The 54203-nt window shown below is 42.9% G+C and overlaps 2 protein-coding genes across 3 annotated transcripts in view; both read right to left on the reverse strand.

The window, feature by feature from the left end:
* Positions 1-15042: 15042 nt before the first annotated feature.
* On the reverse strand, positions 15043-29532 carry axin2 (axin 2 (conductin, axil)). The gene is made up of 10 exons (XM_053338105.1): positions 28727-29532; positions 26581-26712; positions 24196-24298; positions 22120-22260; positions 21491-22023; positions 21208-21384; positions 20857-21072; positions 20529-20663; positions 19578-19745; positions 15043-16702 (listed from the first exon to the last, which is right to left on the reverse strand). Exons 1-10 carry the CDS (start codon positions 29530-29532, stop codon positions 16576-16578), a joined length of 2538 nt encoding a protein of 845 aa, XP_053194080.1. The 3' UTR covers positions 15043-16575.
* Positions 29533-40129: 10597 nt separating this feature from the next.
* The window catches only part of cep112 (centrosomal protein 112), a 98073-nt gene continuing 83999 nt past the window's right edge, over positions 40130-54203 (reverse strand). For both annotated transcript variants that reach the window (XM_053338026.1, XM_053338025.1), the window contains 4 exons: positions 50053-50142; positions 43855-43956; positions 41019-41083; positions 40130-40451 (listed from right to left, as the gene is read on the reverse strand). In XM_053338026.1, the coding sequence (XP_053194001.1) occupies positions 40448-40451; positions 41019-41083; positions 43855-43956; positions 50053-50142 (261 nt within the window). In that variant the 3' untranslated portion in view covers positions 40130-40447. The remainder of the gene's footprint in view (positions 40452-41018; positions 41084-43854; positions 43957-50052; positions 50143-54203) is intronic.

Below are 54203 nucleotides of genomic sequence, written 5' to 3' on the forward strand. Positions count from 1 at the left end.
TTCAGTCTGGTAGCCCTGAGATTTACAGTCATACTGGACAACTATGCAGCACAGGATTTATGTCCAGTGCCAATGGAGGAAAAGAAACAAACAAACAGAAATGATAGAAACATAGCAGAAACAATCTTGTGACCCTTTGTGGGGGTCCCATCTCTAGGTTGGAAACCAAACATTGAGTAAGGGTGTAGAGGTCAAAGAAGTGAATGATGATTAGTGCATCCAACTTTCCGGCAGAATTTGTGTCCCGTCACAATCCAAGACATGATGTTCACTTTTCTTTAAAAATCTTTCCTTACTTTAACCATGCAAATATGTTGTAGATAGAAATTTTAAAAAAGTTGGCTCTGGATAATAAAAAACATTGTCATTAAGTGTAATCTTAGGTTTTGCAAATTCAAATCTACTATGAAGGTTGTCTGGTGAATAGGTGGGAAAATGTTATCTCCCTACATGAATGTCTTAATAGTGCCCAAATTCATTCTCCACACTGATTCTGGTGGATGAATACTAAATACTTTTTAATTTCACCTAATGTACATATTTACATATAGTTACTTTAAAGAAGACCAGAATCTACCTTTTTAAAGAAATACGTCAACATGTGATTTGTAAATGTGGAACGTAAATGCCCTCAGTGTCCTCAATGGTAGCCATGGCCATCTGTATACTTTCAATTTTCCAGAATAATCATGTGCAGGGAGAAATGATCTGTAATAATATGATAATAATATCAAAATTTTCTTTTCACAAAACCATTACTCTCTTCAGACAGGAACTAATGCTTGATGCCAAGCTGAATGCTAGATGTTTTTGGATGTGTGTTGGCGGGGATCCATAGCTTTGTGTTGCCGTGTTGTTGTTCCAAGTCAGACAAGACCTTAGCATGCTTCGCACACACACACACACACACACACACACAGACACACACACACACACACACACACACACAATCATCACAGCTCTTGCCCAGCCTTCCATCTGGGGATTAGGCAAGCTTTGTTAACATGATGTCAAGCAAACTTCAAAACAACCCCCATCTCAATCCTCTGCTCTCCTCCAACCCCCTCCACACACTCTTCCTCTGCTCTCTCTCTCTCACACAATCTATCTATACATGTCTTGCTCTCTCTCTCTCTCTCCTTCTCTGTTGTTTAAGTGTCACTGCTTTGCTGTCAGGAGAAGACGTGATCAGAAGCTCCCAAAAAAGTGATCATGGCAAAGACTTCTGCTCTCAAACACACACCCACACACACACACACACACACACACACACACACACACACACACACACACTGAACATCTATGATACAGTAATTAAGTTAATGGCTATCTGAAGCCCCTCAAGAAGTAGAAAGATGTAATGTGTGTGCTCTTACATTTGTGTGTGAGTCAGTCACTATTATAATAAACTGAATCTGTGTGTGCATACACTCTTATGTGCAGCTCATATGTTAGCTAATTAAAGCAGAGCGTGTTGCAGGGGGTCAGCAGATCTGTGTGATGTGTCCCTGACATGATTGATTGTGACTGTCAGAGCTCTCAGCTGGGTGTCTCTCTGCGTCGGGCCCTGAATAAAGGATAACACAGGCCCTTGGTAACCTTGGCTGGCTTTGTGCGCCTGGGTCCCTGCATCAAAGACCCGGCAGGAGACATTAGCATTTTTAATCAGCCGGCCGGGCCCCGTGCTGGCACAGGATGCCTGATCACTTTCATCAGAACGGCATGGTGAGCGGAGACAGCGGGGTGGCATAGACGCATTGAAGAACACAAACGGAGGCACACACACACACACACAGATATATGCAAGAAAAACATACGTGCAGGCCAGACAAGCACGTATGAATGTGTATCTGTAACTACACGCACTCACAGTACCCTCTACCAGTGGTATCTTTCTTTCACATCTTACTCACACAATCTCATCTCGTCTCCCTTACCAAAAAGATGGATAAAGACATAAAGCTTCACATCTCTCTCTCTCTGACTCAGTCCTCTCCCCCTCTTCTCCTCCTCCCCGGAATCATGCTATTAAAGCCTCTATTTGTAGACGTAAAGGCAGGATGAGGCCCATTTTGTTTAAGAAAGTGCTCCATGTTCAATTAAATGGAGATCTTTGAGTGGCATTCAAAAAAAAAAAAAGTAGATAAAAAGACTGAGGGTGAGATTGCTTGATCTATGCACACTTCATTCTTTAAACCACTTTTTTTTCTTTCTTTTTTTTTTGAAGTGGTGGAGACGTCTAAAACAAACACATGCCTCTCCATTCTTTGTGCACAATAAGCATGAAACAGGCTGGAGTTTAAGAAAAGCCCAACAGAAAAGAAAAAAAAGTAAGGCAACTCAGCGGTGAAGAAGAAAAACACTGAGAGGGTGAAAGAAGAAGCACCATATATCGCCTTGAGTGGAGGATATATGTACAAAAAAACTCGGTTCCTAACTATATTTGTTAATTTGCTCATGACACCAGCACCAGGACCTCTAGGAACTAATGAATAAATGCATGTCTCCTACCTTCTCTCTGGCTGAATATTGAGAAAGAAGCAGCGAGGGCAAACATATGCCATTTTGCACCATGTGACAAGCACATTAAATCTTCATCACAGGAAAAAGCCTCTTTATTGGCAGCTGTAGTTTCAGCACAATGCCAACAAGAGCCAGAGGACAAAACAATAGAGGGAAATAAGAAGAGAAGAAAAAGGCAACACCATTATAACAAAAGCCAGAATTTGGATCATAACAGCATAACAGCTACAAGGAAACAGGAAGTAGAATATGAATAAGAGGAATAGTAGTTCAAATTCAAATCCAGTCAGGTAAGAACATCAATCTATCTGTCTTTGATGTTTCCCTTTTTTTGCTCTCTGTGGTGAGCTATCATCACAGTCTCCTCGCAAACGCATGAAGGCTTGGAATAAACCCCAACATGCAGAAACAGTTGCTCCAATGTCTGAGATGCAAATTCACCACAATAGCAAGAATAGCGGCTAAATCTCTGGCAGTGAATAGCCCGGCGAGAGACTTCCAAGACGTAATATCCCTCAGAAGTCTATTATCTCTGCCTGGCAACTTGCATCTTGACAAAAAAAACACACAATCCTGCGCACACAGAGCATTAAAGCAAATATCCAAACAATCCTCACATCATCTCGCACTTTTAAATGAGTAAACCTAATCACCGGCTTGGGCCACTAAAACAAAAAGAACTGTTTATGCGTGTCTTTATGAGCTGCTCTTTTTTTGTGTGTGTGCCGTTTTTGGTGTGTCTTCCTCCACACACACACATACACACACACACCTCCCCCGGGTTTTCCTTTGAGGATGACGTTTAGATATGGACGGCTTTTGATGTGACTCATCAAAGCAGGGATCGGGGTGTGACAGGAGCGTCTCCCGATGTTTCCCTCGCTCTCCCGCTGTCAGCCGGAGCGGACACACAGTCAGGAGCCGGGGAGGTGACCACTGGAAACTTTTTATTTGATCAACTGATAGGCACAGGCTCCATTCTCCAGTTCAATTCAAAACATATGCAGAGAAAGGTTCCCCGATGGGCTCCACTCTGTATATATATATGGAACATACATGTTGCAAAGGGGACACAAAGGTATATGTCAAAGCTGTGTGTGGATGTAGTGGTCTTTTCACTGCATCTGCACTCTCTCCTGACAGAAGATAGAGAGAGAGATGAAATGAGAAGAAACAAGTGCAGGAGAAGAGAGGCAGCTCTCAGCAGCATCCTGCCTGTTAGACTTTAAAGAGCAGGAAAGAGACTGCTCTGCCTTTCTCGCCTGCTAGCTCCAAGAGATAAGGAGAGGTACCAAAAGGGAACATGAGGGACAGTCGGAGAGAGAGAGAAAAAGAAAACTGACAAGCCTGTGCAATATGATAACAGTTTTAAAAAACCAAGAGGCATTAATCTGTCAAAATCCATGATGGTAATTACCTGCAATGATTGTGTTCAATCAGTATGAAAAATCAAAGATGCTGCTGAAGAGATTTCCCTTCACTTTTTTTAACAAGACTGCATCCTAAATGCTAACATCAACATGCTAATAATATTTACCATGGCTACCAGCTTAGCTTAGCATGTTAGCATTATAACATTAGGGAAAGAAGTTCCTGAGAATGACACCATGAGATTTCCCATAACTTTTTTAACAAGACTGCATCCTAAATGCTAACATCAACATGCTAATAATATTTACCATGGTTACCAGCTTAGCTTAGCTTAGCATGTTAGCATTATAACATTAGGGAAAAAAGTTCCTGAGAATGACACCATGAGATTTCCCTTAACTTTTTTTAACAAGACTATATCCTAAATGCTAACATCAACATGCTAATAATATTTAGGCTACTATGTTTACTAGCTTAGCATGTTAGCATTGTAACATTAGGGAAAAAAGTTCCTGAGAATGACACCATGCTCACACCAGTTTGGCATTTCAAAAGCAAACTACTGCTTTAATAAATGGTGCCACACGCCTTCGCCGCTGCCGTGCAGTTAATGTGGCTGGTGTGATGGTTTGTAGGCTAATGGCAGCAGCGATAGTGCAGCAGGCAGTGTAAGGGCAACTTTAGCTATTTGAGCTAAAGTGGTGAAATGACTGCAGAGTCTACAGCTGCAGTTCAAAGCCTATCAGCGCTGGAATCTTAACAAGAAGGAAAAAAGGCCCCTGTGCATAGGGAGAGAGGGCAAAGCCTGGCTTAGATCTTCAACCTCTGTGCACACACACAGACACACACGCGCGCACACACTCAAACACACACACACATACATATGCACGCAAAGTCACAGCTCAGGAAAACACATACACTGACATCAAAACACAAACATAAAAGGGCACACAGACAATCACATCAAGACACACAGCAAGAGCCACAAGAGTGCTGACACACAAACATATAAAAAGCAAACAAGCTCATACGAAGACATCAAGAAACCACACAAATACACACACATGCACACCCACAGACACGCGGCATGAGTCCTGTGTCCCCGGCTGGCCAGCTGTGGGAGGTCACACAGACATGACAGTTCTGCTATCAGGCCAGCATTAAGGCCTGACGCTTTAAACACAGCCTTTTGAAGTCACACCAAAGTCAGACACTAGGATCTCTCATCTCCCATCTCCCTTTTAACACGGCAGTGCCGACATTTCATTCTGCCCCCCTTTTCATGCTCCCGGCTTTGAATTCTGCCTTTTAAAAGACTAATTTTAACTTCTTCAAGGCTGGAAAAACAGGCAAAGGCGTGTCATTAAGATTCTTCCGCCTGACGTGCTTCTTTTTCAGCCAAGTAACAAGCGTTCAAAGGTAGCCAAGGTCCACCAAAGTAACGCCATGCCTCTGATGTTCAATGTCAGCAGACTATTATGCCTTTGACAGGTTTTGCACACAGGCTTTTATCTTGAGGGTGTCACAATGTTAAAATTACTGCATTTATGCATCGTGATTGTGAAAATGATCATGTTACCAAAAGATCATGAGGAATTATTCTCATAAAATGTCTTATAATTGTGTCAGTGCTCAGAATGAGTAAGACACTGTGTGATTTAATGCTTTCTTCTCCTCGCCATTTGCCAAACTGCCAAACTGCCAAATCACAAAATCAACAAGTCCTCAGACCCAGGGGTTTTGGGCCCTGGACCATCAGGTGCAGGGCATGCCAACCCTATCTTTTACAGTCTAAATGTAATCTGAAATGGTAAAATTCTCTTAACATTAATGAAAATCATACCATAAATACAACTTAAATATGAATTAATCTCTTTGATTAAACATGATCATTTATAGAATGATATAGCCAACAAATTATAAAATCAACAGCACATTCTTGAACTAAGTATACATACCAACTAAGTATACTACCAGAAATTCACACAGACCTTCTTCAGTTATGCTCAGTAGCATGTCATTAAACACAATGCTGCTCATCTCCTTCAGGTTGCAGTAGAGCTGGTTCATTATTATGGGGGGACAGAGGGGCTGCTTGGTCCTGGCACCAAGAGCAGGGACAACTGAGTTAGTATGAATAGCTGCTAAAAGTTTACCTGACATTTAGACATTAGCAGTAACTATGTTAGCATGTTTCACTATGGACTGAGCTTTGTTAACAGGTTCATTTCCACCACGTATGATCTAGACCCATCTTTCTTAGGAAAAATTGGGTAATATATCATTGGCCTCTCAGTTCTTTCTGTTGTCTTTTCATTTTTGGAACCTGATTTAATTTTATGAAGCTGTTAACACATTATGCTCATGTAGCTCCTCCTCACTCCCAACTCACTGAGAGCTGGTGCTGCACCTGGTTTGGAAGCAGGACTGAACCTGCTTCGTGTATATAAAAAAAAAAAAAGAACAAGGGGGTGTTTGGATGGTTATTTTTTGATGAGAGGTTAATAAAAAATCTAACTAATGTTCCAACAGTTTGTTGGGCCTTAGAATCACTTAGAATCATCCTAACCCTTACCCTGTTATTAATTGTGTTCAATAGACACACAATCTGAATTGCTGTCATAAATTATTACAATACCAATGCATCCCTTGAATGTACGGTGTTAATCTATTACACGGTTAGTGACCAAGCTGGCCCACCCCATGAGCAATCACTATGTCAACAAGCTTTCAGGAGTGTCTATATTGAAAGTGTGGACTAATGAATCTTGCAGCACTACTTTCTGGCCTGAAGAGGGTTTAAATCACAAATCAAAACACACCATCTTCACAAAAGATGCCAAAGTTGATTGTTGTCGGAAATTAGACCCAAACTCCTGAAGGCTGGGGTATACTCGAAAAAAACTAGTTTGTATGAAATGTTGTCTGGCCGTGAGGGAAGGCAAAAGCGTTGTAGCTCTCCTGAATGGCCATACTCAAAGGTATAGTATACCGACACCTTAAAGCCCCAGAAATAAAAGTATTTTTCTGTAACATAAAAGGAAAAAGTTAAGAGTTTCACACTCCATAGATCCAACGAATGGATTGATAGTGCTGCCACAGCCCCACAACTGTCTTCAGGTTCTGTTTCAAATGGAGCTAATGTTTATTAGCCAGCTAGCGGGGTTAGCGTTTATTAGCCGGCTAGCGGGGCTAACGTTTATTAGCAGACTAGCGGGGTTAACATTCAGTAACTGACTAGCGTGGCTAACTGTCATTTACAGAGGGTTAAACATTTGTTTATTAAAAGTACTATTTTTATCATTTTTTGCCAGAACTGTCATCTTCTTCTTCTTTTTCTTTTTCTTCTTCTTCTTCGTTTCCGACAGCCTAGATGCTTTGCGGCATGTTGCTGCCTCTCACTGGTTAATCATGGAAGTGCTTCAAAGGCGTGCGCTGGCTACGTTATACAGTGACATAATCGCGTGGCTCCTTGCCGGTGGAAAAGCAACAGGTTCGTAAGAGGTGCTTGGATTTGCACCAACTGAGCACTGGCTCTAGCACCGGCTCCGAACCAGCACTGGCTCCAGCTCGGTGGAAAAGGGGTAAATGTGTGGATAGGTATTAATAAGAATGCAACATTGTGTTTTTTTCAATTGAGACACATCTACTTTAAACCAGTGATGAGAGCACAGAGAACAACTTATACAGAAACCTCTCATATGAAATAATCAAGTCGGTTCTAAATCTGGCCAAAAATTGTGCATTCATGTAGGACCTCATCACTAAAGGAGAAAACAAAATTAACCCATTCAGCCACCTTGATCCCGTCTAATAGTGGTAAGAATGTCCTACTTCATGTCTTGTTACTGTACCATAAAGGTATTTTCAGCTGTTTAAACAAATTACTAGTTTTTCCAGTCCAGTGAGGAAAGTCCCCACAAACACTGTAGAAGAAACATATATCATTTATTTATAGGACTCAGTTCTCATTCTGGTAGAATAACATCCTTGTTCAATTGAGAAGCCCACATTGTTGGAAGGCGCCATGTTTCATTGAAACTCAAAATAAGTGATGACTGAGTTTGAGTTGCTGAAAAGTGGTCATCACGAGCCATGGTGAGAACACCCGTCCGTTTGCTTTTGGGTTGGAATAGCTAACTTGTTTTGGTGTGTATGTACCTCCCCCCTATAAACACACTCACACACACATACATCCCTCCACAGCCCTCCTCTGTAGCTGACCCAGGCTAATTTTTCTGTTTACTCCACTCAGTGTTTCGCAGTTGAACAGATCAAACGCGCTGCTAAGCTGTGGGTTTGTTTACTCCGGCTCTGACCCACGCCCAGCCAGGGACGCACAGCACTGCTGCTCTTTTTTCCACATTAGGCATTTTTTGCTTTTCATCTGGATCACAGCCTTCTCCTCTCTCTCCCCTCCCTCATTCCTACTTCTGATGACTCCCCTTGCCCTCTTTGCCCCTGAAAAGTTTTGTTCACCAGACAGCCAAGGTTTTCATATGTCTCACTTTTATCTACATTTTATTGATTACCCTTTTTGCTTCTCCTCTGCTGTACCTGTACCTGTGGAGCACTGGTCACACTCATGACTTCTTTCACCCACTCCTGGAGCTTTTTTTTTTGACTCACGCCCTCTCCTTGATTTTTCTCTTCCTTCTCACACGTTCCCTGTTATCCTTTCTAATTCTCTGCTTTGAAACACTTCTCTCCTCATGCACTCTCCCAGTCACGCACAGTAAAAGCACAAGCACTCCCTCGCAAGCAAATGCTCTCACATGTATGCTGATGCAGGATGTGTGTGTGATGTGAAACCAGGTCCGTTTCTTTCCCAGGCAGACCAGCAGGAGAGAGGACCCCAGCATGAAGCTCACCTCCCTCCCTGGCTGTTCCTTTCTCCTCCCTCCCTTTCCGTTTTCCTTCCAACAAATTAAAAATGGAGGACGGAAACATATTGAACCAAATAACCAGCAGTGGTGATCGTCCAAGGCCATGTATTCAAGTAATAACTGTGACTGATGCATTGACTGTCCTTCTGTCCAAAATATACACAAACATGACTCTTTCTTTTCCAGCTGCAATTATTTCATATCAAGACTATCAATTCTGAAATATTCAAGCCAGACACATGATGGTAACAAAGGAGATTTTAGCTTCACTTCAGCACAGTTTATGACTAATTTGAAAATCTGACTGATATTTGAGCCAAGTTTTTAAAAATGTCCTCAAAGAGCATCCCGTCACATTACATTCATAAACTTTTAAATAATTAAACATGAAAGTTGAAAACATTAATTTGCCAAAAGAAAAAAAAAACACCTCAAGGTCCACTATCTTTGTTCATATAGCTTTTGACCACATTTAATAGTATTTCTCTTTGGATGGAGTCTGCTCAGTTGTCATGGAGATACAGTCACTTCAGTAGACATCACATAGCAAGCATGGAGCTTTTGTCAAGTGATAAAAGGTGCTCATAAGTGCACATGTGGAAGATCATGAGATGAGGCTAAAAGCTCTGGAAAAAGCTATCACGGGGACCTTGAGTTATGTGTGTATTCCTCTTCTGTATTATCATCAGTAACTCATCCTTCATTTAATTACTAGCATGTAAGTCCTCTTAATAATGAACATAGATTTGACCAAATACAGCTGTGTAAACTAGTCTGTAGCTAATATAAAATGTTGGGAGGAAAAAAAACATCAGTAATTGTTCAAGAGCAACACCTCAGGTTTAGATTTGATCATTTATATTCCATTAAATCATTGCCCTTGCATTGTGGCCTTTTAGTGTTTTGGGGTGTGTGTGCAAGTGTGAAGTGTAAAACAGCTCATTACCCAGAGGGCTTTGGAGTTATGTGGGTGTTGCTTGTATCTAACAGACTGAAGGCGGGCTGTGGTTTGGTGTTCACGTGGTTCACAGTCTTTACTACATACTGTCGTGAATTCACAAAGCCCAGAGGCATCATGCTAATATCCTCCCACTCAGTTACAACCAACGGAAGGCCTGCAAAGAAACCTGATGTAGGACATCTAAGATACAGCATATTACAAAGGAAATATGATAGATTTAGTGATTTGTCTTATGTAGAACACGTCCTTGGATTTCTGTGTTGTTTACTTCGATATAGGAGAAAGCACGCCGTTTGACTTTCTGATATGAAAATAAAAAGGAGGATTTTGTGGCTGACTTGTTGTTATCCTGCTGTGTTTATCTGTTTCTGGTTCACATCGAAGGGGCATGAGAGCATCCATAATGTTTAATAAGCAGTGGGATGTTTAGATTGTAGATGCAGGTTGGAGCAAAGAGAAGCCAGACCCACCATCTCTGCATGCAGTGCCCCAAACAAGAACCACATGTCCCAGTCCTAGTTCTTTAATTCTCTCTCTCTCTCTCTCTCTCTCTCTCTCTCTCTCTCATACCCCACTTCCCTCTCTCCGCCCCATCTTCATGCTACAGACTCTCAGTAACCCCTCACCCTGGGAAAAAACGTGGAACCTCAAAGATTCAAAAACACATGTGGTAAGCCATAAAACTTCACATGCACTCTATGTACCCTAACCCCCCTCCAACCCCCCACCCCCCGCCAACCCTACGCTCCCATCCCCTGCAACCACTCACCCAATCGACACACACATGGACGTACAAGGAGCAGAAAAGTCATACATAAGAGGAGACATGGAAACAATAGGACGAGAGGAAGCAACATCAGGCAACAATCTGAGATGTCTGTGGCGGGGAGCAAAAACAAAGAAGTTTGGGGGGTTGGTGGTGGGACAATGGCGACAGTCAGAAAGAAGGTGACTGCAGGCTACCATTCCTGCACGGGCCCAGAACAATGCCTATCCTGTGGCTTGGTGGGGCTGTGCTGTGCACTAGGTGAAATTTAAGACAAACGTAAACACCAAAGGAGGACAATGGTGCTCACTCTCTTTACAAAAGATGCTTTTCCTTCAGCTGCAGGGAGGATGCACACAGAATCCACCAACGCAGCCAGGCCAACTATCATACCTCACGTCCTCAGCACCCTTTTAGCAGCACTGCATCCGATATCACTGCACTACACTGGCGGCAGATTGGATTTCTGGCCCTCAACATCAAACCCCTGTCTTCTTCATTTCCCAAAGCATTTGTGAGATACATAATCTCCTCAGATTCTTGCCATGTGATTAGGGAGGGAAATATAATGCCTTTTTTTTTCTCTTAGTACTGTTAGAGAAAAAAAGCGTTCTATGGAAGATTTGTTTCAGCCTTCAAATGTTTTGGTCACATATGTTGGTCATTAAGAACAGATCCAATGTATTGTTCCAAACTTATAGGATATCTGTTCTAATAGTGTTCTGTAAGACCCCACTCTACTATAATGTGTATTAAAGTGATGCCTACTCTGTTCTTTCAGAAACACTAAAATTGAACAGTCTATAAGCTACAATAATAACCCTGTTAATTTCTTTTTGATGGATAGTTTCTGTTTCTTCATAGCCAAGCAGCTGTCATCTAAACACGTCAGGAAATTGGGCATTGGTTGAGATTGAAGGCGCAGGAGTCTGTTATTGGTTAGAGTGGAGTATCAGGCAGTATAAAGTCATGTGATTGGTCACATGGTAGGGGGCTCAGCTACCGCAGTGGCGCCTGGCCAGGTTCCAGACGAGGCCCCCTGGTTGACCACAGTCCCATGGCTGTCTGGGGTGATGCCTGTGTGGAACAACTCGCATGGATCCAGGTTCTAAATGAAGGGGTTCAGGACCCAAAATTGGGGGTCTCACTCTGTCATATCCGTCTATGGTGGAATGATTGGAGTGTATTTAAATGGGGTTGAGGTTCGTGGTGACAGACAGTGAGCAGAGTTTTTTCCCATGTCCTCTACGCTCAGCTGTGTGCTCTAGTTTGATGTTTTAGACTCTACATTTCATTGTAATCCATGACTCCATGTCTTTTGTTATGTGATAAAAAATCCTTCATATTTCAGACTTTTGGTACTAAAAAGCCATCTCTAAATGCTTTTGAAGAGGATTTTCTTTAAAGGGGGTCAAGGTCACATCTTTTGTACTACAACAGCCCATTTTAGTAAGTGACTTGCACAATAATGACTGCATATGGACGTCAAAGCTTTGCCTCCACCAATCAAAGCGCATCTGTGTGATCCTGGTTCCACTTCCTATTTAGGTTCCTGTGCGCCGTTGTTCACAGTCAGAGCCTTTGATCTCGTCTCATGTGGGCGGAACAGGTAGCAGACTTTGGATATCATCGGGGGGAAACAATAGCAGGCAGAGTGTGGACATGAGGGGGCTGAGGTGTCTAGTTGGCACAAAGTTGTACCAATTCACAACAGATTTCTTAAAGTGGGAAATTGAGTGAGTATCAGGATTAATTATATAAGACTAGGACTTGAGAGAAAGAATGTATGGATAAGTTGGAAAACACTGTGTGCTGATACTGACTGCTGATAATCAGACTAAATTAGCATCAAGACAAAAGTTTATTCTTGAAGCTTTTTCTTGAGCTTTCCACTGCACTGCATGGTTTTAGTCAGCAAATTGAGTTTTTCTTAGCTGTCAGTTCTCATCAAATGATCAAAACTCAAGTAGTCAGCTTTGGTCCTGTAATAACAGGTAGCCATAGAACTGTTCAGATTATTTTGTAAAACTGATATTACTTTTTATTCAACAACAACAACAACATCTTATATAGGCAGAGAATGAGAGGTGTGGGAAGGAAAGATGGTTTTAGTCACATTAACTGGTTGGTCAACCACCTTGGTCCAGACTGAAATATATCAACTATTGGATGGATTGCCATAAAATGTTGTACAGACATTCATGGTTCCCAGAGGATCATCTAACTGACTTATCTAGCAGCACAAGCAGGTCACATTTCTCACTTATCCAGTGAAATATCTCAACATTGATGGTTTGATGCAAACATGTTTTACAGACATGGTTCCAAGACCATGAATGCTACTGACTTTCATGATCCTCTGATTGTTCATCTAGTGCCACTGTGAGATTGAAGTGTGTGAGTTTGAGTGAAATCTTGATAACTACTGGATGAATTGTGGTACAGTTTGAAACTCACAATGAATTGTAATAATATTGGTAATCCTGTGAATTTTCATCTATCCTATCTACCTGCCATTATCAGGTCAGATTTGATTGTATAATACTTTGATTTATGACTTAATATTTGCAAAACAAATTACCTTCACATCAGCTTCACCTGTACTTTGTGTGCAAAGTGCTACTTAGCAAATAGCATGCTAACACACTAAACTAAGTGAACATGGTTCTACATATCAAACACCAACATCTTAGAATTAGGTGTATGATGTCATGTTGGCATTACTATGTACAGCCTCACAGAGTCCCTAGCATGGCCATAGACTCATATTCGTATTGCTTATGTGCTTTTGCTCTTTATGAGGAGAGGCAGTAATCTTACATAGTGAGGCTTTACACAAGTGAACACAGGACAACCAAAGTAATGTTTTGTAATCTTATCAAAGGGTTTGAGTCATAAAAATATACATAAATAAAATGTATCCTATTTATCAAAGTACTTTCTAGCAGCCTTCAAATACACCAGATAATACCCATCTACGGTACTTTTAAAAAGCACCTACATGTCTGAATAGCAGTCTATAGTCTGCCTAACCCAGTGCACTCTTCAAAAAGATGACCCTATCTAAAATAGCCTTCTATACAAAGATGGGTTCACAGGGCCTTCTGACAGTGGAGCGCTGCTGAGTGAGAGCCTCTTAGTTCTAAAGAGTCCAAAGGATGGCCTTCAAGTGTATGCACTGACCTTTGCTGATGAAAGGGCTGAAAATGGTATTTTAACAATATCATGATGCCCTTTCAATATGAAAGGCAGCATAAGCAACACTCTTAGCCAATGAAAGTTAAAATGAGGGTGGGTGGCAGAGGAGCGTGGTGTGCAACAAACAGTGTGTGAAGCTATTTAAATTAAATGATGTAAGGTAGCGTTGTGCACACTCTGATCATAGATAGTTTGCTTTCTTACAGAACTGCAGGTCTCAGTTAATACTGCATGGAGGGAAAGCTTGACAAAAGCTACATAGATTATATTTTCAAAACTGTCTGTTGACCAGAATATTAAAACCACAGATAGAGCTTCATTAATATACACTGTGAGTTTTTCTTGAGTTTGATAGAGACATATACTCATTTTTAAATCCTAAACTAACAAGTATTTTCTGTGAAGCCAGATATAGTTTATTCTTCTGCCTCAGAGCTCCATGGTACTGGCTGACATTCTCCTTCTCTATAAAGAACAGTACCACTGTATTTTATGTTGTAGTTTATAATCCACATACATCATCCTGATGTATTAGATACTCACTAGTGTATTAAACAGCAGCTGAAAAAACACAGTGCCCAGCTTTTAAGATGTTACTGTAACAGTTTTTAAAAATGACCCTACAGATATACGTGTTCAGTGGGAATGAATACTCTTGGGGCTGAGAGCCATGTTTTAGTACTTTTTGTGTAATAGTGGTGTGACCGATGATATTTTATATACTGGGCAGTATAAATACAGTCATTGTTTTGGAATATTAAAAACAGAAATCTTGAGATATTCCAATTGTCTTTACCTTTTAATGCAGCAGTTTGTTTTCAGCTACCTATTCACTGGGACCCTAATTGGGTTTTGAGCAAAATACCCTCACTCACAGTTCATAAAGTACCACAGGAGGCCAAACAGTTTACCATGTAGTAAGCTGGGTGAAAGGTACTTATGGGACATATTTGACAAATGTCTCATTACACACTCTCGCTCCTACACTAAAACACACAGAGGCTCTGGTGGCCAAATTAATACTGCATATTATAATTTCCTACAGGGAGTATATTAAAAGCTGATAATGGATGCAAATCTGATGGAGATTTCTCACTGGATCCAACGAGTTGTACTCTCCACAGCGGGGTGTGTGTGGTGAAGTTTGTTCTACACGCATATATACGTGTACATGAACGCACTTGCATGCACGCGCACACACGCACACACACACACACACACACACACACACACACACACACACACACACACAACCATCCCAATTAGAGCCAGGAAAATCCATACACTTCTCCATCACAAGACATACACACATACACACACAAAACCATAGGAAGCCATTTGCTAATTTGAAAAATAGAACATTTTAATAAAGGCTACATCTCTTCATAATTACAATAATTAAAGTACCGAGGCATCTTTTCAACTGAGCTCTATAGAACGCATAATTTACAGTTTACAAGTGGAGCCAATGAAGCCATGAAAAATATTATAAAACATAAACATGATGAAACGGATACTAAAAGGCATAAAAATATCTTTTCAACATAAGGCCCCTTGTAAAAACCAAGGGAGTAATAAGACCCTTAAAACGGGGTAAAACACGGCAAGAATCCATGTAGGCACAGCTACTGTACTCAATTAAAACACTATGGACATAGTGTATATCACCACCATCGTTATCATCTGCAGCTCATAGTGCAGGCTTGCAATAACACAGAGTAACCCTACTCAAAAGCAACTCACACATACACATAGGTAAGCAAGTTAGGGAGCACATTATAGAGCTTTTGTTGGTAAATATTAATATTGGTGTAAACACATTTTGGGGACTTGAGGACCCATTTAGGGCAGTTTCCTCTTCGTAAATACGTAGGCTATTTGTGCGATGCCTGCGCCACTGAAACAAAAGGCACTAAGACGCGACAGATCAAGGCTAGCTGGGCACAGTCCCAGAGTAGGGAATTCAACATTAATAGCATTTTTGTTCTTTTTTTCATATACACTCAGGGCCCTTCAGAGCAGATGGGGACACAGCCACAAATAGCACTGCAGTAGTAAATATATTATTGAACTTTAAGTGATACAGAGCCATTCTCAAAGCTTCAGCAGTAAGCTCTCCAGCCAAGAGATCAGAGATGTCCTGCTAAATCTCCAGGAACAGGAGTGGAGTTTTGAGTTTTTGAAGAGGTATTTCTGAAGTTTACAGTTCAATATGAGGGGCCGAAAATGAATAAAACCCATTTCCTTTGCTTGAGAACTGATGCTCAGAAGCAAAAAATCACAGATGTGAGAAATTGGAGACGTTTTTCTCATCTCCAAGCAGCTTGTCCATGGAAGAATAATGTGGTTGGGGCAGGGATAATTCCAATAAATAGCAATAGAAATCTTTACACTATAATATGAGCATCACAATACAATGCAATGTACATGTATATCTGCATATACATATTAGCGGAGTGCTAGCGACTGCCCGTGGGCAGATGCTGGCACAGGCAGGGTCAGTCTCAGATTTGAACCCACTGCCCCGCTTCTTTGAAGAGTGGTAATTCACCTAGGGTTTTCTCCTCTGGTAACATGGAGATGTTTCAGTCCATTAAGATACAGTCCATTCTTTTCTTCACTTCAAGGCGGGCTGTTCACATGATAGTCCAGTATTATTGATAACTTGTTCTCCTCCATCTTTCTTCTCCGTTTTTTTTTCATTCAGTCCATCTGCCCAAACCTCAACAACATTCCTTCAACATCTCCAGTCCTACAGTCTTAGCTTAAAAGACACATCAGTCGAGCTTTGTGTGTGTGAGTGTATGAAGGAGTACATCCATGGAGGTGTGAAGCGTCCGTAGGAGTGTGTTCCACAACACGGGCAGGTCTCACTCCATCCTTTCTACCTTGCCCAGGATTTTGCCCTCGTAGGTGGGTAGCAAGGAGCTGTCATCTGACACCTCCTCAAAGACTGCGCCACACTCAAACTCGTCACTGGCCTTCTTGAAATAGTACCTGCAACAGAGAGACAAAGGAACGTTAACACCCAGCGGCCGTCTTTTTCATACACTGTAAGGTTTATAGGCTAAAAGTCAAACAGCATGTTGCCATCCCCTTTGTTCGGACCTTTTAAACATCAAGCCTCATTTCCCCCATCCGTGAAAAGCCACTTAGTACACAATCAACCCGGCCTCCTATACACTCTGGGGTGGGGTGGAACCTGTTGCCATAAAGTCTTGAGTCTAAAATAAGAGACTCACTCTCTTCATCCCTCCCTCCACTCCTACTCTCATTTACTTCTCCCTTTCCTTTTCTCCATCACGTTGTGAGTTTTGCCCCGGCTAACAGGGGCTAATTAGGCCCGCGTGCAAATGAAGGGGTCCTTTGACAAAGGCTGAAATTTTGGGTGCCTGCAAGTCTGCCTGTCATTACCCCCGACTCCTACACACCCGCTCACGCACACGCTACAAGACACACATGCACATGCTTTCACTTGCTCCTCATCCTTGTTTCATTATTACAGGGACAAAGAAAAGAACAGAGACAGACTGAGACAAAGTGGAGGAGGGGAAAAAGCGAACAGTACACTGTGTCCTTCCTTACCCCTGTTGATAGCATGAGCTCTCGCTGAGAGCTATAGGAAGGGCAGTCGACTGCAAACTTTCTGAGTGTATGTGTGTGTCGGAGGAAAAAAAATCTAAGGAGGGGCTTCTTGTCAGCCATGACTTCACTGGGCCATTAATGATGCAACCCCCCTCATCCTCATTTTAGAGGAAGAGAAACCAGCAGGGGTCGGTTAGTAAGTGGGGTGGTGGGAGTGGGGTCTCAGAATTCAACTCATTAACTATGTAATGGAAAAATGCCTCGATTTGCTCCATGTGTGGGGTGACTGGAATGTGGGTATGTTTGTGCGCATTTTGTTTTTTAACGAGACGGGAGGCTGACAAAGTTGAACATGCACTTATAAAACGAAAGCTATAGTCTTAAATATAGTCTGCTCCAATCAGCATGAGGGTGGTCACTAATAAAAAGCAGCTACATTTGAAATACAGGAAGGCTTCAACTAAATGGAACATAAGAGGTCTCTCTCTGAGGAAAATAAAGTGAATAAATAAGACAAATAAGATGACAGGAGAGAGAGCACAAGACATGTCTGATAATTGTATCCTCTTCCTGTATCTGGAGTAGGAAGAAAAAAAAAAAAAAAGTCAAGTCGTCCTACTCTTTTAAAAAAAAAAAATCTTCAAAGAGCCATGATCCTTTTTGCTGAGAGAGACAGACAGAGACAGAGAGAGCCCGAATTTCCACTGGAACATGTTTTATGTGGCTAGATCTGTTTTTTCCCCCCCTTCTCCCCTTCTCTCTCCGTTTGCACTGACATCTGGCACCAATATCGTCTGGCAGGGCCCAGCAGTACTGTTCTTTGTTGAACCGCTGCCATGTTGAAATGACCCAACTCCACACATTCTCTGGCTGCTATTAAAGCGCCGCGCAGCTCTCTTTCCAAAAAATGTGGATGGTATGACACAGGAACTGAGATAGCAAGCCAGAGAGAAAAGAAGAGAAGAGGGGAGGGGGGGTGTGTGGGGGGGTGCAAACAGACAGATGTGGGGAACTCTAAGCTAAGTGCTCGTCACATTTGTCGATCCAAAAACACTGCACACATCTGGACAGGAGGTCTATCCAAAAAGGTTCCATCACTTCTATTTTCTCTAAAAATCAAAGTTTGATACCTGTAATTATTAACACGATACTCAACTCTAATGCTTATTCTGGAAACCGTGGCAGCCTAAACAATGAATGTTTGATCTTTTCCCTTTAATGCCTGCTGGAAAGAGGCAATCAAAGTAAAATCTCTCTCCGCAAACACATCGAAGCTGTGCGGCCTCAGTCAGAGCCCTGTAGTACGGCAAACAAGCGGATCTGGCATTTAACAATCTGCCTTTCAAAAATATCCATAAAATGATTACAACATGTGTAAACATTGTGCACACTCAATGCAAGCACATTCATGTGTGCACACAAGTACACACACCACTGCAGAAAAAAAAGAGCCCCTGATAGCATCAGTGAAGAATTTGCACGCTGGCCATTTGTGTGAGTCTTTGTTGGTTGAAATGAAAGGGGCCGGGGCTTCAAAGCCATGTGTATTAAGTGTGCCTTAGCATGGAAATCAATACCAGATGGGACCCAAATCGCTGCAGTTCAAACTCTCCCACTAACCCCCGCACCACCCAACCTCCCTCTTGTCCTTTCCTTTTCATTGCACCCCCCCTCAACACACACACAAACCACAGCGGCCCAAATCTGACTGCTCACACACATAGAAACAAACAGTGATAACAGCACTCCACATAGACGTGGACTGAGCAGAAATAATTGTGGAGGGGAAAAAAAAAAGACATATTAGGTCTTTAAGGTCATAGGCACTAACAACCATGTAGATATATAAATGTAAAAATATAAATACACCACTCAAACATTGTAGCTAGCCATCATGAGTTGTTCTTACTCTAGTTTGCAGTGGTTTAGGTTGTGATCATTTTGATTGCTCACAATGTCGCCGAGTTATGCCCCACTTTCTCCACTCCTTGTTAGTGTGATTGCCACTTAGGTAAACATAGGTGTATTATAAATCTACCCTCTTCCTGATCGTAACCTGTGCACTGTCTCATAGCCGGTTTATGTTGACACAACAAAAGCCAACAGTCAACTTCAACTCATTCCTTCTTTGTTCTCAACATCAAGGCCAATGAACTGATATGTTTTATTGCCGGCAATCATAATATCACACAGGCTTTGAACTAAAGTTTATTAGCATTACGTCGCTGAATTCACTCTGTAAAACTTCAACAGACACCCAGTATTTGAATTCCCCTCCAACACACACCTGTAGTTGCCCTTCTTGCGGAGCTGCTCCTTGAAGTGGCCCAAGGTGAGACTGTGGCTCTTCATGGTCCTCCGGTAGGGGATTTCCTCGCCGCAAAAGAAATACGTCACCACCGTCTCTCCGCTGCACACCCCGTGGCTTCCTAAACCCTTCTTACACTCCTTCATCCTGGCGGGACACAGGGGGAGAGAAAGGGTGAGTGAGAAGCAGTGGACACCATAATGATGCTTAATGATCAAAAAGAGAAATCAGAAATAGAGCAAAGCATCTACGGGACTGTAACAACCAAATCTCCTACATGCAGCTACATTATACAGAAGACAGTAATGGACTAGAAATACAGTGAAGGCACCCTGGCTGAAGAATTACACTAGCGAGAGAGTGTGTGTGACCCAGTGCCATCACTAAGTGTGTGCTTGTGTGTTGTGTGTGCATGGAGAAGGGGCACAGTATTATCAATTCCCCTTCAGCTATGTCCAAGGCTTTGTAGGCCCACTTCAGAGGAGCTCTCTCTTTGCTAAGCTCTGCTCGCCCCAGCCGACTGCCAGCTCACTGAAGGACAGCCAATAAAAATGATACATATATATATGAAAGAGATGTCTCAGTCAGGTGGTGCAGTGACTACACACTCCCCACACACAGCACAAATACACAAGATTCATGCAAACACAGAGGCAGAGCCAGGCCGCTGTGTACAAAGCTTAAAATAAGCTTTGCAAAGGGGGTCACCTTCTCTTTTGAGTCAATGTATGTGGGTGTGTGCACATGTATAATATGTAGGTTTGCACATGACTATTGGTCTGTCTCCCTACATGTGGAGTGCAGGTGACACATAGGAAGAGTTAAAAGGGTAGAAGTACACTGCAAGGTGAAGGCTATGGCTGAGAGGAGGAGGAAGAGGAGCAGAGAGGAGGAGAGGAGAGGGAGGGCAGGACGCTAGAGGCATCGTACTCTTCTGATTGGAGACTGGGGCTGGATGTGAGGAGGCCAGCAGGGATGGGATTGGCTAGAGAGAGAGGGACGGACCCCCCACCCTTAACAGGCACAAGGTGGCTCTTCTCTCGCTGGAGACTGGACATTGAATGCCTGCAGAGAGACATGACAGGAACTTGATTATTATCATTATCATCCGTATACACAGTGACATTTCCTTCAGTGACATATGAGACATCAATTAAGTTAAAAACTAATCTGGCATTGCTAGAAATCATAACCGAGCAAGAAAGTAGACTGAGGCTAACATCACTGTACAACAACTACTCCTCTACTTCTTGTGTACCTTTGCTTGGTGGTCTTAGTGGAGACCTCCTCCAGTCTGCGGCAGGCCTCCTCCAGCTGGGCCAAAGTGTTGGGAGGGGGCAGTGGAGGCATGGCAGGGTCTTGGATGAATGGCTGTGCTGGCTGGTGGCTACGTAGGTGGCCACAGCTTCCACCACCACCCCACGTGTGCGTCTGGGTAGAGGAGCCTCCAAAGGATTTCTTGGTGCTTTGGGTACTGCAAGAGAGAAAATCATATCATGCATCAAATATTAAGCCCAGCTCTAAGAACTTTAGTATTGGATATTATGGAATAAAACATTTAAATAGCTGTGTCAGCACCAAACCACTCCAAGTAAAAGTGACTGCTCACCTGTGAGACTTGTGCCTGCCTTGCTGTTTACTTTCCAGGATCCACTGCAAGACATTCTGGGTGGGGTCAGTCGTGTCGCTGGGCAACTGCAAGGACCCACAGTCTTCCATACACCTCTCTGCTACTCCATCCTCTGCCCCTGAACGACACACACGCCTGGACAAAGAGCTGGAACGTCTGTGTGGAAGAGAAGGAGAAAGTTAGCGTTGTTTATTTTGATGCAATCGACGTTTAAAAAGTAATTCATCTAGACCTGAATTTAAAAAAAATGCTTTGTACTGACCCCACACTGTTGTCTGCTGAGGTGGCCCCACACATCTCCCTTCCCAGGCTGCGGCTGCGCGGGTAAGGCTGGCAGGGCTGGTACTCGCCACTGCTGGAGCACAGGCCATGCACCCTGAGAGCTGCCTCCCTTTCAATCTGCTCCTTAGACTTGGGACTGGCATGATGGTGGATGTAGTGGTGGTGGATGTGTTTTGTGCTCTGCCTGCTTACGAGGGTCCTGTTGGGGCCCAAGGACACAGTGAAAGCTCCTTGGTCAGGACTAGAAACAGAAGAACTGGAGGGTCCTGTCCTCACAAGGGCCTTGATTCCAAAGCCTGCCCGGGTGAAGGGCCTGTGCTCTGGAGAGCTGGAGCGAGGTGAGTGCCGGATGACAGCAGGGGACTGGCAGCCGGGGGTCTTCAGGACACGAGAGAGGTGTTCGTCCAGGATAGCCTGGGGGTCCTCGTCGGAGGAGCCAGGGAGAAGGGTCAAAGGGTGGGGGGAAAGCTGGGGAGCACTTCCCACGATCTCTGTATCTTCTCTCTCCTCTTCCTGGTTAAAACAACAAGGCAAACACAGTCATCAGCTGAGGGGAAAAAAAAGTAACTTACAATTCTCTTGTCCAGTAAGAATTAGTCTCACACAAACCTCCTGAATCTGCTGCAGCCTCTCCTCCAGAGAGCTCATGGTGTCTTGCTCTCTCTTCAGGTTCTCCAGGCGGGAGATGAGCTGGGCTGCAAAAGCTGCGGGCTCCATTGGGACCATCTCCTTGGGAGGACGGCAGGTGCGCTTTAGGGAGAAGGTGATACATTAGCTGTTGTATTCTCTGTCATCTTTCCATCAAGCCTCTCACAACTTCTACAAAGCATCTATAACCCTCTCACCTAATCTAGCTACATTAATGCATTGTTCTCCACTATTGGAGGCACTGATCAGGGCACTCTCATAGGCACCCATGTCGCTTGGGTTGTTTCAAGGGGTGGCAAGCCTGGCGTATGGTCATGCTGGGCTAGGCCTCGGCTGGTTCCCTTAGTTATTATCAGCAGGCCTCTTTAAACTCAGCTCACTTCAAAGGCTTCCTCGTCAAATATCAAACACTCAGTGGGGGGAGAATAGGGTAGCAGAGGGAGGGATGGAGGGATAGATAGATGGGAAGCAGTGACTTTACATCTAGGAATAAAAGCCACATATCGACAGGGGGTGGGAGAGAACTCCAGGGAGGAAAGGATGAGGGATTAAAAAAATGGGAGATGTTGAGATGTAGAGATGTGTGCTCGCAGGAGGGGAGAGAAAAAGAAAATGAAGAGAGGGAAGGATTGGAGGAGAGAGATAAAGGTGCCAAAAAAGGATGGGAGATCAGAAAGGTTGGGGTAATTTATTCCCCCCCTCTTGTCACACACTGGGCACCTTTGAGGTACAGTATAGTGACAGTATGAGAATGTGTGTGCGTGTGCACACACATCTTAAATTATTTGCATTTTTGCACTGGGGCTTTCTTGATTTTTCTTCCTCTTTTTTGTTTCTCCCTTTCCTTTGTAGTAGGGATGAAGGGGAGAAAAGAGTGAGAAAAAGAGGCGCTGTCTGATGGAGCCTGGGGCTGGTGCACCATGGGAATGGCAGCCATCGTCAAAAATCAGACGGGAAACAAAAACAAGAATAATAGCGAAAATACAGTAAAGGGGGAGAGCAAGAAAAGAGTGGCAAAATCCAATCTGTGGATCTTTTGCTAATATATGGAACACTTGCTGCATGTGCTCAAGAAAAAGGGGGGTTACATCAAGTTTATTTTAACTTCTGTGACAACTGTCACTGTTTCGATCCTCCGTTCCTGTCCTTCTGGAAACCTGAAGTTAGCTTCAGTAAAGTCTTAAGCTACCAACTCGCCTCTGACCCACTGAGAGCTCACATGACACGCTCAAACGCTTCCCTCAGATCCCTCACTTTTAGACGGGGGGCCTGACTGAGTGTGTGTATATGCAGGGGGTGGGGGTGCTGTGGAAAAAAAGGGGGCCAGCTCTGTTGGAAGTTGTCACTTCCCTGTGCGTTTGCTCCATTCATCCTTGGATCAAAGCGCTGCGTGTGCATGCATGTGCGTGTGAATGTGTCTGAGTATCTTTGTGTTTTTGTTGAGGAACCGGGCTGATTTCAGAGCCCTCGGGATAAAGCGGTAGAGATCTTCCTCATCTCTCCCTATTCTCCATATTTACAGCATCAGTAGGGAAGAAAAACCCTGGTGTGTTCCGAGCGCTGTGGCGATAAACAGCTTAGAGACCTCCCCGTCTCCCGCAGACTTCAAGGAACCCTAATGGGGGTGTAGGTGACACCAAAGGTAGCAAGGGGGCTCATGTTTGGATGTGTTTGTGCTTCTTATGCATGTCTGTGTGTGTGTGTGTGTGAGAGAGAGAGAGAGAGAGAGAGAGAGAGAGAGAGAGAGAGAGAGAGAGAGAGAGAGAGAGAGAGAGAGAGAGAGAGAGAGAGAGAGAGAGAGAGAGAGAGAGAGAGAGAGAGAGAGTCGGAGGCTGGGTCTTTGACGTTACTCTTCAGATGTTTGCTGGTGTTGTTGAATTGAGAATGCCGAATACAGTTTGTGCGGTACTATTCATAGAACCAAGAGAGACCCGGAACAGAGGGTGGTATGGAAATTACACTGTGGGACCCAGGTTCAAAAAGACTTCTGAGCATGTGTATGCGTGGTTATGTGTTTGTGTGCATTTGTGTACTTACAGGGAAAGCAGGCAGAGAGACTTGGCTGTTCATTCTCATGTTCCGCTGCATCTCTCTATGTAGCTGTTTCTTGGAGCCCGGTTTATATGGAGGGATGCCATCTCTGAGGGCATACAGACAGATCACAGAAGGTCAATTACCCAATCAGAGACATTAAAAGACCATTCAGGAAGATCCCTATTAGCTGACTGGGTAGTTCAAACACACTTCAAGTGAGATGAAATCTAATTTATTAATTCTCCTATCCAATTTGTTTTTCATCTTTCAGACTTAATATGAGAACAAAAAAGATACTCAGAGATAAAACATGCCAGCCTTTCCGGTCTATGTGCGTCTGAGCAAGGTGATTGTGAGTGAGGTGGTTGGAGGGTTTGTTAAAGTTACACTAATGTTCAGCTCTGGCTGCAGCACAACACTGGGCACCCTACTGGCCATTTCTTTTCAACAGCATACGCACATGCACGCACACACACACAATCATACAGACACAGACACAGACACACAAACACACACACACACACACACACACACACACACAGAGCGGTCACAGTATGCTCTGCTCTATTGGCCAGAAGTAGTGTCAGCATTAGCATTCCCCTACTGACTTTTATGTTGAGCTGAGGACACTGTTAGCATTAGCTACTCATTATCCTTATTCAAAGAGTTACTGCAGGACAGCACCCAAGGGTGTAGCTAACCTGGTTAAATCTGTCTGAGGGGCTGAATGGCTGACTGGCTAAAAAATGAAATCAAACAACAAACAGCAAAGCTCAAACTTCAAACTGAAGCACTTGACAGTGTAAAACAGTGTCTTTTCTCCCATGCTAAACAGCAGTTTCCTGGTGACCTAGCCTAACTGAGGAGCACTTTTCCACTTTTGCTTTGAAATGCCACAGTCATGCGCATAAGCAACACCCCCCCCCCTCCTCCTCCTCCCAATCTTCATTTGGCAAGCGCTGCCGCAGCCAGCCTCTGATCTCCGCACATCAAAAGGCTGGTTTGTAAGATAAGGTAATGTTTGAAGTCTGCGCAGCTGCATTCCCCAGCGTCCAAGCAAATCCATAAATAAGATATAAGCAAAAATCCCCCCTCCACCACTCTCTTTCTCTTCCCACCCAACCTCCTCCTCCTCCCCCGTTGCTTTTTCCCTTTTCTATTCTTTTCTTTATCTGTAAATGAGATTCAAATGTTTATGGGTCCTTTTAACTGACCTAAAGAGAGGCAGATAGTCTGATCAAGGACAGAGTGTGCAGGAAATGAGGTTGGGGGTTGTGTCCCTGTCCCTGTGCTTTGTCACTTTACTGGGCAAAGTACAGCCGAATAGGACTATATGGGCCCCGGTGTCTTTGAAGCTGGGTTGTCTACAGATATACCCGAGCAGAGGACTCCCTGTTGTAAAAAAAAAAAAAACTCTTTATAGCGGCCATATTCATCTGTAGCCCAGCCCACTGATTTAACTGAACTGAACATTGGTATCTTAATCTTAAAGTATCTTGAACTTGGACTTGTGTATTATTGCTTGTTTCACTGACATCATCCATGTAGGCCATGATGCCTCCCATGTGAGATGAGGTCAAGAATTTGTACCAAGATGTTTCTACTTTCTGTCCAACACCAGCTGACCTGTGTGCTCCTGGCCTTGATCTGTGCACTGACTTCATAGTACCTTGTCACTTGAGCGACACGTGATTATGCCAAGTAATCCTTTAGAGGAACGAGGCCCTCAGCACGTACACAGATAAGCACAAACCACAAACCACACTTGATAATTGACTACACCTTTGAGTCATTTATCAAGCAGAAATGCCAAACATTTGCTGATTATTGGTTATCATAATGTGAATATTTTGTTTCTTTCATCATGTCTCTCAGAACTTGTTATTGGCATTTTCCACGATTTTCAGACATTATGTAGACTAAATGATCAGTCCGTTAATGGAAAGAAGTAATCAGCAGACTAGTGGTAAGTTGCATCCATACGCTACTCTGTGAAACATTCAGTGCCAATATCATCTGATTCATTTACATGTAAAGCCTCTCCACATATTCCCATGTTTCAACTCAAGTCTTTTTGCATTTATATTATAATAGTTGTATATTATAGTTGTTTAAGAGTACCGACTTCAAAGATGGGGCTTGGCACTAACCCATCCCATATCCTGACTGCTCCACACCTTCCAAATGTTTTCAAAGAGATATAATTCACTGATATTTTCACTACAGTAAACCATGCTGCCAGTTTGATTAAAACTTTCAACAGCCAGCTGAAGGAAGCTGACACTGTCTTTTTTTGGATTTCCACAGCACCTCATTTCACATTCCCAAAACACCCGCCTGCACTGGCACACTCACACACACTTGTGTGTTTGGTTAATATTCACTTACACACTGCTGTCAGTCACAGACATGGCGTCGTCGGTCAACGCGTCACTGGATACCTCGCTGTCATTGGTGCTGCTGGTGGGGGCAAAAGAGCCCACATGGCAGGGGTTGAGTGAGTCTCCTCTCTTGTATGATCTGTAGAGGTTACAACAACAGAGATCAGATTAATACTAATACAACACCATGAGACGGCATCTAACAGGTGGATGACATTTCAATACTACTTCCTGAGGAGTATAGGCAGGTGTATTTCACTAAGGATCTGGGATCAAGACAGGCTTCTGAAGTTTGAATGACACTGAAAGGAGCAAGTGTTTGTGTGTATCAATAACATATACACTCTGTAATAAATGGATCTGACCAGCTCATTTGGAGCCCGGCAACCTCGTCCCCTAAAATATAAGTTCATCTGCACTGGGAAAACTTTAGTTTTCTCCTTATACCCTATTTGTGCCTTCCTAAATACCCCACAATTTCTCTCTTTCCATTTCTCTCATTCACACTCACTCTTTCCTCAGCATTCATCTCCCGCTGTGCATGCATTCTTGCCATGGTACAGGAGGAGGAGAAAAGGGGGGAGTGACCAAAAGAAAAAAAAGTATAGAGCGGAAGCATGAGAGTGTGTCAGAGAAGGAAAGAAAGGAGAGAGGAAAAAAAGGGGGGTCTCCATGAGGAGGGAGAGACCCAGCATGACTAAAGCTGTAGGGCCCCAGCTCTAGGCTGACCTTCAGAGGGGCTTGCAAAGAGTCAGGTATTTAACACAGCTGGCCTTGCATTCTTCCCTCCCTGCCTCTCTCTCACCCCCTCATTTATCCTTTCTCCTCCCTCCCTTTCTTTCATGAGGTGCACCCACCTCCCCCCTCTGTCCTTCCTTTCCGCTCTCTTTCCACTCACTTTCGCTCCAAAAGCATGCCTTCTAGTCCCCATCCCTGAGTTTTCAAAAGGAAAAAGATAAAAGTGGAGAAGGCGGGGGAAAGCAGCAAAGGAGGGAATCAGAGGAGAATTGACGCAAACAAGAAAAGAGGGAAGAAGAGAGTGAGAGGGTTGGGGGGGTGGTGGTGGTGGTGGTGGTGGGGGGTATTGATTCTGTACTGTTGCTGCTGCTGTTCGGGGTTTGTTTTCTTCTTTCTTTTTTTTTCAAGAGAACCTGAGTCAGATGAGAAGAGGTGAGGAGAGGGAAGCGGAAAAGGGAGAAATGGGTTCCACATGTTTTGAATCTGAAGAGTGACAATGGGAGGGGAGAAAAAGGCACCAGGGCTCCATGTCAAAAGAAGACTATTCTACCAGTCTGAAAGCCAGGAATGGGAGCAAGTGGGTTGCTTCCCCACCACTCCCAACACTCCTGAACAAGCTGTCAATCCGCATTGTCCAAGAGCAGGAAGCTGTCACTTTGCTCTGCCTGTCACGTCCATTATAAAAGTTAAGATCTTAGTGCAACTTGTGATTTAGTAACAGTAACATAAGAAGCTGCCCCAATGTTGGCACACTGTATTCCCACTGTGTCCAATTTAAAAAGATTATGTATATTCACCCATATTTTATAGACTTATAAACCTCCCAGAATAACCTACATTTGCTCTGTTCTGTTGTCAATCTAAAGTTTTATTTCACTCTTTTAACAGTGACAGGAAAGACAGGGAAGGTCATAACACCAAAGCATCCAAATGAAGCTATAAAACATTTAAAAAAGCGCCATCTATAGATCTGCTAGCTTATAGATTTCTATCTCTGCCAAAGGCCTGAGGACAGTGTGGTACAGGAGGAAGCATAGCATAACAATGTCATCATCTATTATTTGCTGGCTGGGGCCGGAGCCAGCCATGCTCTGTGAACTTTTCCCGTGGAAGACGATCCCTCATTCTGCGGAACTATTTCAAAGCCCCGGAAATCCAGGCAAGCGCCAGCAGAGGGCTGCTGCTGGAGATGGTGAGAGGGAGAGAAGGGCCAGAGCAAGCCAGGGAATGGAAGACAGGGAGAGTTTTCTGAAGACTTAACAGAAACCCAAAAGGTGATATAGAGAAAAGGTGTGTTTTCTACTTGTATACAAAGGGGGTCCCATTTATGTGGATTATTGTTTGTGGTGTGTACAGAATAAATCATTTTTCTTTCATTTTTTCAAACACAGGTTAAAAAGGTGTTGTAGCCTTACCTGTATCCTCTCTCTATCACCTCCACCGCCCTCATGGACACGGAGGCCCTCTGCCCCTTTGCAGACAGTCCAACCAGGGCTTTGGCTTTGAAATCACAACTCCACTCCTCTTCTTCATTGAGCGTGGGCAGGTATCCACATACTACTTTCAGGTCGCCCAGCCCGTTTGAGTTGACGTGACTGGGGTTTTCTCCCCCAGTCCTCACGTACTCGAGGTAAATGTCAGAGGTCAGAAACATCTGGTAGGCGTTCTCCTCCATGTTGGTTTGGATCTCGGTCTGTGCCTGGTCAAACATCGCTGAGTCTATGTGTTGCTTCTTGATATTATCCCGTATGAAGGTTTTAGTCGCGGGCTTGAGCTGTTTGGCGACAATGCTGTTTTCGATGTAGCGCTTGTAAATTGCTTTGGCGACTCTATGCGTTTTGGTATCCTTGAGGTCCATTTGCCTGAAGCCATTACAGGCGAACCAAAAGTCTAAAGTATCGACACATTTCTCTCGCTCCAGGAATGTCCTAAAAAGAAGCGCACCGTCCTGGTCCCCGAGGAGAGAGTGTAAAGACTTGGTCCACCGGGAGAGCGGTGAATCCGGGGAGGCACTCCCCTCGGGCTCCCCAAGTCCATCCTCGTTCCTCCTTGCCGAGGACCCCGGAGAGCCGAGCACAACTGATTTAGGGGGTTCCAGGGGTTTCATCATCGCGAGTTTGCCGGGGTAGCAGGGCGCCTCGCCCTCCTCCCCAGGCACCGGGGGTCGAGGGGCATCTTCTCGGAAACTACTGGCGATATGGTCCATAAGCACCCGGCTCATGGCTCTGAAGGCAGAAGAGAGCCTGTGTGCTGTTCGCCTCCTCTGAGCTTCTACTGTAATCTCCTCACTCTCTTATGTCAGCGGGGGAGCTTCTCTCTGGCTGCCCGTCTTCTCTCTGAAACACAAAGTATTGATCTAATCAAAACCAGATCCGCCCCAACTTCAAAGGGAAGAGAGGAGCAGCAAGAGTCTTTTCAGAGCCTCTCTGACTTTTACAGAAAAAGACATGCTAGTCCACAGGAGAGAAAAAAATGTGAGAAAAACGCTGCAGCAGCATTACATAAACAGCAATTCTTCATCTCCCAACCTGGAATGTGATTTCTACAGAGGCGCTATTGGTTAAGAAGCAAATTAACAAGAATGTGAATAGTGAATCTGCACATGCACTGTCGACCAGAAAACCACCTGAGCGATGCCTGAACTGGATCATCTTACCTTTTCAATTACAAACGCAAGTAGTGATTACACGTATGCCAAGCGCGGCTATGAACTGAACACCATTAATAAGTCATTTATCCTTCAAAATGCCAGCGCTTTACGCACGGACAAGGCTTTATTAACGCTTCCGGATCCATCACGCCTGGTGTCAGGGTTATTGCCTAGCAGGTCTGCTGCAGATTGCAAGCACATGTCTTTCTTCCATCCACTTTCTAATATCTAGAGTATATTCTTTAATCACGTCGCTACATGTCACCATAAGCGACTAAATCCAGTCAAACTGAGCCACCCCGTGAGTACCTGTGGGAAACTGATGTGGGACAAGCTGGATGAGATCGGAAAACGTGACTAAAATAGTTAATGGAGTTAATTCACTGCTGCTGTTTGATGTACTACTCAGGGTGCTTTTTTTTTTAACTCCATGCTCTGATGTCCAGAGTCAAACATCCATCCATGACCTCAGAGATTATTAAGAGTTTGTTACACATGATCGCTCACACACCGCAAAAACCACCACTGTTGCATTGTATCAGAATCTGATGTGCAACACTGCAGATGTCACTTTGTATCACTGACACACACCATTACATTGTCAGTGTTGAACTTGTCATATATAGTAGAAAAACAGCTCCGGACACATCTGCAACGAAAACACCTCACTTCTTAAAAAAAAGAAAAAAAAAGAAAAAAAGAAAGAAAAAAGCAACACTTTAAAATAATACTACTACTGACCGTGTGCCCTGTTAAAATCACGTAGTCTGGAGTGTTATAAAGTTTCTCTAATGTCATATTTAAGGAGAAAAAACAACCCCTCGTTAACGTCCAATCCCAAGTACACCAAAGTCTCAGATCTTGTGGGGGAGGAATTCCACCAAAAGAAACCAGCACTTCTTAGAAAAAATTCAGCATTAACTTTAAATGTGAAGTCAAACAATATCGAATAGAAAAAAGAAGAAGGATGCCACAGAAACGATACGATGCGTTTTTTGGTCTTTAAATGCGTAAAAAGCGGCTCATTTCCCCTAGAACATTACTTCAAAGGCGAGTCAACAGCACATCAAAGGGAGCTCCAATGGGGGCCAGTTTGAGGAGGCGCACACTCTTGTAACTTACCATCGATCCACGAGTTCTCTCCTCAAATTAAACTCCAGGTTGTTGTTTTTTTTTATCCACAAACACACGCGCAAAAAAAAAAGCGCATATAAATCCCACAGTCCTCGACTCCACGGCGCGTCCACATACAGTCCCGTTCAGGTTTGAGTCGGTTTACGGAGAGAAAAATGCACTCGAGAGGAAAAAAAAAAAAAATACCGCTTTTCTCCCTCCTCCTTTTCTCCTCCCAGTGGTTTCAGGCTGCCATGCCGCACGGTAGGTCTCTCCTGTAGGCGACTCCAACACCAACTGAACCGAGAGGCTGGAGCGGCGCACTTCAAAGCAAAGGAACCGACTGCCGGGTCCCGAAAGCTGCATAAAAAACAATTGCAGCCTGATGCCTCCAGAAAACAAAAAAAACACTAAAAAGTGACCGAGATATATGTTTCAGTCAGTCGGAATGAAACATATTTTAAAGGTTGTTCGGTTTATTTCTTCAACCTAGAGCTTTTTATGCCACGTTTTTTAGCAATCTTTTCCCAGATCACGAAGTTACAGCTACATTGTGAGGACCTTATCAAAGACAAGCAATCTTGAGCCAACTCCCCGAGGCTTTGGAGCGTCAGAAGTAACTGATCTGCCGCCCCAATAGCATTATCGCTACAATCCCTGTGTTGCTACATAAACTTTAAAGACGCAGGGATCTTTTCTGTTCAAGACCCGCATAGTTTGCGAGATTAACCAATTGGAGTCCTGGGCATGCACAATACATGCACCGGCGTGTATCAAATAGTGCATTTATATCCTCATATGAATATTGGGCTCATAAGAAGACAATAGCCAGAGTGGAATAATGCAACTATGATTTTTAATCCACTTAAGGAACTCTTTAGAGCCACAGATCAGTGTCCCTGCTGCAGGATTTAAAGGCGTGCTCAAAGACATTTCAGCAGGACAATAGCTGTCTTGCATCATACTTGAGCCCACATGTCATTTAAATAAATGATAGCCACTATAACCATCCACACATCTCATTTATACACGGCATGTTGCAACAGGAAACAAAAATAATAAGCAGTGTTATCACTCCACAGCTCCTACCAGTGGCAGTAAGAGCACATGCATGCACACAAGATTAAAACATCTGCTCACTGAGGATAAGTTCCCTGAAGGATGTTATCATATCATTGGAGCGACACAAGGATGACTCCTCTCTGCAGCTCTGACAGCACTGCTCTCAGCTTTGTGCATAGCCTCTTAACTGCAGCATGAAATAACATTAAAAAAAAAGGAGTGAATAGCCCTCAGACAGATCAGACATTCAATAGACATCCATTCACTGGTTGGACTGAGAGTAGTTGTTTGGACACAGACAGCAGTAGATATTTTGGATACTACATTGCCTTTTTATTCTTACTGGACCGGGTACAGTCAATGATGTTAATAGTGTTTATAGAACAGAGTCAATAGTGTTTTGGACGAGTCTTTAGTGTTCAAATGAGCTACCACAGGGGACCCTTTGTACATGAGGACTGGCTATATTCTTGAAAGGGAGACAGTAGGTGTCTGTGTGTCCCTGTTGTCTCAGTGGACAGAGACTCAAAAAGTACAGTACAAAGACGGCAAACACTTTGATCAGCCTGTTTGCTAAAGGTGCCGTGAAACTTTCTCCCTTGTTGTTTCACTTCCCATCAAGGTTAATAAAAGAGGAAATTGCTCTTGAAGAGGTCTTGATGACTAAGGGATTACTCACTGTTCAAAGGCCACTTTATGGCTTCACATCCTGTACAAAATAAATGTAATGTTGCGACATCATGTAGATGAACTGCACTGATTCCTGACCAGGGGTACCACAGGGGGCCTCTACTGTTGCTAGGGAGATGTGGAAAGATTATCAAGTGGATCAACTAATTAGAAAAAAGAGATTATGACTTAAATATGTAAAAATAAATAAATAAAAATGGACTGAGTCTGCTGTAGACCTGAGCAGGGAAGTTGAAAGAGTTAGCTAAATATCATGGCTAATAGTTGAAACAGCTTAAAATAATGAATACTAGGTAAATGGTAAGAACTAAAAGTAATAGATAAAGGGTTGACATACAGTGGTGTTGATGAAGGAGTAATTGAATTCATCTGACAGGGCTGTGGGGGTACACAGCCAAATAAAAGTTTGGGAGCCACTGATGTACAGTACGTCTGACATATAGAACCATTCCAGATGTGAGGCATCGGTGATTCAGGAGTAAAACACGTTTACACAAACATCATTTGTTATCTCATAAAAGTACGTCTACACAGTCTGGGCCTTTTTGTAGGTACACAGGTCATCTGGCTAATATACAGAATGCCGTCCAGACAATGTCAGTCTTTGTTAACTTTGGAGGGCTGAGGCTGACCTCTGACAGTAAACACACCAGGGTGGAAACCATCACCATGGCAATGGTGTGGACCTCCTGCCAGTACCAGGGGCCAGTTGGGCCCTAATGTCCTGCCTTGTCAACCCCCTCTGTGGTTCATGGGAGGTCCCTCTATAGGTTGGGGTCTTCCCTGCTGCCTCTTAGGAGCTGACCCCAGGTCTGTGACTGGCCTGAGACCAGGGGTGTCCTTTTCTCCTGGCCCTATAAAAATACCCTTGAAAGAGGGCTTCAGGGGGAGAGGTTATAGGGTGTAACTATCTCTCAGTTTGGGAAGATATTATTACAGGGACAGGTCAAATTCAGACGGACTACAAAGAGCACTATAAATAGAGACGAAAGGACACGTGTAAATCACTTGAGGGGTCAATCAATTCATTAATGTTGACTGTTTTTTTTAATGCACAACATACACAGAGATAGAACTTGTTATTGTATCTAAAGACATGAACTCACCTCCTAGCCAGCAACTTAAGAAGGCTGGAGATGTTTTTACGACTGGGTTATATGGTCTTCTGAGCAGCCTTGGCCTGTCGTAACTGCTACTGGCCACCTCAGTTGCAGTCATAAACACTTGGAGTGTGTGCGTCTACCGGTGGTGTCCTCTCAGTGCTGCAGCTCTGTGATCAGTAACTGCTCTCAATTACAGTATTGTGTGCTGTTCCTTTCGGCTTGGGGTTAAACTCTTTGCAGACCCCTTTGAAGTACTCATCCCTTTATCTCAAGCCAGAGCCAAGAATTTGGGGGAGGACAATGGAAAATGAAACCAACAGGGAAGCTTATGGCAATTATCAACCAGGGCCATGAGGAGGAAGTCAGCTCACACAGGCAGACAGACAGAGAGGGAGAGAGAGAGAGAGAGAGAGAGAGAGAGAGAGAGAGACAGAGAGACAGAGAGTTAGGAGCCATCCAATATAGGACAGGGGGTTACTGTTTCAAGTTTGTTTGGTGTGTACACACCCCGGGCAACAACTGACCACCGAGAGAGGAAATGGAGGCTACCTCTTCAAAGTCGGTGACAACAGGGGGACAATGGCCTCTGAAGGGAGCAAGGAGCTGATGAGAGGTGCTGTGGTGGGGGTGCAGGGGGTCAACACACCACATAAGTGAGGACCAAAGTGTGGCAGAGGAGGATGGGAGGAGTAGGATGGAGGACAACGGAGAGAGAAGTGCTGTTGTCAGCAGAATCAAATGGCATGCAGAGAGCTGGGGAAGATACAATTAAAGTGTGGAGTTAAGACAGGCTTTGAAGTTGGACATGGTGCATAATACCCTTAAAAGTTAAGGAAGGGCAACAATTCACCAGTTTGTTATGGGGCTGTTTTGAAAGAAGAAGAAGAGAAGAAAAAAGAAGAAGAGTGCGAGTGGTGGTGGTGGTGGAGGAGGGGGTGGGGGGGGGTTGTTTTTGAAAGGGTTCAGTTTGAGGGGAATGAAGTTGGATTTCAAGCGCCAATTGGCCCCAGAAGGATGGGTTTTTTGCAAAACAGAGAATGTAAAGTGCGAGTGGGAGTCGGCGCCCACCTGTGCATTTTGATGATGATGGGGATGAGTGTGTGAATGATGGAAGAAGGGAAAGAGAGATGTGTCAGAGAGAGTGGAATAGGGAGTGAGACAGGTGAGAGAGAAAAGACTATGAAGAAAGAATTAGACATAAAATAGGTAGGGAATTGGTAGCGATGGAAGGCAGGGAAGAAATAAAAGAGAGCGCAAAAAGAGAGGGGGGGGGGGGGGGTTGTTGAAGGTTATTTATTGGTTTTTTTCCCTCGTTTTAATCCCATTTTGCGCTTGACTTTTAAGTCTACCAATGTATAGAAACAATGTCGGATGCACTGTCTAATCCAATTGGGCCATGAAGCTCACTCCACACTGACAGTAATGACTTTCATTTCCTCTGCTGCTCGCACTGAAGCACCATGCAGACACTTCACAGGCTGGACGCCACTGTTCTGCCATGCTTGACAGGACAGCGATCCTTCTCCAGAATCAGTCTTAACCTGAACCCTGGGCTCCCTCACTTATCCTTAATCCATCACTTTAACCCCATCTTCCTCTTTCCTGACTCTGGAGTGCAGCGCTCCCAGACGGGTAAGGTGATTAACCTGCTCGTCCATTCAACAGATGCCAGATTTTTATCTCTTTCCCCACTTCCTGTTCCTCCATTAGTGGGGTGTGACGTGTCAAAAGAGTTAGCACCATGGCAACAGAGGCATGCTCTGAGGAGGGCTTTTCTCGTTTGACAAGAAGATTGTGAGTTCCAGTAGTGTTTATCATTCAGACAAGGAGTAGCTTTATACCCTTTTCACATGTTGTTTGTACAGTATATCACAAAATAGGTCTTAAGACAGTCAGATCATTGAGGTTTCCTGACAGTAACGTTGTGAGAGAGTACACAGAGATTATATTCTGGGTAATATTTCTGACAATTTGATGATTTGATTGATTGATTGGGATACTTTTTAGACAAAATATCCTAATTGGATGGGTTTTAGGCATAAAATACAGACAATTTAGTCTTTTCCAGTACAAATACATAGTTAATGTAGCAGTGTGGAGAAAGCTTTGAAACTGAATTTAGACCAAATTTTGCAAAAATGTAAAAATTCTCAGTTAAGTTTTAAAATCTCAGAGCATGTCTTGAGACTGAATGCAAAGTGATTTTGAAGTGGCACAATTGTAGATGAAGTCAATTTAAAGATGTGCATGGACATGAATAGATAAGATATACATTGAGACATTGATTCCTCGGTGCAAGTCGAGAAACTGAGGAAAATAAAAATGGTGCCTATCTCAAATGACTCCATGTACAGAGACAAAAGGAAAGACTCCAAAAAAATAAAAATAATAATGTGAGATAAAATTTTGCTTTGTGCTCAGTTTGAACACAACTTTCCATAATGCTAAAACATTTCATTGTGGTACAGAATTTTTAAATGATCCACTTTATATATTACGTTTATTCTCTTTGGTAGAAAAAACTAGCCTGGCTGGAAGGACCAAACCAGAAAAAGTTTAATTTCACCTGCCTTAGTGTGAATTGTATATTTACAAATTACAACTTCTGGTGCAGAGATTTTTGTAGAATAACAAAAGAGCATGAGGAGATAAAAAGAAATGGTGAGACAGAGATGTCAGATACCCAGACAGAGACACAGGGCAAGCAATACAGATAAAACCTCCCACACTGTCTTGACTGCATGGTCTTCTGTCCCTCTGTTCAACCCACACTATCAACCTAGACGGCAAATTCATATCACAATCACACAAACACAACCTGCTGTGCCTTCTTCACTGAGTCTGTATAGCCTCTAACCCACTTGTTCTCAAAGCACACAGTTGCACATCCTTTTCATAGCTCTTGTTGCGTTTGAGTGACAGGGCAGGGAAAAAGGGAAAAATCGCTGCCATAATTACCGTATCAACAAAGAAAGAATGATACAAGTTAGGAGAAAGACAAAGACAGAGAAGGCAGAAAACACGACGGAAGACAGAATAAATAGCGTAAGTAAAACGTGTTGAGTATGTGTGTGTGTGTGTGTGTGTGTGTGTGTGTATGTGAGAGGTGTTGGTGATAAACAGTTTTATTTATGCAAGCAGCGTACAGCAGCAAAATACAGGCCTCCTAGGGTCTGACTCAGAATACAGTTCTATAAAAAGCTCCAGTGACACACGGCTCACGCACAAGCAAACACACATGTACAATGACTTTGTCAATCACACGCTGATGTACAGTCAATCCCAGAGGCTTGTCACAAGTGCTCAGACGGGGGGGGTGCACACATGCCACATGTTTAAATCTAGTAAGAAACAGGGAGGGAAGAAAAGCTTTGAATGACCTCCAATCACCCTGCTTTACAATGTTCATAATTACTGCTGGTCTTTGGATAAATGCCCTCAAATAACCTGTCCAACATCCTACAGACATAAAATACTGCAACCAAAAAAAAAAAAAAACTGGTTTGTTCCTCTGAAGTGTTCTGAACAGAAACTGCATCTCTGAATGATCTACATTTCTGATTCAGTGTCAGTCACGCAGCACACTTTTTTTTTTTTCCTTGTGTGCAGTGGTTTTCAAATGGGCCTTTGTGAACTCACATCATGAAAGCTGTTCTTTAGGCAATAAAAACAGTAAAAACTCGAGTTCAACCAAACGCATGAAAGTCACTGAAATTTCACATGAGCAGGCGCCATACACCAGCCACGAGCACTAAACGCTAGATGTTAAAACAGAATATGGCAGATGAGTGGAAACCTTGGGAGCTCCATGACTGCCCTTTACTGTTGTCACACAACAGTCCGCTGTCTGATGTGGAGATAACTGGAGAGGAAGCGAGGGCTTTGATCCTTAATGGGGCCATGTCGGCTGTGTGGAAATGACATTCATGGCTTGTATTTACACAAGCACAATTATGGAGGTTATTTTGGTGGTAGACAATCAATTAGAGTGAAATTATGTCAAAGTAATAACACAGATTAAAGGACAGGTTATGGGCTGGAACCTGTTTGGGTGTAAATGAACAAAACACAGTCCTGCTAAATAAGTATAAGCAGGCATTAACCTCCAGATCAACATTACCAGCAGCTCCATGTAAAGTAAACCTTAATGCTTCAGTATGGTAGAAGCAGAAGAAGAAGTGCTTGTTGAGTTGTCTAACAGCATCCAAACCCCTCTTTTTGATTAAAGAACTGGGTGGGGCTGGGTCCAACAATTTAAGTAAAGGCCTTGGTTTGCTTGACATGAACTTGTTTGAATATATTTGAAGGTTTAAGTGTGTATAGTTGTTTTAAATGGGCAAATTCAAAGGCGTGGCAAAAAAGTGCGGTCATAAAGAGGGGTGATAAGGGATGAATCATACAAAAGGGGAGAGAAGGACATGGTTTCAAACTGTATCTCCTTGAAGATATTCATGGTGTTGCGCTTTTTGCACTTAACAAATGGAAAAGAAGCAGTTGTTTGAAGAATGGAAAAAAAGAGATGCTGAGACCCTGCCTACTTTCTTACCAACGTATGGTAATGATGTTGGATTGTTTGTTTGGGAAAGTTACAAAATTTGCTAAATGTAGCCCAGCCCACTCAATTCCCCGACGGAAATGTTGAGGCATTATTCTAAAAAAACAAAAACAAAACAAGTTTCCTTGCTCTACCTTGGCTTGGACTATACCTTTTGTGATTCTGTATACTGGCCATATGTGTTTGCTTTTTAAATTCATCTCTGTTAGTCCAGTTCAACAGAAATTCAGATCAAGTTAGAGACAATCTGTGAAAAACTGATTAATCAGCTGGCACACCTACCTGGTATTAATTATAGTATCCCTAAACCTCTACCTGCTCCTAATGATTGTTTTGAAGTAAAACAGAAAGCTTGAAACAGTAAACCTGTTTATTCTAATTTAGAGACTGACTTTATTTGTCTAAATTTAACATACAAAGTACAAAGACACCTAGAAGAAACAGAAGTCTGCAGCCAGACAGAATGTAAGACAGCAGGTCTTTGCCTTGAGTAGGGTTATTCCATACAACACATTTACCTTTAAATGTGATCAGACAGATGTGACATCGTACAGCCTGGTTCATTTCAGTCCGTTAATGACACACTTGAAATCACAAATACGGTACATGCAAAATGTCATCCATCTTTACCTGTACATGGATACACATGCACCTATGCTATGTTGCAATAGTTATGAGTCTTCTATGCACTTCTTCCAGAAACAACAGGCTCTACAGAGACTTTGTGCTGAAAGCCTAAATTCCTGTTTCTCAGATGTCGGTCTGACAGTCCTCTCTCTCCTTTTTTGTTTCTTCTCCCTCTCTCTCTCTGCCCAGGCAGCAGAATCAGCACATCAAATAAATACAGAGAGGGGTATAGTGTTTCGTTTGGAGACAGCAGAACAGGTCATGGACAATGGGAGCACGTGGAAGTGTGCAAAATGCGAGTGTTAAAAGAAAGCAATTCCAATGCAAATAAGTGTTGGGGCTCTTTGAAATCAAATCTGATTTTGGAATTTAATAATGCCTCCAAACTGTTTTCCAGGAAAAAATGGATTCTTTTGAAATGATCAGTATTCAAGCTCATGCATTCCTCACCTACCAGAGACATAAAATACCAGTGGATGAGGGATCATTATGAAGCCCACCCTCGGTCCACCAAATGTTATTATCATCATATAACCTCCGCACTCTGGAGACATCGGAGGAGACTTGGAGACATGGCGGCCATTTCATGGACTTAAGTGTCTGAGTTATTCAGCTTGGGTTTGAGTGGAGCCGCTGGTAAAACACAAAGTGGTGGCAGAGGCAGAAACACTGGGCCCAAGGACTGTAGCGTTTGGCCTGAGGTTCAAACAATCGACTCGCAACGCTCTTTATCTGAACCAACCACAAACCCCCAAGTACTCTTTACAGTTCAAACGGGGGCTTGAACAGAAAGGCGATGCTAAAAAGTGATGTGGGAGATGGGAAATCAAGGTCTTTGACTTTAGTATAAAGTTACAGCGCTAATCTTGGTCAACATGCATGTTGTGGTCATATAAAAACAAGGGCAACAGCTTGACCTTCTCTAATTGAGGGATTAATTATGGGATATTTGAAGAAGATGAAAAACATGCTCAGAAAAAAAAAAGCAGCATGACAATGGAAAATGATGCAGACTTTTATTAAAAACGGTGCATTTTAGTGAACATGACAATTAATATCAAATAAAATATCATTGACAATAATAACATATCAAATAACATTTAAACGGTGGAATGTTGTAAACTTAAATATTTTAGTAAAAGCTAAAATCTGATGATGAATAAATCATTCAAAATGTTAAAACCACAAGAGACAACAGAACATCAAACTAAAAGATGACGTATGCAGTGGGATGACAAGTGTGTAAAATACTTGTAACAGTCTTTAATGCTCACATCTGATTGGTTGTCTTATCCTTCTTATCCCAGAGTAAGGTCGGGCTGTGGTTTGTCTGGGGTTACCTGTGCAAAAAGAGATGCATTGTGAATCCATCTTTACACCAACATCAATCTATCTGATAGACTGCTCCTATGAGACTCTCAACTGAGACTGTGACTGAGTCATTTTAGGTTGTGTGCTAGAATACATTTAAAGAACACGTTATTTACTATGATATGCGTAACTGAGAGTCCTGAGAGATGTTTGGAGAGATGTGAGTGACAGCATTGTTTGACAAGTTCTCTTATCACTGCATGTATAGATGCTTTTCATACAGACATAAATGGCTCTTACAGTGTGATGAATGGAAGGCAAATCAAAGCCCCCCGCACTGAATGCTGTCATAGTCAAAGACATGTAAGACGTCATTTAATGTATCTGCACCATTAACCGTGCCTAACAGTATACTATAAGCCTATGACTAACATTTGATGTTCTTCCTAATCTATCCTCTCTGTCAGAGGCAAGCTGTCATGGAATGTGTGTGAATAAATACAGGCACTGTATTGTACAGGAGTACAAACTTCTACATGCACTAAGCAGGCACGTATGCACACATGTTTCTATTTCATCTAAACAATCATGCTAACCTCCTGCTGCGGCAGGCATCCAGGTCTTCCTGTAGCAAAGAGGCTCTTTTCTGAAGGAAGTTAACCTGCAACACAAAGCAAACTTTGGCACAGAGTAATCTCCAAAATGTACTCACTCTGATTTCTTGTACAATGAAGGGAGTAAGAAAACATCAGAAACAGGAAGTGGAGAAGGTATGATGGCTTTGGGTCAGTTGTGCTTTTTGGTGGAGGGGGTTAGCTAAGTAGGGAAAAGTGGAAGAAAGGCTTGGTTGTTGAGTCCAGGGGTCAGGACAGCAGGGGTTGGGGGTCAGGAGATTAGGGCAAAGGGGTTAAGGCACATGGGGACAGAGGGGAGATTATGAGCCAGGTTAGCTGAGGTTAGGGCGGCGCAAGAGGAGGCCGCGCCATTCTTTTGTTTGGCTACAAAGTGTGAGTTTATTTATGAAGTGTCTTTGGCTGAAGTGAAAATAAACCCCATCTACATTTACACGGCATCTAGAGCCTGGCAGAATAATAACGACTCTAAAAGAATCTGTATTGTTCTGGGACTACCGTACTGGAGCCGAGGGTACATTCCTTTCTGTGGGGGAGACCTCAGGAAAGTTCTTGCATTTCATTTGGCACTTCACAGTGGTGAAGTATATGCAAAACCTCACCGAAATGTGGTCGGATGCCTCCAGAGACACGAAAACTCTCCCTACCTTTTTTCCCCCTTCCAATGTAAAAATAATGCACTTTAATGTGCAAAACCCAAGACACCATCAATGAGAGAAGAGACCATTTTGGTCATGAATTACATCTTAGAAACATGTCCAATCACAGAACTGTGGTCTGTTCACTGAAACAAGATCTTGGTAGACCTATTAAAACAAAGCAAGGGTTTATGATGAGCCCCCTTTACAAGAGTGTGTATTGTAGCACTCATCGTTGCTATAGAATACCCTCTTTTGTTTACAGTGTAAATGCTGAGAAAATGAAAGCCCTTTACTGCGATTCAGTGTGAAAAGGAGCCCAATGAAATGAGTAAGACATAGCTCAGAGGATCAACATGGCTGTATGATTGTGGTTGTGGAAGGTTACTGTGTGACCTGACGGAGAGAGAGAGGAGATTACGGTTTATAAAGAGGATTGGCAGGGTCCAAATTGAAAGCAAAGTCTGTGATCGAATGCCACACCAAAACCAAACCGAAGCCATCATCTTTCTCTTCCAAATAAATAATCCTGACATGCATATTCATACAGAATGTTCGGGTTATGTTTTTGTCAGTTTTGACTGATTAATAACAGGGGAAGTGAAAGACAAAAGGAATAATATCAACTTCAAATGTAACATATCCTTTTGCTCTACAAGGCCACAAACATTTACTTTGACAATCAGTCCAATGTATACTTGTCCAATATTCCTGGGCTGTATATTAAATAATCTTTGTGCTCCACAAGAAAATCAATGTTCAGGCTTCGTATCAAGGCTTTTGGGTTAGGGCAGTAGGTTGTTGCCTTGCTCAGTGACACTTCTACAGGAAGTGTGATCTGTTACAGTGCTTCATTCAAACAGTCTAATGTATCACAGTCTGCTTTCAAAGTTGTAGCAGTTTGGCCTTTATTCCAGATTTATTTCATGAAATCAGAATTGATCTTATAGACTAAGTATGCTCACACTGAAAGAATGAAGACTTGTTGGACTGCTCATGTTGTGAAGCTCATATGAAAATAAAAAAGACAATTAGGAATACCAGGGTTTCCTTTGCTTATCTAACTCAAAGGTGGGCTGACTTTGTAGAAAATTACGGCATAGGATGTTGACGGAACGAAAAAGGCGGAACTCAACTGCAACTGCACTTGGACAGTCTACAGTGCACTATTTTGTAGTTTCTCTTCAAAAGCGTTTGCAAGCATTTTTGCTGAATTACCTTTGCAAGACAAACATTAATGTTGTTGTGGCTCAGAGACTAATATTGGCGGAGTGGAGCAGTGAACTCCAGCAGTAACAAACGAGACCAGGTGATGAACACACATTGCTGCATTCAACAACTTAAGTCAACTCTGAAGTGAGGAAAATAACTCCGTACTCAGTCTGTTCCACCTCAGAAACCCTGCGCCCGCTCAGCATGTTGGACATGGCTTCCCCTGGAGCTAATGGTGCAGCATAGAGGCTGCTCTCCACTGCTGGAGACATGACATTAATACTAACACAGCAGAGCACTTGCCCAGACAGTAAGATGCCTGAAAATGAATCAATCTATTAATTAATAGTTAACATTTTAATATAGAAATCCTTTGGGCCATTTATCTTAATTGACAGTTATGTGTCATATTATATTTCAGTGGACTAAGGACACTAGTGAATGGTTTGGCACACAGTATACTGGAACAAGAGACTGAAAATAGTACCCCCTTGTCTATTCATTTAATTGAGAATGGATTCTGAATCCAATTGGTACCCAGGTATCCTGATGGTATCGAACTGGGAGATAATCACTACGGACACTTTTTCTGTCAATAATTTTTTTCACTTAAGTGCACAACTCTCCAAAGGTGTGCACAAAAGTGTGTATGCCACACTGTGCACATTCTCCAGCCTTTGGCACCTTTGTCTCAAAAACCCTGTATACAAATAGAATATTACTAGTTCATAATGAAGAGCTGATAAGTATGTCAAAATGTAACAGAAGTATTTAATTAGGTTTAGAATAATGACAGAGAAAAAGACTGATGAGGATGATTTTGTAAGCTGAAAATGAAAACCTGACAGATTTGAACATTCTTCTAAAATAAACAGACTGAATATATTTGCATGTTTGTTCTCGTGTTTTCTGCAGCTGATCTGTATGTCTGATAAACAGTCAGCTCTCACCTGCGCTTTCAGTGACGTGATAGTGTCCTCCAGCTCCTGTCTGAGTTCTGCCGGCATCAAACCTTTGATTTTCTCCTCGTACTCCTGGCGCACCACAGTCACCTGACAAGACAACCAAACAGCTTCGGTCAACTTAAAAAAACAACTGGACTAATACATTAATAAATTACATGTGAGTTTTTCAATCATCAAATTAAAACTGATGCAAAGGAGGTTCAATTTATCAATCAAGCTCATTGTCATAGTGGTAGTGATCCTTCATATTGCTGAATAACTGCTCCTGCTACTCTGTATACACTTTCAGACACAGCCACCAAAAGAACTGCTCCCTTTGGAGGAGGCACACACACACACACACACACACACACACGAACACACGCACGCACAGTCACAGACAGTGTGGGTATCCCCTCTCTATTCATGGCTCAGAGTATTCCCTCGCTCTTCACAGCTCCTTCACATCTCCTTCACATCTCCACAGGGGGTCCACAGGCCAGCATGACTCGCTCTGCACATCACCCCCTACTGGCTGCTGATGACTACAGCAAAATGTGACACAATGCATTTTAGGGGCTTGACATAGTCGGGTTTGGACGAGGACAGGGCCATGGTGGAGGGCAGAACACATCAAACACAGCAGCAGCTCAATAGGGAGCTAGCTAGCTAGCTCCACTGGGGAGGACTGGAGGAAGTCTGTCTGGGGCTAAATTACACTCCACTAAACCAGAGTCTGATTATAGAAGTTGAAAAGGGTTTGGTTAGCGCAACCCCCCTTTTACCCACAAACACACATGAATGAGCACGCGCACACAGACACACACGTGTGCACAAACACAGACCTTTTACAGTATTGTAAAAAGCATTTACAGTGTTTCGAAAAGAGTTGCTGAATCAATTAATTCAGAGCTTGATGAATAGTTTAACTGGCGGCTGTGAAAAGCAAGAGTTTTCACCCACATATTTCAAGGTGTAACCAGAGTCTCTGCATTTTAACCAATCATAATGTCTTTGACAGAGCAAAGTCCAGCTCCCCACATCTCATCAGTCCGGTCTTTCAAGTGAAGAGAGTGTGAACGAGGTGAGGGGGAGGGAAAAAGATTGGTTTTCCTAAAAATAATTTTCCTGTTGTGGATTTAACTGATTGTTCTGGCTTTGGCTAATTAATCTTCCTGGGCACAATGAAAGGGATTGGGAAGCACTTCAAAGCAATCCCCGGTATAAATGATCCCAACATGAAGCAGCTCACTTTGTCTCGGCACAGTGTGCAGTAGATTAGTCTGCCACAACTTTGCCAATTTTTCCTCCTTCTGCCCTATTCATTTTAAAGTGTTGGGCCAATAATATTGGGCAGAGAGTCCAACAGTTTACACAAATATGTCTTTTTCTCCCTGTGCGAGAATGAAGTCTAGGATAATTTGAGAGTGACCTTTTCAAACAAGTGGCAAAAAAATGGTTTGCAGAAGCTTTAATTTGAATGTCCAGGAGTTAAAAAATGAGCTGAAGCTACGGGAGTGTAGATTTTCAAAATGTCTATCTCTATCTATAGCAGCTTCTGTAGTCATAACAAAATGGCAAGCCAAGACAAAACACACTCCGCTACCTCAGACCAAAGCAATAAACAATGGTTGAATAAACACATCCCTTACCAACCACTCTGAATATAAGTCTAGATTCTTCAAAAGCCAAACTCCTTAATTTTGCATTCTTGGTTCATGTATGGTGCAGTCACCGCAGCAATGAGAGATCCGCTCTGCCTAAATTACAAGCTCCTTTGTGGCAATGCTGTCCCCATTTGCCTTCCCATACATTGGAGTGGGCAAGGCAACAACGGCGTATTCACCAGGACGACTGGATACTGTACATCTAGTGTAACGCTGATGAAAGTAGACAAGCCATGAATGTTTGCTTTAGTAACAACTACTAAGGGAAGCCAAAACTAGAACTAAGGTATGATGTGATACAGTAAAGCTGCGTATCTGGCACCTGGCCTAATGACTTCATGGTAAACAGCACTAAATGGCTGCACTGGCCGCAACTTCTCGCTAATTTTAGAAAGTTGTATCATCCTGATCATGAAGAAGACACTGCTTAAAAAAAAAATGTCATCATATATTGTATGCACATACATATATATACTCTACATCTATATACAGCTGAAGGTGTAATGTAGAGATGTCTTCCTTTGCTGCACAGTAGCAGACCAAAGCATTTGCAATCACATATTTCCACAGTATGTCTAACTAAAGCTCAGCCATAGTTTACTATGCAGTGTGTGTGGGTGGAAGCAGCAGTCTTTTTTTCTTTTTTTATGACAACAACCTCTGTTGTTGAAACGTGTGTGAGGCTAACAGATCCAGAAAAAAAAAAAAACAGGCAGGCATAGGTAAAGTATCAACTCAAATATCTGACTTCACTGTGTCTCTCAATGTTGTTAAAATTCAAAACAGGAATATCTCAAACTCCCCAAAGATGTCTGCCTGGTTTCCTATGAGACACTGTTCCTCCAGCTTTGCATCCTCTACTTGCCTTCCAAAGTCCCTCCTCTAACATCTCTATTTTTCCTCACGCAAATACACATTGTTTTCCCTTCTTTGAACATCTTTTTACAGCAAAGGCATGTTTGTTTTTCTGACAGGTAGCATAACATGTGACTGCATCTATTAAAAAAAAGCTTCCTCCATTAAGACAGATGCTTGGTGCTTTTGAACAGTACTATTGATCAAACCTTTCATGAGGTTTTGGTCATTGACGGCCTCCAGATGAAAGTTAGAGGAAAGAAAAGATAGTAAGGGAACCACAAAGAAAAAAAATGTGCACCTCTATTTCCCAAAGAAATAAAAAAGGACTCTGACTTTGTGGAGAAAAATCAGGTTTCATCTCTCCACATCTCTTTTTAAGATGAGGTTTTGTTTGTTCCTGATGAAGCGTGATTCTCTAGTTTTGAAGAGCACGACGAGCGGCAGTCGTTTTCCCCTCCCAGTCATCTTAAAATGACAACATTTCATCTATATATAGTCTTTAGATTGTGGTTTTGACTTTCCCTCGCGTTTGGTACTGTCACATGGCGTGGTTTTTGACAGCTGCCAGCAGAAAGGAACAAGCCCTCAACACTTTCAACGTTCAAATGAAGTTTGTCACATCGTTGGGAAGCTTGATGTATGCTAATGAAGTTGGGGTGTGTGTGTACAGGCATGCGTGGGACGGGTTGGGGGGTGGAGGTGAGTAGCTGCTGGAAAGACATTTTTGATATATCCCCTTGTTCCAAAGTGACAAAAACCTTGTCAGGAACAAGGGGGTTCATCAAAAATGATGCCACTCACAAAGTTTGCACCTCCACATCCATTGAGTTGGCACTCAGAGAGTTCACCAAGGAGCGATTTGAATTCAAAAACGTTTTGCTGCGAGAGGGAAAAAAGAAAAAAAAAGAGGCGAAAAAAAGGAAAAACGCAGGAAGAGATTAGAAGTAGCTTCAGATCTTGGTGAAGTTGTTAGAACTACGGGATGGACTGGTAGCTGCTGATGTAATGTGCCTCCACAAAAACAGCACACAGAAAAAGCTCAAGCCCCCTGCATTTCTACAGTATATCTGAAGAAATTATTTATTTTTCATTTTACAGAGCTCCCGTGTTGCAGGACGATACATCTCTAGAACTTGTACAGTTCACTGTGCCCATCATTACGTATTTATACAAAGAGCTGTACTCTTCAACATTCTGCTCCTCTCTTCAAGGAGAATTGAACCACACAGTGAGATGCTGATCTGTCATTTTAGAGTGGGGGAGCCTGCGAGGGCCCTGCAAGAGCAAGGCGAGCAACATCTGTGTGAAGTCTGGGCAGAAAGGCTTTTTTCGCGTGTGAGAGATTGGATTGCAAAGACACGTCTTGGCAGATAAACTAGGGCAATATCATTGTGAGGAGGCTGAGAGAGAAGGCCGTTAGGTTTATTATCATACACATACACAACAAAAAAATGCACACATGTACCAGTGTGCACACAACAATGCAGAAGCACATACAATATACAAAGTCAGACATACAAACAAATTAAAAACTTACAGTGGAATGGCTGCTTTTCTATTGACACCTGACACCTGACACCTGACACACACACACACACACACACACACACACACCACAGTAAACCACAAGCGACAGTGACATTAGGATAGCGTAATCAAGAGTGCAATAACAGGAGGACAACACCAAGGACTGTAGCAGAATGGAACAAATCAGTGACAGATTAAAATCACCCTAGCTACAGGGATTATAGAAAACAACACTCTACAAATCACTCACTCTGAGCAATGATTATGGCGGCCGAGCAAAAGAGCCCCAAATGGAGTTCAGCGCACACATTTACACTGAGGATGTCTAGCACATTGGGTAACTATGGCTCACTTCCTGTTTGTGTCTTTGCTCCCAACTTTGTCACAGCAAAATAACTTGCTTTAAATGAGTAAAATGTGTTCATGGTAGAATATCAACAACTGGCAAAATATGTACCAAATGCTTAGTCAGATTCTCGGTCTTGTTTACTCATTCTCTGCTTCGAGATATCACCTGATTTAAATAAAAATGTTGCTGATTTTACACCAAAAAAAAAAGAAAAGAAAAAAAAAAAGCTGCATCTTTGGTATCAGTGCCAAATGTGTGTTTCAGACTGGCGCCAGTCTCAAACAATTTCAAACCAAGCTCTATACACCACAAGCAATAAGTGGGTTTTGAGTGTTGCAATGTGTTTAGCAATTTCATAGATAAAAAAAAAACTTACATTAATAGAATAGATGTCTACAATCATTCTGTTTTCTAACAAAATGTCATGAAAGTTTGCACAGTGGAACATGATGGAAATCAGAATATGTGTTAGTTTATTCAATGCAGTGGGCCAACATTTGATGGAACCAAATTTAATTTATGTCTTGATGCTCTGGAGTATTAAATACCGTTCACTACTAAGACAAGGACTAATAATGCTCACAGATACTCAGACAGTATTTGAGGTGATGTGCAAGAAATAATCCTGAAAAATATTGATATTGATATCGTCTCTGACTTTATGTCACTTGCTAAAACAGTGTAGGTAGGAGGTTATAACCAATGTAAACAATCTGCCATAGTGGTTGTGGTCAAGTGATATTGCCTTTGAGAAAACTTTTCACTAACAAATTAATCAATTGTGTCTTCAGTGATGGATCGCACAGTAAACAACACTACCAGAACACATAAATGCAAAGCTAAAAAAGTAGAAAAGAGTAACTCAAACCCGTATCCAGACAAAGTGATCTGACATTATGGCACTCAGGTTCAGAGGTCAGCTCTTCCAAAGTCATAGGAAAAAACAAGCAGCGCCTCTGGGACTGGTTCAGTGACCAACGGCTCCTAAAAACCACTGACCCCTTTCTGCAGATTTATGATGGCCAGACACTGAGGTGTATGATGAGTGTGTGAAGTGTGTACAAGGGTCAGTGGGCGGATCAGAGGGGACACGAGAGAATGAATGCCTTTGGTGTACATACCAGGGTACAAAGAACAGCCTCCTGTGTGAGCGTAGTCATTAGTGCTTTCTTCTCTGTGTGTGTCAAGGTCAAAATAGAGCCTGATTATAGGGCATTCTGGAGAGCCATGGGGAGTGTGTATGTGTGCATAGAGGCTTCCCTCTGAACACAGGCGGTGGTGGCATTCCTGGCCCTAGGCGCTGGCTCTTGAAGCCAAATCTCAAGGAATTTGGGAAATGTGCGAGGGGGCATATCTTTGGCTATGAACTGGTAGAGTGATGGGGGGGGGGGGGGGGGGGGGGGGGGGGGGTCAGGAAAGTAAGGGAAGAACACATATTTAATTGTCTTTTGTGGCCCCCTGGAGGGTCTAGTAAGGATGGCAACTGAGGGGTGAAGGGTTAGGGGCGTCAGGTGATGGGAACATTGGGGGTCAGTAAAAGGATTCAGAGAACCGAAAAAGGATGGCATTATGAATAAGAAATAGTCAAATAGATATTATGTGCTGGTGAGAAGTGAAAAGGTGTGCGACAGAAAGGCTGATGGCAGCGGTATGAAAAAAGTTCATGTTTGGCAGTGTGAGAGTGATGCAACGATAACGGTAAGGAGCAAATGAGTTTGAGGGAGAGTCAGGCAGCCTCTCTTACACATGCCTGACAAGCATGAGAACAAGATAGTGAGAAAGAAAAAAAAGTGACTGCATTACCTTCTCTTCAATCTCCAGCTCTTTGCTAAGCAGTGTCTTTTCTGAGCAATGCAGATGCCTCTGTAGACTTTCCACCTTTTCCTGCAGAGCCTGGGGGAAGGGAGAAACAGTCAGTATTGTCGGCTGACTGGCGAAAAAAGAGAAAAAGCAGTCGAGATCTGTGTGGTGTAATGTGTAACTGACGCAGAGTGATATACACTAATCTATAGTTACATTTAAGCAAGGAAGAGACACAAGCTGAACCTGAATGAGACCTCTCTATAGAGTGCAACTGAGGAAACAACAGAGATCAAGACAGACAGAGCCAATGAGAGACTGTTCAAGAGAGAGAAAGGTAGAAAGGGAAGCAAGACACAGCTTGATTATTCCTTGTGTGTTAAAAGGCTAATAATAAAGTCATGACAGTAATTACTGGAAAGCTGGCGTCATTAAGCCCAAACTCATTTTTAGACAAGGGCACCCCAAAAAAGAGAATTCTCACTGAGAATTAGTAAACTTTCTAGGCTTGGATAAAGCTGCATTATTTTAAGGATCATTATTTGTTTGGTGGCAATAAGAGAGATATACTGTATCATTTACTGCATAACCTAAAGTTCATCAAACTTCCTCCAATGAAGAGTTTTATCTATTTTGCTCTCTAAGATTCAGAAAACAAAGAAAAAATAATGAAAGAACAAAATGCACTGTATGTGTGTGCGTGCAATTTTTTCCCTCTGTCTGTAAGTGATAACAGTAGAAAGACAAAGGCGCAGGCCCTGCATGTGACGCAGAAACAGATGTTTTGAGCACACATGTGGACACTTCATCTTTGATTAGTCTGCATGAAAAGCAGAGAGTGATATGTGCACATGTGAAAGTGCGCACACACACACCCTTTTACAGTTGAGTTGACTGAGCAGGCCAGGTGTTGCCTCGTCGATTCTCAGGGCTGAAGGAAACACAGTCCAGGTGATAGGCATGACCGCCTAATCTACAACCCACAACACTGACATAAATCACATATACACTGTTAGGCTTCAGGGCCAGGATGAACTTCTGTGTAGCAACTCTCTGAGAACTTCTGATGATGACTAAGAATTCAAACAAAGACCGATGGAAAATTCACCTTTTGTGACCGTTTTTATAATTTTAAATATATGATCACACCATCATAGTGCACTGCATCAATGTAGGTAAATCCACCTTACACTGAACGTCAATTTTTTGCAGTGGCTAATTTGGGAGATGGACTTCTTAATCCACACACATTACTATGATGATTCTGAGCCCTGCAGCATGAAAGCCAACTGGTTTTCCAACATGTTGATTAGTGGATGAAAAAAGTACTGCAAAAAGCCAGCAATAAGCTGCTCAAAAAATGCTTAAATGTAATATACTAAATATACTTAAATATAAATATATGAGGTTCCCCATGGTAGTCCACTAAGCACTGAATGAGACACCAGTAGTTATGTCCCTGAGATTGAAGTTGAGGACCAGGAGGTGGCCAAACAGATGTTCACTGAGACAACCTTGAAAAGCACCATAGAGGATGTAAGTCCGCTGCTGGAGTCTGCCCTCAGATCCACCAGGGGAAGGCGGCACCAGAGATTCAGTGAGCAAACTGTTGCACCGACAGAGGGGTCCCCTGAGCCCGACCTTTGTTGCAGACACACAACCAATCGGACATCCTGAAAGTGACCATGTGTTCGACATCACAGCTGAGAGCGCACACAAGGGACTAAATGTGAAAGGTTCTTTTTCCCAGAGTTTTTTCTTTTTAAATAAAATGCTGCAGACTTTTTTATCTTATCTCCTAGTTAGGTTTCATATTGTATTTCATTGCACCAAGGACACCAGTGAATGGTTTGGTACACAGTACACTGGAGCAAGAGACTGAAAATAGTGCCCCCTTTTCTATTTATTGAACTCAAAAATGGAATCTGGACTGAAATGGAACCCAAGTATTGTGATAGCATTGAATTGGGAGATAAGCATATTGTCCTAGGCCTGGTGTTAATCCTACTAATCAGGGTATTTTGCAGCCAGTCACGATTCTGTCCCATGATAGCCCATTCAGTGCAACCCCTTTCCTTCTATTTCATCATATTTGGTTTATTGGTGAATGAAAAGCTTAATGAAAGTAAAAAAAAAACATTTTGAGTGGTGTTGATGCAATTTTCACAGGTTGCTGCATTGTAGAGGCATGAGAATGAGAGGATGTCGAGTATGTTGAGGGACTTGCCCTTTAGCAGTTTTTATGCACACAATCATTATAGTGCTGTACATTGCACTTGCTGTTTGTCAGTGTATTATCTATGTTGCGCTCCTTCCCTTCCATCCTCCACCACTTTATTGGTTTAACCACTGTGACCCTAACCTATATCTATCTCTGTTCTCCTGACTGCTTTTAGGTAAGAGAAAGAAGAATGGAGACCCTTACAAACCCATACCCCCCCCAAATCCACCTCTGATTCCCGTACAGTGACACAGAATTTCTGGACCAGGTCTTCTGGGAAGTAAGGCGGGCCTCACTGTTGACGCGTTCCTCTCTTTCATGTGGGTTTCGTATCTGCTGTGTTCAAAGAAACTCTGAGGGCACAAGTTCAACACTTGTCACTACATTAGTAGAATCACAGGGGATGATTCTGATGATGAATAAAAGCACTGTGTGAGTCAGAGAAGACCACGGAAATATTTAGTCAGTATCCCACATCAGACATGATGATCATATTATATGATACTGAAGACCAGGTTTAAGACACAGAGCAACAGATATCACGCTTACTCTGACAGACACGAATATGACAGCTGACATAATAAATCTATGAAGTAGACAAGGAAAGACTGATGAAGTGGACCCAAGAGTATAAACACCTGTGAACACCTGCACAGCCTTGCTGGAGCAATTTGACCAGCAGCGTCTGACTTTGACTTTAATCCAGTGCTAGCCTGGAGGCTCACATGTCAAATGATTGTGGATTGCAATTTTTATATAATCATTACGGTAATTTATTAAACATGAGAGAGGAAAACTGAGGATCATTTCTCCTCTTATCATTGCTCCCTAATTTTCTCCATATCACTCTCTATATAACTTAAATCTGTAATGTGCATACACACGTATTGCAAACACACACACACACACACACACACACACACACACACACACACACACACACACACACACACATGTTGGTTGATTCTATAGCATTGAGTGTGTGAAGGTGTGTGAATGACTTTGTGTGGAGGATCCTGCTTAAGTGTCTCCAGATGCTCGGGGCGATACGGTCTTTATCAGCCATGCAGACTGGGATCATTGTGAACTGGCCAGGAAGAGAGGGAAATCTGATTTCCCTAGGGAGAGTCGGAGGGAGGGGGTATGGAGAGAAGGGAGAAGAAGAAGGTAAAGCATGAAAGAGAAAGGTGTATGAAGCAGGAAAAAGTAAACAAAATGCAAAGCAAGAAGCTGCGACAGATAAGGCAGAAATGTGACCATATCGCAAAAGAGAGAAAGAAAAGAGAAAGTTCAGAAAGGTGAGAGTGGAAAAAAAACAGAAAAGATACCGAGGAGGAGGAGGAGGGGAGGGACATGAAGGAGAGAAACACGTGGCCGAAGTGAAGAGATAGGGGCAGTGGCGTACTCTTCTGCACAGTCCCACAGTTGGGTGCTTGAAGGCCTCTCTCACCTCTCCATCAGCAATGTGCCTCTGCCTTTCATTCCAAACTTTGGCTCAAAGGATTAGCGAGGCACACGCGCACGCAAGCACCAACAAACACACCGCTCAGAGCGATCCGCAGGTATGGGCATGCATTAATATTAACAGCAAAAGTTCTAAAAATGTGAGTGCTACACTGCTATAGTGTGCAATTCCATTGTTGTATACACACAAACACACACATACACACCAGTGCACAGACACCAATGCCTGAGTCATCTTTCCTGGGTGGTCCTCCTGCGCAGATAAGGCAAGCATGTTTCCCTAGGGTGAAGTAAAAGCAACAGAGGGCAGGAAAAAAAGCAAAGAAGAAAGAAGGGAGGGAATAGTGGGAGGAGGAAAAAAGGCCAGGGGCCTCTTTAAACTTGGTGTTTTGTTAGGAGCCGAGCTGCTCTTCATGTGCGGCGGGGCCTTCTATTTGCAGCGTGCTGTCAGAAGTTTCTCCCAAAGTCT

This window comes from Scomber japonicus, chromosome 18, assembly GCF_027409825.1.
Source record: "Scomber japonicus isolate fScoJap1 chromosome 18, fScoJap1.pri, whole genome shotgun sequence".
Lineage (NCBI taxonomy): Eukaryota > Metazoa > Chordata > Actinopteri > Scombriformes > Scombridae > Scomber > Scomber japonicus.

Excerpts from the sequence above, each read along its gene's own strand:
- axin2 (XM_053338105.1), bottom strand. The coding sequence starts at position 29,532 with ATGAGCCGGGTGCTTATGGACCATATCGCCAGTAGTTTCCGAGAAGAT. Across the intron at positions 24,299-26,580 it reads TCTGTGACTGACAGCAGTGT|AGATGGCATCCCTCCATATA; the intron begins GTAAGTGAATAT and ends GTATGCCCTCAG. Across the intron at positions 21,385-21,490 it reads TCAGCAGACAACAGTGTGGG|ACGTTCCAGCTCTTTGTCCA; the intron begins GTCAGTACAAAG and ends TCTTCCACACAG.